Source organism: Canis aureus, chromosome 16 (genome assembly GCF_053574225.1).
Source record: "Canis aureus isolate CA01 chromosome 16, VMU_Caureus_v.1.0, whole genome shotgun sequence".
Classification (NCBI taxonomy): Eukaryota; Metazoa; Chordata; class Mammalia; order Carnivora; family Canidae; genus Canis; species Canis aureus.
This window is the reverse complement of record NC_135626.1, coordinates 67,960,460-68,032,548: the sequence shown is the minus strand read 5'-3', so window position 1 is coordinate 68,032,548 and position 72,089 is coordinate 67,960,460.

Sequence of the window (72,089 nt, the reverse complement as noted above, 5' to 3'; positions counted from 1 at the left end):
TCACCATGGATGCGGCCCCACATGGCACTGAAGCCTACCCGCGGGTCCTGAGAAGGCCGGGGTTTCTGTCAGCATAGACGGCCCCACGTCAACCGGAAGACTCACCGCAGGTCCTGAGGAAGCTGGGCTCCTGTCAGCGTGGACGCGGCCCCACGTCATCCCGCAAACTCCCCGCGGGTCCTGAGGAGGCTGGGGCTCCTGTCCCCGCGGACACAGCCCCACGTCATCCCGAAAACTCACCGTGGGTCCTAAGGAGCCTGGGGCTCCTGTCAGCGAGGACACGGCCCCACATCTTCCTGAAGTCTCACCACGGATCCTGAGGAGACCAGGCTCCTGTCAGTGAGGACGGGGCTCCACATCCTCTGGAAGCCTCACTGCGAGTCCTGAGGAGGCCAGGGCTCCTGTCACCGTGGAGGCAGCCCCACATGGTCCTGAAGCCTACCCGCAGGTACTGAGGAGGCCGGAGCTCCTGTCAGCGTGGACGCGGCCCCACGTCCTCCTCAGGCCTCCAGAGCGCCGAGGGGCTCCTGTTACTGCTGGCGGACGAAGCCTACTGTGCACATGTGCCCTTGACCCGGGCCTGGGTTCGGGCGCCCCCTGCTGGACGCTCAGGAGCTGAAAGAGGCCGTGGAGGAGGAGGCGTCCCCGCGCCCAAGGCCGGACCTGCCTCCTTCCAGGCTCCAGCTGAGACTTAGGAGGTTCACAAACGTCGCGCTGAAATGGAGCCCAACACCCGGCTTCCCCAGAAATACTTAAGGACAATGAATTGGAGCCCACAGGATGCGAAATGAAATGTGGACCAAACTTTTACCACGTCCGCCAAGACTCACTCAACCCTCTTCCACTGTGGGCGGGACCGCGGGCTGGTGCAGCCGCCCTGGAAACAGTGAGGAGGCTCCTCAGGAAGTTACCGATAGACCTGCCCTGCGACCGGCAGGTGCACGGCCTGGAGCTCACTCCGAAGATATAGATGCAATGAAACGCCGGGACACCTGCGCCCTGATGTCTACAGCAGCCGGGTCCACAGTAGCCACACTGTGGGAGGAGCCTCGGTGCCTTCAGACAGATGATGGATAAAGAGGATGGGAGATAGATGATGGTCATAGAGAGAGGAACGGTACTCAGCTATCAAAGAGAAGGAAATCTTGCCATTTGCAATGACGCGGATAGAACTAGAGGGATCGTGTTAAGTGAAATAAGTCAGTCGGGAAAGAGAATGACCGTGTGGTGTCATTCATAGGTGGAATTAAAGAAGCAAAGCAGATGAACTACTGTGAAGGGAAGGAAAAACAAGATGAAAACAGATGCAGGAAATACAGACTCTTAATCATAGGAAACAAACTGAAGGTCGCTGGAGGGGAGGGGGGAGGGGTTAACGGGGGACAGGCACGAAGGAGGGCAGGTGATGTCACAAGCACTGCTGTTCTCTCCAATTGGTGAATCCCTGAATTCTACCTCTGAAAGTATAATACACTATACGTTAATTAATTGGGTTTAAATTAAATTAAAAAAAATCAGTTGTATCAGAGCACATTTCCTTCTGGACTCTCTGTTCTGCTCCTTCAGCTTCTGCTGGAACCACCCCCTGTGGGTCTAAGTAGGGGCCACGCCTCCTCCATGGCCCAGCCCAGGGCTAGAACTCAAGACCCCGAGATCAGGACCAGAGGTGAGGTCAGGAGTCGGATGCTTAACCGACAGAGCCAGCCGGGGTTCCGAGAACCGCACTGCTTTATCCTGTCTCTGTGACATCGTTTGAAATAGGAAAGTGCTGCGTCCCACTCTGTCCTGCTTTTCCAATACTGATTTGCTGTCCGGGGTCATTTGTGGGGGCTGACGGATGTTAGGGTTTTTTTTTTTTTTTTCCTATTTCTAAGATCTACCACCATGATTTTCATAGGAATGACACTGAAACCGAGGGTGGCTTCAGGAACTGCGGACACTTTCACAAGATGAGGCTCCCACCCCGCGAGCCCGGGATGACCTCCCAGAGCCTGGTATGGCTCAGTGCACAAGTCTTGTGCTCTTTTGGTTCAGTCTCATTATTTATTCTCTGTGATGCTCCTGAGAAGGGAGTCACGTCCTTCATTTCCTTCCTGAGTGCTCATTATCGGGACACAGCAAGGCTACTGAGCTCTGTAGGTTCAGTTGGTGTCCCGTGAATTTACTGAATTCAATCATTAGTTCTAACAGGTTTTGGTGTGGTCTCTCGGGTTTCCTGTTTCTAATACCGCGTCTTCAGCAAATAGGGACAGCGTGACGTCCCCCTTCCAGGTGTGAAACCTTTGCTGTTTCCTGTCTGTTGACTACATTAGGACTTCCAGTGCTCTTAGGGGAGACGATTTCAGGTTTTCACCCTTGAAGATGATGTCACCTGCGGGCCTTCCTAGCGGCCTTCATTCTCTTGATAGACATTTCCTCAAAACCCACTATGCTTTTGATGTTGTATTTTGTCAAATGTTTTCTCTGCAACTCTTGAGAGGATCGTATGCTTTTTGTCCTTTCTCTCGTTTTTCTTTTTTTTAAGATTTTATTTATATATCCTTGAGAGACACAGAGAGACATAGAGAGAAAGGCAGAGACACGGGCAGAGGGAGAAGGCGGCTCCATGTAGGGAACCCGACATGGGACTCGATCCCGGGACTCCAGGATCACGCCCTGGGCTGAAGGCAGGCGCTAAACCGCTGAACCACCCGGGGCTGCCCCATGTCCTTTCTCTGGTTAATGTGACGGATCCAGCTGACTGATGGACAGAGGGGCCGTGGCTAGGACACGGGCGACATAGATGAACAATAGTAACAGCTATAAGCGTCTGGTTTGTAAATAAAATAAGTCACAGAAATTTAGAAAACACAGCCTAGGGAATGAGTCAGTACTGTTGTGACAACTTTGTACGGGGACAGACGGTGACGCCGCTTCTCGTGGGGGGAGCTGAGTAAGGCACAGAATTGTCAAGTCACTGGTTGTAGCCCTGAAACTACTGTCACATTGTGTGTTGACTGTACTTCAATAAATATCAAGGAAAAGGGGTTTCTAGTAGGACTCCCGGTGGGTCCGTGAAAGGCATTTACACGGTCGTTACACACACGAAGGCACCTCTGCAGAGGGGATAAAGATGCTCACGTGTCTTCAAGTTAATTTTTAGAAGATTTACTTGAGAGAGGGTGCGGTAGGGAGGTGCAGAGGGAGAGGGAGAACCTGGAGCGGACTCCTCACCCAAAGGAGCCCGAGCCCCACGCGAGGCTCCACGCCACAACCTCGAGATCCTGACCTGAGCCAAACTAAAGAGTCGACGTGGAACCGACTGAACCACCCAGGAGCCCCTCAAATGTTAAGTGCGACCCCATGCTGTGAACTCTGGGGGTCGGGGGGACATCTGTGACCCCCAGTCTGCCTAGAATGGTGGGAGGCCTGCAGGGCCCGAGGATGGGAACTGAGGATGTGGGAGGGTGCCTGCATCCCCTTCCTACCTGGCGTGGGCACAGGACCCTCCCCCGGGACACTCGGCCTTCAGGGTGAAGGGCTAAGTGCTGATTGGACCCCGCCTGCCCACAGTGATGACGCGACACCCACTGTGGGAGGAACTGTGCCGCCCCGGGGTTCCACCGCTGCCTGGCGCTCACTGTGCTTCTGCAGACCTTCGGAAGCACTCGTGCTTTGGATCTGGCTCACAGCGACCCAACTCTCCTGCTATCCCAGTAGCTAAGTACTCTCACTCTCCTCAGTACCCACACTCTCCCCAGTACCCCCACTCTCCCCAGTACTCACACTCACCCCAGTACCCCAACTCTCCCACTCTCCCCAGTACCCCAGAACTCCTACTCTCCCCAGTACACAGTGCATAAAGAGGAGGCGCTCACACAGCGACAGGTCACAGGTGAGTGGCCCCTGATGCCTGCTCCCCGTGGACCACTCTGGGGCCTGTGGGTCCGGGTGGGGGCGCTGGCCTCCTGGGCTGGGGTCCAAAACACCCCGACCCCAATGAGATGATCTTGAGCAGCTCCTGCAGCCCTTCCACAGCCCCACGGGGTGAGGGCGGCCCCCTAAGGCCCTGTCCAGGGAAGGAGGCCACAGTTGGAGTTCGGCAGCTCCCCCGGGACCCCCGCTCCCCTGTAAGGTCTGTACTATGCAGGGAGACACAATACATGACCTTTCCAGCCCGTCCTAGATGCAAGGACCCCGACAGGGATGACACCCCCCCCCGCCCCACTCTGTGGTAAGAGGAGGACGGTCAGGGCCTGCTGGGTCCTCCTGACCGGTGAGCAGGCTTGCTCTTCACGCACTGGAATGCGGGCAGAGTCCCTCGTGCTCCCCCCAGACCCCCCTCAGGCTATTCACGCATCGTTGCCCTCAGGGTGGGGAGTTTGGTCGTACTCTTGCTGGCATCAGGTTTAAATTTTGATGAAGTCTAGTCCGTTGCTTTCTCCCCTCGGTGGTTGTGCTTGTGGAATCGAAGAGAAACCTTCGATATCCCCCGGGCTGGGAGACATCACCCCGAGCATCAGATCGGCAGTTCGCCAGAGCCTCCTGGGTCCCCCGCCCGTGTGCTCCTGATACCGGGGTGGGAGCGCTCTGTGATCCCAGCGTGACGGCGTGTCCTGGGACAGTGGCTGGGAAGGTGGACTGTAGGTGGACGAACGACAGGCAGTGAGGGCCCGTGTGTGATGTTCCAGCCAAGCCTGTGCCCCTCAGGGCTATGGGGTTGTCTCCGGCTCTGGTCAGATGGAGGGAGACCTGCCCACAGGGAGCACCCGGATGCATGTGTCCTCGGAAGGTTTTCATGTGCCGTCATTCTTGGATGTGTTTGGATTGCAGCACCATGCAGGAGGACTCGGAGAACCTACTGGCCTTGCGAAGGGCCGATATCGTGGCCCGGTACCATCAGGTGAGGCCCAGAAGGGACCATAGACAATACACACCCACGACAAGGGAGACCGTACCAGCAAGGCAGGGGAGGCCCAGGAGAGGATCAGAGCCAAGGATGAGTCAGGTCAGCCCAGACAAGGACCATAGTCACCAGGAACAAGTGAGACCCTGGGGATGGTACTGGTGTCAGTAGTAACTAAGGGTCCATCCTGGATGTTAGTCATTGGTAGCTGAGGAGCCCAGTCACCAGGTACGGTGAGGCCCAGGTGGGGACCACAGTCACCAGGTCCAGGTGAGGCAAAGGTGGAGACCACAGTCACCGGGTCCCGGTGAAGCCAAGGTGGGAACCGCCTTGATAGAAATGCGAACTCTTCTCACTGTAGCGTTCCAGCTGTTCTCTCTTTAAATCTCAGGCCGAATTCATAGGTTTTCAAGATGATTTGAGAGTTACCTAGGTAGTTTGGTAGGGACAGGTGACTTGGGGACCCTACTCTTCGGCTGTCTTGCCCTTCTGACAGGAATATTTTTAGCAGTGAACAGTAAAGTCTGTTTATTAAAAGTTGTTATTAATTTGTGCAAACAAATTTCTGTAGGCTTAAAGCAACTGTGAATCACACATATCCACACTGGCTAGAAAATTTTTTTAACCTGAGTTTCTAGATCATTTTCATTATGTGAATGATTCCTTTCCAAAACTAATTACCAAAGGAAGTAGGGCAATGTGACAAGAGAAATAGCCAAACAACATGAGAAAAAAGAAACAAACAAAAAAAACCTAAGCATTTTTCTTGGGATGAGAAAAATCCTGATCGTGTAAGGTTTTTTTTCACCCTGCCTTGAGAAAAACCAATTCCCTGACTCAGATGCTTCAGGAGACAACTGGGTTTCTGATCCAGGCTGGATTCTGACGGCCTCTGGCACTTGGTTCCCACAGCTGTGGATGTGACCTCAGACCAGCTCGGTGGTTTCCAGGCTGCACTTGGAGGAATTGGAAGGGCTCTGAACATGCACCTTAGGGGCAGTCTGGGATCCATACCCTACAGCTTTTAATTGATAGCTACACCAACTCACATAAAACTTGGCTAGAAAGAAGTCGAATTGTGTGTTTTAAGAAGAATTGAAAACGGGCAGCCTGGGTGGCTCAGCCGTTTAGCACTGCCTTCTGCCCAGGGCGTGATCCTGGAGACCCAGAATGGAGTCCCACTTCGGGCTCCCTGAATGGAGCCTGCCTCTCCCTCTGCCTGTGTCTCTGCCTCTCTCTCTCTCTCTCTCTCTCATGAATAAATAAATAAAATATATTTTTAACAAGTATATTGTAGGGCAGCCCCGGTGGCTCAGCGATTTAGCGCCACCTTCAGCCCAGTGTGGGATGCTGGAGATGCAGGATGGAGTCCCACGTCAGGCTCCCTGCATGGAACCTACTTCTCCCTCTATCTGTGTCTCTGCCTCTCTCTCCCTCTCTCTCTCTCAAATAATAAATAAATAAATAAATAAATAAATAAATAAATAAATAATAAATAAATAAATAAATAAATAAATAAATAAATAAATAAATAAAATGAAAAAGTATATGGCAGCTATATTGGTAGCTATATTAATCAAGTGTGTTGTTTTTGGGGGGAGGAGCAAGATGGCGGAAGAGTAGGGTCTCCAAATCACCTGTCTCCACCAAACTACCTAGAAAACCTTCAAATTATCCTGAAAATCTATGAATTCGGCCTGAGATTTAAAGAGAGACCAGCTGGAATGCTACAGTGAGAAGAGTTCGCGCATCTATCAAGGTAGGAAGACGGGGAAAAAGAAATAAAGGAACAAAGGCCTCCAAGGGGGAGGGGCCCCGCGAGGAGCTGGGCTGAGGCCAGGGCGAGTGTCCCCAGGACAGGAGAGCCCCATCCCGGAGACGCAGGAGCTGCACCGACCTTCCCGGGGGAAAGGGGCTTGCGGGGAGTTGGAGCAAGACCCAGGAGGGCGAGGATGCCCTCGGGCTCCATGGGACAGTAACAGAGCAACTGCGCGCCGAGGAGAGTGCGCCGAGCTCCCTAAGGGCTGCAGCGCGCGGCGGGACCCGGAGCAGCTCGGAGGGGCTCGGGCGGCAGCTCCGCGAAGGGGGTTGCGCAGCCCAGGAGCGCGAATCCAACAGCGCAGGCTCCGGAGCACAGGGCGCCGAGACACAGCCCAGGATCCCGCCTCCCCCGGGACAGGCAGAGGCCGGGAGGGCCCAGGACAGCTTGGACGCTCCTGCCCCAGCTGAGCAGAGCAGCGGCCCCGCCCCGGAGCCTCCAGGCCCTGCAGACGGAGTTCCTGCCGGAGCTGAATCCAGGTTTCCAGAGCTGCCCCGCCACTGGGGCTGTTCCTCCTGCGGCCTCACGGGGTAAACAACCCACACTGAGCCCTGCACCAGGCAGGGGCAGAGCAGCTCCCCCAACTGCTAACACCTGAAAATCAGCACAACAGGCCCCTCCCTCAGAAGATCAGCTAGACTGACAACTTCCAGGAGAAGCCAAGGGACTTAAAGAACACAGAATCAGAAGATACTCCCCTGTGGTTCTTTTTTTTTTTTTCTCTTTTTCCCAATACAATTTGCTTTGGGCCACTCTGCACTGAGCAAAATGACATGAAGGAAAACCTCACCTCAAAAGAAAGAATCAGAAACAGTCCTCTCTCCCACAGAGTTACAAAATCTGGATTACAATTCAATGTCAGAAAGCCAATTCAGAAGCACTATTATACAGCTACTGGTGGCTCTAGAAAAAAGTATAAAGGACTCAAGAGACTTCATGACTGCAGAATTTAGAGCTAATCAGGCAGAAATTAAAAATCAATTGAATGAGATGCAATCCAAACTAGAAGTCCTAACGACGAGGGTTAACGAGGTGGAAGAACGAGTGAGTGACATAGAAGACAAGTTGATAGCAAAGAGGGAAACTGAGGAAAAAAGAGACAAACAATTAAAAGACCATGAAGATAGATTAAGGGAAATAAACGACAGCCTGAGGAAGAAAAACCTACGTTTAATTGGGGTTCCCGAGGACGCCGAAAGGGCCAGAGGGCCAGAATATGTATTTGAACAAATTCTAGCTGAAAACTTTCCTAATCTGGGAAGGGAAACAGGCATTCAGATCCAGGAAATAGAGAGATCCCCCCCCTAAAATCAATAAAAACCGTTCAACACCTCGACATTTAATTGTGAAGCTTGCAAATTCCAAAGATAAGGAGAAGATCCTTAAAGCAGCAAGAGACAAGAAATCCCTGAATTTTATGGGGAGGAGTATTAGGGTAACAGCAGACCTCTCCACAGAGACCTGGCAGGCCAGAAAGGGCTGGCAGGATATATTCAGGGTCCTAAATGAGAAGAACATGCAACCAAGAATACTTTATCCAGCAAGGCTCTCATTCAAAATGGAAGGAGAGATAAAGAGCTTCCAAGACAGGCAGCAACTAAAAGAATATGTGACCTCCAAACCAGCTCTGCAAGAAATTTTAAGGGGGACTCTTAAAATTCCCCTTTAAGAAGAAGTTCAGTGGAACAGTCCACAAAAACAAAGACTGAATAGATATCATGATGACACTAAACTCATATCTCTCAATAGTAACTATGAATGTGAACGGGCTTAATGACCCCATCAAAAGGCGCAGGGTTTCAGACTGGATAAAAAAGCAGGACCCATCTATTTGCTGTCTACAAGAGACTCATTTTAGACAGAAGGACACCTACAGCCTGAAAATAAAAGGTTGGAGAACCATTTACCATTCGAATGGTCCTCAAAAGAAAGCAGGGGTAGCCATCCTTATATCAGATAAACTAAAATTTACCCCAAAGACTGTAGTGAGAGATGAAGAGGGACACTATATCATACTTAAAGGATCTATTCAACAAGAGGACTTAACAATCCTCAATATATATGCTCCGAATGTGGGAGCTGCCAAATATATACATCAATTATTAACCAAAGTGAAGAAATACTTAGATAATAATACACTTATACTTGGTGACTTCAATCTAGCTCTTTCTATACTCGATAGGTCTTCTAAGCACAACATCTCCAAAGAAACGAGAGCTTTAAATGATACACTGGACCAGATGGACTTCACAGATATCTACAGAACGTAACATCCAAACTCAACTGAATACACATTCTTCTCAAGCGCACATGGAACTTTCTCCAGAATAGACCACATATTGGGTCACAAATCGGGTCTGAAACGATACCAAAAGATTGGGATTGTCCCCTGCATATTCTCGGACCATAATGCCTTGAAATTAGAACTAAATCACAACAAGAAGTTTGGAAGGACCTCAAACACGTGGAGGTTAAGGACCATCCTGCTAAAAGATAAAAGGGTCAACCAGGAAATTAAGGAAGAATTAAAAAGATTCATGGAAACTAAGGAGAATGAAGATACAACCGTTCAAAATCTTTGGGATGCAGCAAAAGCAGTCCTAAGGGGGAAATACATCGCAATACAAGCATCCATTCAAAAACTGGAAAGAACTCAAATACAAAAGCTAACCTTACACATAAAGGAGCTAGAGAAAAAACAGAAAATAGATCCTACACCCAAGAGAAGAAGGGAGTTAATAAGGATTCGAGCAGAACTCAACGAAATCGAGACCAGAAGAACTGTGGAACAGATCAACAGAACCAGGAGTTGGTTCTTTGAAAGAATTAATAAGATAGATAAACCATTAGCCAGCCTTATTAAAAAGAAGAGAGAGAAGACTCAAATTAATAAAATCATGAATGAGAAAGGAGAGATCACTACCAACACCAAGGAAATACAAACGATTTTAAAAACATATTATGAACAGCTATACGCCAATAAATTAGGCAATCTAGAAGAAATGGACGCATTCCTGGAAAGCCACAAACTACCAAAACTGGAACAGGAAGAAATAGAAAACCTGAACAGGCCAATAACCAGGGAGGAAATTGAAGCAGTCATCAAAAACCTCCCAAGACACAAGAGTCCAGGGCCAGATGGCTTCCCAGGGGAATTTTATCAAACGTTTAAAGAAGAAACCATACCTATTCTCCTAAAGCTGTTTGGAAAGATAGAAAGAGATGGAGTACTTCCACAATTCGTTCTATGAAGCCAGCATCACCTTAATTCCAAAGCCAGACAAAGACCCCGCCAAAAAGGAGAATTACAGACCAATATCCCTGATGAACATGGATGCAAAAATTCTCAACAAGATACTGGCCAATAGGATCCAACAGTACATTAAGAAAATGATTCACCATGACCAAGTAGGATTTATCCCTGGGACACAAGGCTGGTTCAACACCCGTAAAACAATCAATGTGATTCATCATATCAGCAAGAGAAAAACCAAGAACCATATGATCCTCTCATTGGATGCAGAGAAAGCATTTGACAAAATACAGCATCCATTCCTGATCAAAACTCTTCAGAGTGTAGGGATAGAGGGAACATTCCTCGACATCTTAAAAGCCATCTATGAAAAGCCCACAGCAAATATCATTCTCAATGGGGAAGCACTGGGAGCCTTTCCCCTAAGATCAGGAACAGGACAGGGATGTCCACTCTCACCACTGCTGTTCAACATAGTACTGGAAGTCCTAGCCTCAGCAATCAGACAACAAAAAGACATTAAAGGCATTCAAATTGGCAAAGAAGAGGTCAAACTCTCCCTCTTCGCCGATGACATGATACTCTACATAGAAAACCCAAAAGTCTCCACCCCAAGATTGCTAGAACTCATACAGCAATTCGGTAGTGTGGCAGGATACAAAATCAATGCCCAGAAGTCAGTGGCATTTCTATACACTAACAATGAGACTGAAGAAAGAGAAATTAAGGAGTCAATCCCATTTACAATTGCACCCAAAAGGAATAAACCTCACCAAACATGTAAAGGATCTATACCCTCAAAACTATAGAACACTTCTGAGAGAAATTGAGGAAGACACAAAGAGATGGAAAAATATTCCATGCTCATGGATTGGCAGAATTAATATTGTGAAAATGTCAATGTTACCCAGGGCAATATACACGTTTAATGCAATCCCTATCAAAATACCATGGACTTTCTTCAGAGAGTTAGAACAAATTATTTTAAGATTTGTGTGGAATCAGAAAAGACCCCGAATAGCCAGGGGAATTTTAAAAAAGAAAACCATAGCTGGGGGCATCACAATGCCAGATTTCAGGTTGTACTACAAAGCTGTGGTCATCAAGACAGTGTGGTACTGGCACAAAAACAGACACATAGATCAGTGGAACAGAATAGAGAATCCAGAAGTGGACCCTGAACTTTATGGGCAACTAATATTCGATAAAGGAGGAAAGACTATCCATTGGAAGAAAGACAGTCTCTTCAATAAATGGTGCTGGGAAAATTGGACATCCACATGCAGAAGAATGAAACTGGACCACTCTCTTTCACCATACACAAAGATAAACTCAAAATGGATCAAAGATCTAAATGTGAGACAAGATTCCATCAAAATCCTAGAGAAGAACACAGGCAACACCCTTTTTGAACTCGGCCATAGTAACTTCTTGCAAGATACATCCACGAAGGCAAAAGAAACAAAAGCAAAAATGAACTATTGGGACTTCATCAAGATAAGAAGCTTTTGCACAGCAAAGGATACAGTCAACAAAACTCAAAGACAACCTACAGAATGGGAGAAGATATTTGCAAATGACATATCAGATAAAGGGCTAGTTTCCAAGATCTATAAAGAACTTCTTAAACTCAACACCAAAGAAACAAACAATCCAATCATGAAATGGGCAAAAGACATGAACAGAAATCTCACAGAGGAAGACATAGACATGGCCAACATGCATATGAGAAAATGCTCGGCATCACTTGCCATCAGGGAAATACAAATGAAAACTACAATGAGATACCACCTCACACCAGTGAGAATGGGGAAAATTAACAAGGCAGGAAACAACAAATGTTGGAGAGGATGCGGAGAAAAGGGAACCCTCTTACACTGTTGGTAGGACTGTGAACTGGTGCAGCCACTCTGGAAAACTGTGTAGAGGTTCCTCAAACAGTTAAAAATAGACCTGCCCTACGACCCAGCAATTGCACTGTTGGGGATTTACCCCAAAGATACAAATGCAATGAAACGCCGGGACACCTGCACCCCGATGTTTCTAGCAGCAATGGCCACGATAGCCAAACTGTGGAAGGAGCCTCGGTGTCCAAAGAAAGATGAATGGATAAAGAAGATGTGGTTTATGTATACAATGGAATATTACTCAGCTATTAGAAATGACAACTACCCACCATTTGCTTCAACGTGGATGGAACTGGAGGGTATTCTGTTGAGTGAAGTAAGTCAGTCGGAGAAGGACAAACATTATATGTTCTCATTCATTTGGGGAATATAAATAATAGTGAAAGGGAAAATAAGGGAAGGGAGAAGAAATGTGTGGGAAATATCAGAAAGGGAGACAGAACGTAAAGACTGCTAACTCTGGGAAACGAACTAGGGGTGGTAGAAGGGGAGGAGGGCGGGGGGTGGGAGTGAACGGGTGACGGGCACTGGGTGTTATTCTGTATGTTAGTAAATTGAACACCAATAAAAAAATAAATTAAAAAAAAAAAAGTGTGTTGTTTTTACATTTTATGCTGACTGGACCTAGCAAGTCTCTACATCAACAACCATCACTATTAGTCCTCACAACAGTGTCACGGGACAGGCAGTATTATTTCCTTTTTATAGATGAAATTGATGACCTCAAGCACATGCGGTTCCTTCCCTTTCTTTTTTTCTGTTCAGAATATACAAGCTATAAGTGAGTAAATTGCAAGAAACCCACTTGCGTGATGAACACCTCTACTTTCCTCAGATGATTTTAATATTTTTCTCAATTCTGAACTCCTTATCTATCTTACTACTCTTTTTGAATAACTTAGGATATGTTTTCCCAGGACTTGTTCAGAGAACCAGTCCCTGGATTAATGTCTTTCCCTAAGTATGAATCAGTGACCTGAAACAGACCCAGCATACACAGATTCTCCTATTTATTCAACACCCATCCATTCCAAAAAGAAGTCTATTTGGCCTTCTATATGACAGGTACAGAGACAGGCTCCGTCCCCACTGGGTTTCGATCTATGTCCCAGAGTACTACCTGCAGTCTTTTGAACTTCATATCAGGAGCCTTAATGCTGATTTCTGAGGGCAAAACAAGCAAGTCCACAGTTCTCCTTCATGCCTCCCCAGCAGACCCTTGGGTTCTCTCCACAGTGTTGAACTGTTACTGAGCCATTGGTTGTGTAGGTCAGTCACAGAGCAGCATTGCCATCCAAAACAAAAAGGAGGAAAAAGGAGTTTGGAAGTAATTGGGTCTCACAAATTGTGGGGAGGGAATATTGAAACTGTGACAATGTTTCTTAGTGCACCTTTTCTCAGAGCCACATCTCTCCTGTTCTTGACTGAGGGACAGGAGAGTCTAGGTAGGGAGAAATAGGTAGGGGGCTACAGATTCAGGCTCACAAAGATCCTAAGGATGCTGAGATGTAAGGAAACCAGAAATAAAGAAACAAACGAGACCACCCTGCCCTAGGTATGGGTAGAGAGGGTCTTTTTTAGGACAGTCCTCTGTGCCAAAAAAAGGATAACCAGACTCCAAAAAGAAGTAAACAATTAAAGATGTGAAAGATGTTATCACTAGTCCTTACTCATGTGGGCAACCCAGCCTGGGCCCCTCCCACTCCTGAGAGCTTTCTCAGTATCCTTGCTTAATAAACTCCCGTCGCATTACTCACTCTTTGTCCACCAGATTCATTCTTCGACTCCGTGAGACAAGAACCTGACTTTCTCACTTCATTCCGCCTGCTGCACTTCTCTTACCCAAGCTCCCTGGGAAATTACTTCATTGGCTTAATCCCATCTCACTCACCTCCTGCCTCATATCCTTTGGATTCTTCCCACCAAAGGCCAACGAACCAAGAGATGCATGGAGGGATAGAAGACCCAGGTGATAGGGGGAACTAAGGCCAAAAAAATATAGTTTAAAATTATATCTGCTTTTTTAAAAAAAGATTTTGTTTATTTGCTCATGAGAGACACAGAGAGAGAGAGAGAGAGAAAGAGAGAGAGGCAGAGACAGAGACAAAGGGAGGAGCAGGCTCCCTGTGGGAAGCCCAATGTGGAACCCCATCCTAGGACCCCAGGATCAACCACTGAGCCACTCAGGCATCCCTACAATTACATTTCCTAACAAACTTGCAGTCCATAAACAAATACTTGAAACCGACAGAGTGGGACATTCTTACAAGAATTCACAGCTGCCTGAATGTTAATGCTTTGCTAGAGGCCAAAAGCAACATTTGTTTGCTGATAGCCAGACCTCCAGGATCCTATAAATCTTTCAAGTGTGAACATCCTTTTGGAAACTTCTTTTATCTCTAGAGTCCCCATCCCACACAGCAACTTAAAAGATTATAACCAAGGCTCCTCATAATCCTGGTGAAGCTTTTCAGGCCCAGGGGTCCTGTCCCCATACTTTAATAAAAACACCTTTTTGCATGGAAAATGTCTCAAGGATTCTCTCTTGACCACTGGCTCCTGGCCCACAGTACATCACAGGTACATCTCTGAGTTAATTGCATCAGCACATCAGGAAAGTACAGAAGATTTTTGCCTATCTTCTTGTATGACACATTCCGGAGGGGGACATTCCCATCTGTTCGATCTGGGTTTTTCTCTTCCTGGGATATATAGCTAGCTAGCTAGATAGATGATAGAGTGATAGATCTACTGATAGATCACTCCCAGGAACATAAATAGATGTTTATATAAACAAAGATATAAACATAAATCTATGTTTCCACTTAATATATTTATTATTAAATGTATTACTCATAATATAATAATTATCTATAAACAGAACTATATATTTATATTTAAATATGCAAAATAAACATTTCTATATCTAATCTCTATACGTCCATATATAGATCTCCCTATAGAGATAGAGACAAAATGGTTGGAAAGAGATGTGTGCAGAAAGAGAGAGAAATAGATATAGACCTATAAATATGGAGAGGATCTGCTTTCAAATTCTATCCAACGACCTCTCCTCACAGGCACAGGCAAACGCACATACACATACTCAAGAACCTTCTGGTATGTGGCCATGACAGGAAATAACACCCCTTGAGTTGCCATCTCTTCTCCAACTTAAAGGTACCCGCTTTTCTCCAAAGAAGACCTACACAGAGTGAGCAAGCACATGAAAAAATGCTCCACGTGACTTTTCATCAGGGAGATAGAAATCAAAACCACAATGAGATACCACCTCACACCAGTGAAAATGGGGGAAATTAACAAGACGGGAAACGACAAATGTTGGAGAGGATGTGGAGAAAGTGGAACACTCTTGCATTGTTAGTGGGAATGTGAACTGGTGCAGCCACTCTGGAAAACAGTGTGGAGGTTCCTCAAAAAGCTGGAAATGGAGCTATACTACAACCCATCGATTGCACTACTGGGTATTTAACCCAAAGACACAGATGTAGTGAACTGACTGGACACTTGCACCCCAATGTTCACACCGGCAATGTTAATAGCCAAACTGTGGAAGGAGACTTGATGTCCTTCAACAGATGAATGGATAAAGAAGATGTGGTCTATATATACAATGTATTATTATTTAGCCATCTGCAAGGATGAATACCTACCATTTTCATGGACATGGAACTGGAGGGTATTATGCTGAATAAAATAAGCCACATGGAGAAAGAATTATCATGCGGTTTCACTCTTATGTCGAATGTAAGAAAGAGTGAAGAGGATCATAAGGGAGAGGAGGGAAACTGAGTGGAGAAAATTGAGAGAGGCAGTGTTGTCCCCAAGATTGCGAATCCGAGAAACCACGGAGGAGCCGACACTGATACAAACACACGAGGGTTTATTTACAAGCTCGAGCTTGGGTCCAAGTGTACCCGACACAACGGAGCAAGGACTTGGACCCTGAGACTAAGGGGCGTATCAGCTTTATAGGGGCCGGTGGCCCATGGGATACGCAGAAAGTTGCACAGTCATGTCGGTACACACGCAGGTGGCCGATTGAATTACATCTTACCCTATAGTATCCATTTGAGCTGGCCTATTACTTTGGTCAGAATTGGCGCGCAGTTTTGGTGGGCACAAAGCAGGATTACGTGGTTATGAGCCGATTTCCGATTAGGGTGTGCCCAGCGGCTTGACTAGGGTGGGGCAGCGCCTTAAGCAATAAGCAGGTTAAGGTTATGTGGGGGTCATACAGGAGGTGGCAGGTGTAACACAAAATGGCATCAGTCCTGCTCTGCTTGTCCAGGGGTAGGGGATTTTTGTTAAATTTCCTGGGTCTCACAGAAGATAAACTATGAGAGACTCCTAACTTGGGGAAACAAAGGATTGCGGAAGGGGAGGTGGGTGGGAGGATAGTTTAACTGGGGGACGGGCATTAAGGAGGGCATGTGATGTGATGAACGCTGGGTATTATACTACATGTTGACAAATTGATTTTAAATAAAAATTTTTTTAAATTTAAATTTAAATTAAAAAAAGGTACTGGACGGCTCAGCCATCCTCAGCAATTCATTTATGAAATGGCCCTCAGTAGATCATAAAAAAGTTACAAATGTGAATGGAAAATGACTGAAACTCTTTCCCACTTCAAATAAATAAGTATTCTGAAAAGCAAATCAAAGTTCCAGAATGGAAAAATGCAAAAAACGAGGGAGAGGGAGAAAGAGAAATGAATTCACTTTCTGTGATATTTATTAGTGACGGTCCAATAATGACAAATCCATGATTGTCATTAAAAACAAAGAGTTAATGAACGGTATGGAAACCGATCCCCTCAACTAACAGATAAGGAAACTGAGAAGACAAGAGAAGTCTCCAGGTTATTCTTTTCACACTAACATTTGAGAACCACTGGCTAGGCACCAAGGAGAATTGATTTACCTTAAAATAGCAAAATTTGAAATCCTATGTCCTTTCCTATTTTCAGATCATAATAAATAAAGAAATGAAACAGCAAAGAGAGAGGGAAGGAAGCAAACAGAAACAAAGTGCAAATCAAAAATGAGATTTACATAAAGTTTGTCTTTCACAAATTTATGGACAAAAGACTCCATACTGATGGAAATATGTTAAAGAGACACAGGTGTCAACTGAAAGAGCTCCCCTGGCCAGAGCGGAGACAATATAAGCAACAAAATAAGTAGTGTTGGATTATAACCCAAAGTGTAAAATAAATATCCATGAATCTATACTAATATTAAAAATTGTAAAAGAAAGAAAGAGGGGCACCTGGGTGGCTCAGTCAGTTAAGCTTCTGCCTTAGGCTCAGATCATGATCCACGTCCCAAGGCAGTCTCCCTGTTCAGCAGGGAACCTGCTTCTCCCTCTCCCTCTGCCCCTCTCGCTCATGCTTTTTCTCTCCTCTCTCTCTCTCAAATAAATAAATAACATCTTTGAAAAACAAACACAGAAGAAAGAGAAATCTCCCATGTAGAAGAATTTCAAACAATTTGTGCAGACATTCCACCCTCAAGTGGATGAGCGTAACTTCCCACTCTTATGTGTGGAATACACATAGTAACTTCCTTCTACAAAATAGATTATGAAAAAGTTATAATAATAATAATATTATAATAATAATAAAGAATCACTTTACTATGGAGAAAGCTGACAAACACTACCTCAGCAAGATGATCAGATCGATACCAAGACTGATAAATCATGTTGATAGTATCTATCCTTTATATGATATAATAAAAATGGCAGTATATCTCTGTATATAATCCGTAATCCCAGTTCAATCATGAGATAAACAACAGACATGTCCCACCTGAGGGAAATTTTACAAAATACTCTACTTCTCAAAGTGTTCCAGTTCAACAACAACAAGGAGAGGCTGAAAAATTGTCACAATCCAGAGGAGCCTAAGAAAACATGAGGACAAGTGTAATGTGATGTGAGGGATGGTAACTTAGCAAAAATTAAGGAAATCTGAATAAAGTATGGTCTTTGGTGAATGCGAATATTTTAATACTGATTCATTAGCTAATATTTGTACCGTACTAATATAAGATATTGATAATTGGAGAAATTGAGTGCAAGCCCATGAGAATTCTCTGTACTATCTTCTCAATTTCCCTATAAATCTTTGTTTTTTTTTCTAATCAGTAAGATTTATTTTGAAAATTGACTTAAATGTATCAGGCTCCAAGTATGAAGACATTTTAAGAATAGTTTAATTAATTTTTGCCTTATTCTTAAAGAGTTCCTTCGATGGGAACAAAGTAAGAATTTTATATCAGAAGGAAAGAAAAACACTTATGAACACCTCCTCAACCTGAAAAGCAGGAAAGGATATTAAATAGCAAAAATCAGATAAAAATACTTCTTTTATAGTAGACACCATATTGCAAGTGCCTTTAAAATTAGCAATGCATAACATTTATTTCCTGGACATTTGTCTTACAAAGAGTTCACAGTGCTTCAGTGTCAGTTAAGAAATGATTCATGTGAAATTTTTATTAAACCAAATTTACTGGGAAATTACTGCCCAGATAATACTTTATTTTGATTTTATTGAGTTCCTTTCTAATCACTGAGCCTTTTAGTTAGAGCTTTCAACTATAGCAAATGCCTTAGAAGGCCAATTTTTAAGTTGCTATTATAATACCCTAATGGAATCACGTATCATTTTCCTTCGCTCAGATATGGCATACAGTAGGCACCTGATAAAATACTGAATGAGTGAATGGATAAAATTGCTTTTTATCATTTCATTCAGCAATTTCATTCTTATCTTTGTCCATTTCATGTTCTAATGTTTATCAACATCAACTCGAGATGTTGTTTAGGGATTAGGGATCCATTAATTTCTTAAGTATTTGGTGCATAGCTACTATGTGCAAGGTGCTAGGAATACCAAGTTAACCAGACATAGATGCAGTCCCTAGCTCCCTCCAGGCCATGCTGGTGGGAGAGACGGATACTAACCAAAAAGTGACCGAAAGACAACTAAACAAGATTATAGTAGCCAATAGAAAGGTAAATATACAGCTTACTACAAGTACATATATAAGAAGGCTTAGTCTAACTGGGGCCTCGGAGAAGATGACCAGAAGAAGGAACATTTATATTAAGACTTAGAGAAAGGAGAAGGTAAGTGGTGGAAGGAGAATATTATGAGGAAAAGGAAGGTTTCTGCCTCTGAATTGTAGGGCTCTGGGCAAGTCCCTTGAGCTTAGGCTCTGAACCTACTTCTTTCTCTGCAAAACTGTGACAGTAATAATGCCTGTGCCATAGAGCTCTAATGATAAAGAGTTGGACTTTATTTGTACAATATCTAGGACGTTAGTAAGTACTTAATAAATATTTTCTGGTGGCCATAACAGCCTGGAGCCAGGCTTCCTGAGTTCGAATCCACTTAACTAGCTAGGTCAAATGACCTTGGACAAGATGCTTTCTTCCTATCTATCCTTTAGTTGGCCCATCAAGATAACAGTATCTGCCCATAGGGTTGTTGGAGGATCCCATGAGTTCTTTTATGTGAAGCATGACACAATTCTTGGCACATAATATGTGCCATATCAATGTTAACTTGTATTAGCAATAAAGAAATCCTGCAACAGTCTAATGAGGTGTTTAGAAATTATTCTATAGCTTTTAAGGGAATTGAAATTCAAAAAGAACCTAAATGCCTGTCCGTGTTTACGTAGCTAACCAGTTCATTATCTGAAACCCAAACTCACAATTTCTGATTCTAACCTCACTCCAAGAGGCCTCCGCAAGCCCAAGGAAAAATTGCCTTCCTGGGATCTCAAGGAAGAATCTTTAACATAATAATATGACCATTGGTAATAATGTCTCTTGGTTCTTTCCAAATCCATAAAGATGCATTTCCTGATGAGTGACTGAGCTGTGAAGAGATGAGGAACCTTCAGCCCTCTGAATTACTTGTGTCAGAATATTTTAACCATAGTACTGCGGATAGTAAATTATCCTTATTAACAGGAAATATGTCTCAGATTGGAATCTGAGGAATCAGATGGGCAGAGAAAAACCGCTTTGACTTGCTCTTCATCTTTTAAAGACAAAGGAGAGCTTTTCTATGTACAAAGTCAGTTGTCAAAATAGCCTTAGGGAATAAGAGTCTGCAGCATCGAATCCGGCTTCACAGCCGGGACGCCCGCGCTCCAGGTCTTCCTGATCCCAAATCCCTGGACCTGTCCCCCAACACACGCTGCCACCAGAGGTCATTTGCAATTGCTCTCTTAGGAGCTCCGGGGAAGGGGGAAGGAGCTAGATAGGAAGACGGGACGCGTGGAGGCCGAGAAAAAAAAAATTTTTTTTGAGGCCGAGAAAATTAAGGCCATTCCACTTTTAATCCAGTGTTAGCACACGTCCAGCCATCCCACGCCCCTGTAAAGAAGAGCTGAAATTTTCATTACTTCAGTTACAGGAAAAAAAAAAAGTTTACAGCTTAATGTCTTTGAAAGCCCCACATTAGCATAAGAACTGAGCCCAGGCCTAGGGCGGGAAGCCCCTATTAGAATGAGAACAGAGCTCAATGCTCTTGAAGGCCCCATATCAAAATGTAAACAGAACTTGAGAAATTGCTCCAGCCCTTCTGGAGGTCCCCGAGACAAGCCCTTAAAACTAAGCTAAAACCCACCTCGGGGTCCAAGTCCCTGCTCCGCTGTGTCGGGTGTACTTGGACGCAAGCTCGAGCTTGAAAAAAAACCCTCGTGCGTTTCCATCGGTGTCGGCTTCTCGGTGGTTTCTCGGATTTGGAATCTTGGGCACAACAGTCTGAGATAAAAAAACAAAACCAAAAGAAGCTTGGACGTAGGCAGAGTGAACGCAGGGTTCGGAGAGAAGCGGCGGAGACCCGGGGGCTTGGGGGCTCTTCTGTGGAGGCTATCCCTCTCATTACCCACCTCCACACCATCCACCTACATCATCATCCCCCATGGGATCGTCCCCATAGCATCCCACCTACACCATCCCCGACACCCCACACATTCCCCACCCACACTATACCCACACACCATCCTCCCTACACCATCCCCCACACTCCACCACCATCATACCTCTGCCCCCACACCATCGGACCCCAGCAAGGACCTGGGGAAGCTGTCCCCTGTGGGACATGCTCAGCCTCCCCGGGGTTCTCTGGAGAGCCGGCTCCCATCAGAATCCCTGGTGTCCCATAGAGTACAGAGGTTGCAGGGAGGAGGGAATGCCGGGAGCCCACGACTGGGTGGATGCAGGTGGGTGGAGCATGGTATGCACTGTGCCCTGCCTCCTCCCACTGCCCCTCCTGGAGGGCGGCACGCCCTGCACAGGACACCAGCCTCTAACCCAGAGGGACCTGGGCTGGCCTGGCCCCGGGCTCTGTGGGGGCTGGGGTGATTTGAGCCTCACAGTTCCACACTGCCTGCAGAGTGAGTTTCGCAGGTCTTCACCACAGACTTTTTCCATAGGCTTCTGAGACGCAAGTTAACAATGCAGACCTGGAGGGTATCTCCAGGTGCAGTAGAGTGTTAATCTTGGAACCTCCTGACTCAGAATACGGCTACCTTCTCACTGCCATAGGAATGCTGCTAGATGAGAGCTGGCTTCTAGGCCTGCTTCCCGGTGAGAGCTGAGTTCAGGACAGAACCCTCCCGCATCCTGCCTGACTCTAGACGGAGCTGCTAACATCCTCATGGTAGTGACTGAGAGAGGTTGTGAGAAAAGCATGTGGAATCGTTGTGCCTGAACTCCCGTTTATCTGAGTTGAATACAGCGATTTCCAACAGCCTTCTTCAATCAGACTGTAACTAGGTTCCAACTCGCATGTACAGTGGGTAGCAGACATCTGCCTCCCATGCATACACACTTCTGAGAGTTGAGCTTATGGCCTGTAACCTTACATCCTGCCTGCCGGTACCAATCGCTTCCAAAAGGCCTAGGCTCGCTGCTTCACGGAAGTGTTGGGAGAGGTAATTGGAATCTCCCGGCACACAAGACGAGTGCCTCCAAGCCCAATTCAGCGAATTCCCAGTAATTCCTGTGGTAGACTGGTGCTACATACTAAGTTCCATACGTGAGAAGGTAGCTGAACGCCTTGTCCTAAAGCATCTTACTTCTGAGAGTTGAGCTCACCCTCAGTCCCTCACAGTTCCACACTGCCTGCAGAGTGAGTTTCGCACCAGAGACATTTGCCAGAGGCTCCTGAGACGCAAATTAACAATACAGACCTGGAGGGTATCTCCAGGTGCAGTAGAGTGGTAATCTTAGAACCTCCTGACTCAGAATACGGCTACCTTCACACTGCCATAGGAATGCTGCTAGATGAGAGCTGGCTTCTAGGCATGCTTCCCGGTGAGAGCTGAGTTCAGGACAGAACCCTCCCGCATCCTGCCTGACTCTAGACGGAGCTGCTAACATCCTCATGGTAGTGACTGAGAGAGGTTGTGAGAAAAGCATGTGGAATCGTTGTGCCTGAACTCCCGTGTATCTGAGTTGAATACAGCGATTTCCAACAGCCTTCTTCAATCAGAGTGTAACTAGGTTCCAACTCGCATGTACAGTGGGTAGCAGACATCTGCCTCCCATGCATACACACTTCTGAGAGTTGAGCTTATGGCCTGTAACCTTACATCCTGCCTGCCGGTACCATTCGCTTCCAAAAGGCTTAGGCTCGCTGCTTCACGGAAGTGTTGGGAGAGGTAATTGGAATCTCCCGGCACACAAGACGAGTGCCTCCAAGCCCAATTCAGCGAATTCCCAGTAATTCCTGTGGTAGACTGGGGCTACATACTAAGTTACATACGTGAGAAGGTAGCTGAACGTCTTTTCCTAAAGCATCTTACTTCTGAGAGTTGAGCTCACCCTCAGTCCCTCACAGTTCCACACTGCTTGCAGAGTGAGTTTCGCACGTCTTACCCAGCGACATTTGCCAGAGGCTTCTGTGACGCAAGTTAACAATGCAGACTTGGAGGGTATCTCCAGGTGCAGTAGAGTGGTAATCTTGGAACCTCCTGACTCAGAATACTGCTACCTTCACACTGCCATAAGAATGCAGCTAGTTGGGATCCCTGGGTGGCGCAGCGGTTTGGCGCCTGCCTTTGGCCCAGGGCGCGATCCTGGAGACCCGGGATCGAATCCCACGTCGGGCTCCCGGTGCATGGAGCCTGCTTCTCCCTCGGCCTGTGTCTCTGCCTCTCTCTCTCTCTCTCTCTCTCTCTCTGTGACTATCATGAATAAATAAATAAAATCTTTAAAAAAAAAAAAAAAAAGAATACAGCTAGTTGAGAGCTGGTTTCTAGGCATGCTCCCATGGGAGAGCTGAGGACAGGGCAGAACCCTCCCGCATCCTGCCTGACTGTAGGCGTAGCTGCTAACATCCTAATGTTAGTGGCTGAGAGAGGTTGCGGGAAAAGCATGTGTAAGCATTGGGCCTGAACTCCTGTGTATCTGAGTTGAATACAGCGATTTCCAATGGCCTTCTTCAATCAGAGTGTAGCTAGGTTCCAACTCCCATGTCAGAATTGGGAGCAGACATCTGCCTCCCATGCATACACACTTCTGAGAGTTGAGCTTATGGCCTGTACATCTCCATCCAGCCTACTAGTATCCTTCGCTTCTAAAAGGCCTAAGCTCGCTGTTTGACGGAAGTGTTGGGAGAGGTAATTGGAATCTCCCGGCACACAAGACTAGTGAGACTAGGAGACCTTTCTGTCCTTTAAGTGGGGGCAAGAATCACACGGGGTGGGTGGGCTGGTGCTGGAGTCCCCCACCTGGGAGCATGTGTGGACTCCGGGTGGGGGCGTGTGTCCTGAGGTTTCAGCCTGAGTGACGGTTCTGCGGACAGCAGTGCTGACCTGGACCTGTAGCTCATGGGCTCCTGCTCTGGGTACCCGCAGGGCAGCTGGACCCCGGCCTCGGGCCCTCTAGAGTCCCAGCACCTGGTGGAGCCTGCCTCATGGTGTGAGTGCGGGTGTGGCCCACCGGTTTACCCCTCCACTCCCCACACTGGTGTGTCCTGGGATCCCCAGGGCTGCCCTAGTTAAGCGACCTGTATCTGTGTGACATGCTCAGGGCCCAGTAGGCCACATCCAGCTGTGAGAGGGCTCGCTGAGCCCGGCGCCAGAATCCAGGGTTGTCGAGGGCCATGGGGGCCTGATTCCATTAGTCTTTCAGTTGGGACTGGTGTGGGCTCAAATCAACCCAGCCCCCACAGAGCCTGGGCCCAAGTCAGCCCAGGTCCCTCTGGGTTAGGGCCTGGTGTCCTGTGCAGGGTGCCCCACCCTCCAGGAGGGACAGAGGTTGGAGGCACGGCACAGTGTGTCCTCTGCACCACTCTCCTGCACACACACTGTCCGGGGCTCCCTGCCTTCCCTCCTCCCTGCAACCCCTGGTACTCAATGGGACACCCAGGCTTCTGATGGGAGCAGGGTATCCAGAGAACCCCGGGGAGTCTGAGCATGTCCCACAGGGTGCAGCTGCACTGGGTCCTTGCTCGGGGCCAATGGTGTGGGGGTGGATGGTGTGAGGGCATGGGTATGATGGTGGTGGGGTGTGGGGGATGTTGTAGGGGGGATGGTGTTGGGGTATAGTGTGCGTAGGGATTGTGTGAGGCTGTGTGTGTGTGAGGGGGATGGTGTAGGGGCTATGCCATGGGGGATGATGATGTTAGGGGATGGTGTGGGTCTGGGGAATGGGAGGATGGTGTGGGGGGCCGGTGGACACAGGGCATCCTCTTTCTCTAAGATGCATACTGAGACGTCCACAGATAAAGGTGACCCCAGTCTGGGGTATGCTGTGACACCTGTCCCTGGGGCCCCGTGTGGTGAGTACAGGGCCCTGGCTGGACCAGGGGCATTATCTGGGGGTCATCATACAATGTATGTTTACAAATTTCAAATTGTCTCAAATTTAATGCATAGAATTTAGAAATATATAAAGTCCTGAGGGTGGGTATCACCCTGACCCGTCCGACCCTCATCAGATCTATGTGTGTCTTCCTCCAGGCACCGCCATTCACCCTGCCCCCAGGTCCCCTTACTGGCCCGACGGCCCCCACCCCAGCCCCCTGCTTTTCAGGGGGCCGTCCCTCACCCTTTTGGGGTTCAGCTAACATGGCAATCCCTGGAGGCCCCGTCCTAGTGGCCTCCTCATCCCTGAGACCCCGAGGGTGGGGGCACGGTGTTTATCCCCAACAACCTACCATGCAGCCGTGTGTTGTTGGCTGCTGTTCTTCTCCCAGGCTCTGAAGCCCCATGTTCCCTACCCAGAAGCCCCCGGTCCTCCCGGGTCCTAATCCCCCTGGCCCCTCAGCCTCACCCTACCCCATAGTAGTCCCAAAACATGACGTGACTGCTGAATATCCTGTTGACGTCCAGGTCCCCCAGCGTGATGTCCCTAGAGGAGACCAGGGCCTCCTCCTTCATTTCCTGTGGGAAAACCGGGGAGGAGGAGCTGGTGTCAGGGACACAGACCCTAACCTGTCTGTCCTGGGCAGGGAGCCCTGGGGCCACCATGGAGTGGGTACTGCCAAAACCTCCTTCCTTCCTCTGGGAGGCCAGGGATGGTGGGAGTGCCCACCGTGCCCATGGGACCTGTGTGACGGCCTGTGCCCAGCTGTTGTAGGGAGGGAGGTGACTGAGTGTCACCCTGGGTGGGAGGGGATAGCGGTTCAACCAAGGTGGGAGGGGACATGGGGGTGTTGTGCCCAAGATTGCGAATCCGAGAAACCACTAAGGAGCTGACACCAATGCAAACACACAAGGGTTGATTTCCAAACTCGAGCTTGCGTCCAAGTACACCCAACACTGCGGAGCAGGGACTTGGACCCTGAGGTGGGTTTTAGCTTAGTTTTAAGGGCTTGTCTCGGGGTCCTCCAGAAGGGCTGGAGCAATTCCTCAAGTTCTGTTTACATTTTGTTATGGGGCCTTCAAGGGTATTGAACTCTGCTCTCATTCTAATAGGAGCTTCCAGCCCTTGGCATGGGCTCAGTTTCATTCTATTGTGGGGCTTTCTAGGATATTAAGCTGTAAACTTTTGTTTGTTTTTTTTTCCTGTAACTGAAGTAATGTAAATTTCAGCTCTTCTTCACAGGGGCCTGGGATGGCTGGTCTTGTTCGAACACTGAACTTAAAGTAGAAAGGCCTGCATTTTCTCGGCCTCCTTGCATCCAGTCCCATCCTATCTAGCTCTTTCCCCTTCCCTGGAGCTCCTAAGAGAGCAATTGCAAATGACCTCAGCTTGGCAGCCTGTGTTGGGAGATAGGCCCAGGGATTTGGGATCAGGAAGACCTGGGGCGTGGGCATCCCAGCTGTGCAGTGGGATTCCATGCTGCAGACTCTTATTCCCTAAGGCTATCTTGACAACTGACTTTGTACATAGAAAAGCTGTCCTTTATCTTTAAAAGATGAGGAGCGAGTCAAAGTTTTTTTCTCTGCCCATCTAATTGCTCAGATTCCAATCTGAGACGTATTTCCTGTTACTAAGAATAATTTACTATCTGTAGTACTATGGTTAAAATATTCTGACACAAGTAATTCAAAGGGATGAGGGTTTCTCATCTCTTTATTCACAGCTCAGTCACTCATCAAGAAATGAGTCAATTTTCAAAATAAATCTTATTTATTAGGAAAAAAACAAAGATTTATAGGGAATTGAGGGAATTTATAGGGAAATTGAGAAGATAGTACAGAGCATTCGCATGCATTGGCACTCAATTTCTCCAATTATTGATATCTTATATTAGTACGGTACAAATATGAACTAATGAATCAATTTTAAAATAGTCGCATTAACCAAAGACCATACTTTATTCAGATTTCCTTAGCTTTTGCTAAGTTACCATCCCTCATATCACATTCCATTTGTCCTCCTGTTTTCTTAGGTTCCTCTGGATTGTAACAGTCTTTCAGCCTTTCCTTGTTGTTGTAGAATTGGAACACTATGAGAAGTAGAGTAGTTTGTAAAATTTCCCTCAGTTGGGACATGTCTGTTGTTTATCTCATGACTGAACTGTTTTTGTGGATTATATACAGAGATATACTGCCATTTTCATTATATCATATAAAGGATAGATACTGTCAACATGATTTATCAGTCTTGGTATCAATCTGATCATCTTGCTGAGGAAATGTTTGTCAGCGTTCTCCGTAGTAAAGTGATTCTTTTATTATTATTATTATTATATTATCATTATTATTTTAGGTTTTTCATAATATATTTTGCAGAAGGAAGTTACTATGTGTTTTCCACACATAAGAGTGGGAAGCTATGCTCATGAACTTGAGTGTGGTATGTCTGCACGAATTGTTTGAAATTCTTCTACATGGGAGATTTCTCTTCCTTCTGAGTTTGTTTGTTTCTTTTTCAAAGATGTTATTTATTTATATGAGAGAGAGAGAGGAGAAAAAGCATGAGCGAGAGGGGCAGAGGGAGAGGGAGAAGCAGGTTCCCTGCTAAACAGGGAGCCTGCCTTGGGACCTGGATCATGATCTGAGCCTCATGCAGAAGCTTAACTGACTGATCCATCCAGGTACTACTTCTTTCTTTCTTTCTTTTTCTTTCTTTCTTTCTTTCTTTCTTTCTTTCTTTCTTTCTTTCTTTCTTTTTCTTTCTTTCTTTCTTCTTTCTTTCTTTTATTTTAATAATAATTTTATTTTTTATTGGTGTTCAATTTGCCAGCATACAGAATAACACCCAGTGCTCATCCCATCAAGTGCCCCCCTCAGTGCCCATCACACATTCACCCCCACCACCTGCCCTCCTCCCCTTCCATTACCCCTAGTCATTTCCCTGAGTTAGGAGTCTTTTTTTTTAATTTTATTTATGATAGTCACACACACAGAGAGAGAGAGAAAGAGAGGCAGAGACATAGGCAGAGGGAGAAGCAGGCTCCATGCATCAGCAACCCGATGTGGGATTCGATCCCGGGTCTCCAGGATCGCGCCCTGGGCCAAAGGCAGGCGCTAAACCACTGCGCCACCCAGGGATCCCCTGAGTTAGGAGTCTTTATGTTCTGTCTCCCTTTCTGATATTTCCCACACATTTCTTCTCCGTTCCCTTATATTCCCTTTCACTATTATCTATATTCCCCAAATGAATGAGAACATACAATGTTTGTCCTTCTCTGATTGACTTACTTCACTCAGCATAATACCTTCCAGTTCCATTCACGTTGAAGCAAATGGTGGGTATTTGTCGTTTCTAATGGCTGAGCAAGGCCCACCTGTTCTCTCTCTTCATCTTCTGAGTCTTCTAAGATATGAATGTTATTTTTTAATAAGTGGCTGACTTCCCTACGTCCGTCTCTGTGGTCCATAACCTTTCTTGTTTTTATGGCTTCCACGTGGGACTGCATCTCAGTTATAGCATTTTTAACGTTGGCCTGACTAGATTTTAGTTGTTTTACTTCTGCAGTAAGGGATTCTCTAGTTTTCTTCTGTGCTCTTTTTCCAGCCCAGCTGCTATCTTTATAATCATTGTTTTAAAATGTAGTTAGACATCATATATGTGTATTGATGGACTTCCTGGCTGTGAGTACTATCTCATGTTATTTTATGGAGGTGAATTTCTCCATCTCATTACCTTTTCCAGAAAAGAAAGAGGGAAGAAAAAGAAAAACCAAGGAAAACAATAACAACTGCTCTCCAAAAAAAAACACCAGATTATTTTGGCCTGCGTTTCAAAAGATTCTAAACCCCAAATATGAAACACAATTAAAGTACCATGAAAGTAAAAATAAGAATTATATAAGGTACATACATAAAATTAAAATAAGTCAATTAATAAAAAAAATCAAGGAAAATAAATTACAATAAAGCACAAAGTACAAAGGAAGCTATATCCTACTTTCCAGGCACAGCTGAATCTATGCATCCTCTGTGGTCCGACAAATTGGTGGCGGTGAGTGGTCTGTGCAGGGTCTGGGGATGGGCTCTGGCACTGATTAGCAGGTGCACATCTGTGTGGTAGATGCACCTGCGGGATCAGAGGTGGGGTGGGCATCAGCACCTCTAGCCTCCAGTGGGCGGCACAGTGCTGCTCCTTGAGACCCCCCCCCCCCCGATAGGCCGGATGCCGGTGGGGTCTGTGGGTCCTCTGGCTCTGGGGCTGAGCATTCTGCCCCCCAGTCTGCATGGGCCTCCACAGAAGAGCTCCCAAGCCCCTGGGTATCCGCCGATTCTCTCAGAACCCTGCGTTTACTCTACCTGCGTCCGAGCTTCTTTTGGCTTTGTTTTTTTATCTCAGAGTGTTGTGCCCAAGATTGTGAATCTGAGAAACCACCCAGAAGCCGACACTGATGCAAACACATGAGGGTTTATTTACAAGCTAGAGCTTGTGTGCAAGTATACCGGACAGAGTGGAGCAGGGACTTGGACCCCGAGGTGGGTTTTAGCTTAGTTTTAAGGGCTGGTCTCAGGGACCTCCAGAAGGGGTGGAGCAATTCCTCAAGTTCTGTTTACAATTTGATATGGGACATTCAAGGGCATTGAGCTCTGTTCTCATTCTAATAGAGGCTTCCTGTCCTTGGCCTTGACTCAGTTTTGTTTCTATTGTGGGGCTTTCTAGGACATTAAGCTGTAAACTTTTGCTTTTACCGGTAACTGAAGTAATGTTAATTTCAGCTGTTCTTCACAGGGACCTGGGATGGCTGGACTTGTGCTAACACTGAATTTAAGTTGGAATGGTCTTAATTTTCTAGGCCTCCACGCTTCCAGTCACATCCTATCTCGCTCCTTCCCCCTTCCCCAGAGCTCCTAAGAGAGCAATTGAAAATGACCTCAGCATGGCAGCCTGTGTTGGGGGACAGGCCCAGGGATTTCGGATCAGGAAGACCTGTGTGCAGCTGGATTCGATGCTGCAGACTCTTATTCCCTAAGGCTATCTTGACAATAGACTTTGTACATAAAAAAGCTCTCCTTTGTTTTTAGAAGATGAGGAGCCAGTCAAAGCATTTTTTCTCTGCCCATCTGATTGCTCAGATTCCAATCTGAGACATATTTCCTGTTAATAAGGATAATTTACTATCCGTGGTACTATGGTCAAAATATTCTGACACAAGTAATTCAGAGGGATGAGGGTTTCTCATCTCTTTCTTCACAGCTCAGTCACTCATCAGGAAATGCATCTTTATGGATTTGGAAAGAACTGAGAGACATTAGTACCAATGGTCCTATTATTTATGTGAAGGATCCTTCCCTGAGATTCTTCCCCTGTTTCAACTGACACTGAAACACTTTGAACTCTTTGGAAGACAAATGTCAAGGAAATAAATGTTATGCATTGCTAATTTTAAATGCACTTGCAATACGGTGTCTATTGTACTAGAAGTATTTTTATCTGATTTTTACTATTTAATATCCTTTCCTGCTTTTCAGGTTGAGGAGGCATTATACGTGTTCTTAAGTGTTTTTTGTTCCTTTGATCTAAAATTCTTACTTTGTTTCCATCAAAGGAACTCTTTAAGAATAAGGCAAACGTTAATTCAACAATTCTTAAAATGTCTTCACACTTGGAGCCTGATTCATTTAAGTCAATTTTCAAAATAAATCTTATTTATTAGGAAAAAAACAAAGATTTATAGGGAAACTGAGAAGATAGTACAGAGCATTCGCATGCACTTGCACTCAATTTATCCAATTATTGATATATTAGTACGGTACAAATATGAGCTAATGAATCAATATTAAAAAATTCGCATTAAACTAAGACAAAAAAAAAAAAAGACCATAGTTTATTCAGATTTCCTTAGTTTTTGCTAAGTTACCAATCCTCAAATCACATTCCATTTGTCCTCTTTCCTTAGGCTCATCTGGATTGTGACATTCTTTCAGCCTTTTCTTGTTTTGAACTGGAACACTTTGACAAGTAGAGTATTTTGTAAAATTTCCCTCAGTTGGGACATGTCTGTTGTTTATCTCATGACTGAACTGTTTTTGTGGATTATATACAGAGATATACTGCCATTTTCATTATATCATATAAAGGATAGATACTATCAACATGATTTATCAGTCTTGGTATCGATCTGATCATCTTGCTGAAGTAGTGTTTGTCAGCTTTCTCAGTAGTAAACTGATTCTTTTTTATTATTATTAATTATTATTATTATATTATCATTATTATTTTAAGGTTTTCTTATTAGAAGGAAGGAAGTTACTATGTGTATTCCACACGTAAGAGTGGGAAGCTATGCTCATGAACTTGAGGGTGGAATGTCTTCACAAATTGTTTGAAATTATTCTACATGGGCAATTTCTCTTCCTTGTGGATTTGTTTGTTTGTTTCTTTTTCAAAGATGTTTTTTATTTATTTGAGAGAGAGAGTAGAGATAAAGCATGAGCGAGAGGGGAAGAGGGAGAGGGAGAAGCAGGTTCTCTGTTGAACAGGGAGCCTGCCTTGGGACCTGGATCATGATCTGAGCCTAAGGCAGAAGCTTAACTGACAGAGCCACACAGGTGCCACTCATTCTTTCTTTCTTTCTTTCTTTCTTTCTTTCTTTCTTTCTTTCTTTCTTTCTTTCTTTCTTCCTTCCTTCCTTCCTTCCTTCCTTCCTTCCTTCTTTCTTTTCTTTCTTTCTTTTTTCTTTCTTTCTTTCTTTCTTTTTTCTTTCTTTCTTTCTTTCTTTCTTTCTTTCTTTCTTTCTTTCTTCTTTCTTTCTTCTTTCTGTTCAATACAGCAACATCTGAGGAATTCTTCCCTCAGATGGGAGCTACATACTAACTTCCAAACCTGAGAACCTACCTGAAAGCTCACTCTGGGGAACTTCCCTCTCAGAGATGAGCTGAAACGTGGTCCTTCCCAGTCCACACTGCCTGCAGATACACTTATAAACATCCTCACTAGACATGTTTGTCAGAAGCTCATGGGATGCAAGGGGCAAGCTGCAGGCTTCAAGGTTGTGTCTCCAGGTGCAGTAAAGCGGTATTCATGGAACATCCTGAATTACAATGCTGCCACGTTCTCATGCCCATCAGAACGCAGTTAGTAGAAAGCTGGCCTCCAGGCATGTCTCCTTTGAAATCTGAGCTCAGGGCAGGAGCCTCCCGCATCCTGCCTGCCCGTAGTCGTAGCTGCTAACATCCTTATGTTAGGTGTTCGGAGAGGTTGGAGAAATGCCAGTGGAAGTGTCAGGACTGTACTCATATGTATCTGAGTTCAATAGAGCGATTTCCAATGTCCATGTTCAATTAGAGTGTAGCTCCTGTATACCTCGTCTCGATAAGTGTCTAGCAGACATCGGCCTGCAAAGCAAACACACTTCTGCAAGTTCAACTTATGGCCTGTACCTCCCCCATCCTGACTGCCTGTATGTTCCGCTTCCACAGCATTTCGTTGTATGCGGGACAGTAGCAGAGTGAAAACCACGTGTCTCCCTTGTAAATTTTGTGCGTAGCGGACAGCTGCCATCAAGGCATGCACGCTCCTTTGGATTGAGCTTATGGCTTGTACCTCCCACATGCTGACGGCCTGTACACTTCACTTCCAAAGGATTTCGTCCAATACGGGATGCAAGTTTTGCGAGAGGCAAGTGTCTCTTAGTTTCATCCAGCGACTTCTGAGGAATTCCTCCCTCAGAGGGGTGCTACATACTAACTTCCAAACCTGAGTACCTAGCTGAAAGCTCTCTCTCTGTGGAATTTCCTTCTGCGAGATGAGCTGACATGCGGTCCTTCCCAGTTCCACACTGCCTGCAGATGCAGTTACGAACATCCTCACTAGACATGTTTTCAGAAGCTCATGGGACGCAAGGGCCAGCTGCAGGCTTCAAGGTTGTGTCTCCAGGTGCAGTAAAGCAGTATTCATTGTAAGCGTACCGCCTTACAATGCTGTCACGTTCTCACGGCCATCCGAACGAGCTAGTAGAAAGCTGGCTTCTAGGCATGCTTCCTTCTGAGAGCTGAGCTCATGGAAGGAACCTCCCGTATCCTGCCTGCCCATACACGTACCTGCTAATATGCTTATGTTAGGTGCTGGGAGAGGTCGGTGAAATGCATGTGGAAGTTTCAGGCCTGTACTCCCGATTATCTGAATTGAATACAGCGATTTCAAACGGCCTTCTTCAAAGAGTGTAGCTAGTTTCTAACTCCCATGTCTGAGTGGGTAGCAGACATCTACCTCCCAGGCGTACACACTTTTGAGAGTTGAGCTTATGGCCTGTATTTCCCACATCGTGCCTGCAGGTACACTTCGCTGCTAAAAGGCCTAGGCTCGATGCATGACTGAAGTGTTGTGAGAGATAAGTGGAAAGTCCCGGCACACAAGACTAGTGCCTCCAAGCTCAATCCAGCGACTTCCTAGTAATTCCTTAGACAGGTGCTACATACTAATTTCCATACGTGAGAAGCTAGCTGAACCCCAAGTCCAAAAGAGTCTCTCTTCTGAGAGTTGAGCTCACACCCAGTCCCTCACAGTTCCACACTGCCTGCAGAATGAGTTTTGATCATCTTCACCAGAGACGTTTGTCAGAAGCTTGTGAGACGCAAGTGGAATAATGCAGGCCTGGAAGGTGTCTCCAGGTGCAGTAGAGTGGTAATCTTGGAACCTCCTGAATTAGAATACTGCTACATTCTCACTGCCATAAGAACGCAGCTAGTTGAAAGCTGACTTCTAGGCATGCTTCCTTGTACGAGCTGAGGTCAGGGCAGGACCGTCCCGCATCCTGACTGCCTGTAGACATAGGTCTTAGCATCTTTATGTTAGGTGCTGGAAGAGGTTGTGTGAAAAGCATGTGGAAGTGACAGACCTGACTCACGTATATCTGAGTTAAATGCAGCGATTGCCAACGTCCTTATTTAATTAGAGTGTACCTCGGTTCTACCTCCCATCAATAAGTGTCTAGCAGACATCTGCCTGTAAAGCATACACACTTCTGAGAGTTGAAATTATGCCCTGTACCTCCCACATGCTGACTGCAGATACACTTCGCTCCTATCAGGCCTAGGCTTGAATTGTGACAGAAGGGTTGTGAGAGGTTAGTGGAAGGCGCCGGTCCACACGCCTAGTGTCTCCAAGCCCAATCCAGAGATATGTGAGGAACTGCACTCTACAATTGGTGCTACATAGTAAGTCCCATACATGAGAAGCTAGTGGAACGCAGTGTCCAAAGGGTACTTTCTTCTGAGACTTGAACTCACCTCCAGTCCCTCATAGTTCCACATGGCCTTCAGATGAAATTTCGAACATCCTCACTAGACGTGTTGGTCAGAAGCTCATAGGACAAAAGGAGCTAGCTGCAGGCTTCAATATTGTGTCTCTAGGTGCAGTAGAGCGGTATACATGGAACCTCCTGACTTACAATGTAGCTACATTCTCACGGCCATATGAATGCAGCTAGTGGAAAGGTGCATTTGAGGCATGCTGCTGAGGATCAGAGTCACTCGGTCCAGGTGAGGCCCAGGTGGGGCCAGAGTCACCTGGTACAGAAGAGGCCAAAGTGAGGACAAGAGTCACCGGGTCCAGGTGAGGCCAACCTGCAGGCCATGCAGAGGAACCATGTCCCAATGATGCCCAGGTAGGGACCAGAGTTACCAGGTCCAGATGAGGCCAACCTGCAGGCCATGCAGTGGAACCATGTCCCGATGATGCCCAGGTAGGGACCAGAGTCACCAGGTCCAGATGAGGTCCAGATGGGGAGCATATTCACTAGGTCCAGGTGAGGCCCGGTTGAGGACCAGATTCACCAGGTCTGGTTGAGGCCTAGAGGGGTACCAGAATTACCTGGTCCAGGTGACATCCAGATGGGGACCAGAGTCACCAGGTCAGGGTGAGGCCCAGAGAGTTCCACAGTCATCATGTCCAGGTGAGGCTCAGGTGTGGAACAGAGTAACCAGGTACCAATGATGCCCAGGTGAGACCAGAGTCACCAGATCTGGGTGACGCGCAGATAGGATCAGAGTCACCAGTTCCAGGTGAGGCCAAGAAGGAGTCCACAGCAATCAGGTCCAGGTGGAGAACAAAGTCACCAGGACTGGGTGAGGCCCAGATGGGGACCAGATTCACCAGGTCCAGGTGAGGCCCAGGTGGTGACCAGAGTCCCCAGGTCTGGGTGAGGACCAGGTAAGGACCAGATTCACCAGGTCCAAGAGGCCCACGTAGGGACCTGAGTCACCAGGTATGGGTGAGGCCCAGGTGGCAAACCCACTCACCAGGTCCAGGTGAGGCCAACCTGCAGGCCAGAGTCACCAGATCCAGGTGAGGCCCTGGTGGGGACCGGAGTCACCAGGTAAATGTAAGTCTACAAGAACACCACAGTTACCAGGTCCAGGTGTGGTTCATGTGGGAACGAGAGTCACCAGGTCCAGGTGAGACCCAGGTGGGGACCAGGTCCAGATTGGACCCAGGTCCAGATTGAGGACTAGGTCGGGGGCCCAGAGTCATCAGGGCCAGGTGAGGCCAAAGTGTGGAGCAAAGTTATCATGTCCAGGTGAGGCCCAGTTGGGGAAAAGAGTAACCATGTCCCATTGATGTCAGGTGGGACAAGAGTCACAAGGTCCAGACGAGGCAAGTGAGGAGTAGATTCACCAGGTCCTGTGGAGGCCCAGTTGAGGACCAGTGTCCCCAGCTCCGGGTGAGTCCCAGAGGGGGACCAGAGTCACCCGGTTCTGGTGATATCCAGGTGGGGACCAGAGTCACCACGTCAGGGTGAGGCCCAGAGGGGGACGAGAATCACTAGGTCCAGGTGAGGCCCCGATGTGGAACTGAGAAACCAGGTCCCATGATGCCCATATGAGGACCTGAGTCACCAGGTCCAGGTGAGGTCCCTGTGGGAACCAGTCACCTCATCCAGGTGAAGCCCAGGTGAGACCACAGTCACCAGGTCAGGGTGAGGTCCAGAGGGGGACCAGAGTCACCAGGTCCAGGTGAGGCCCAGGTATATAAGAGAGTAACCAGGTCCCAATGATGCCCAGGTAAGGACCAGAGTCAACAGGTCCAGGTGAGGCCCAAATATGGATCAGAGTCATTTTCTTCCAGGTGAGGCCAGATGGAGACCACAGGAACCAGGTCCAGGAGAGCCCCATATGGGAACCAGAGCCACCAGATCCAGGTGAGGTCCAGGTGGGACCACAGTCACAAGGTCCAGGTGAGGCCCAGGTGGCAACAGGATTCACCAAGTCCAGGTGAGGCCCAGGTGGTGACCAGTCACCAGATCCAGGTGAGGACCAGCTAAGGACCAGATTCACCAGGTCCAAGTGAACCCCAAGGGGTGACCAGAGTCACCAGGTAAGGGTGAGGCCCAGAGGGGGAACCAGAGTAACCATTTTAGTTTGAGGCCCAGAATGGGACCAGAGGTCCCTGGTCAAAGTGAGGCCCAGGTGTGGAATAGAGTATCCAGGTCCCAATGATGCCTGGGTGAGGAACACAGTCACTAGGGCCATGCAGGGCCCAGATGGGGATCAGAATCACTAGGTCCTGGTGAGGCATAGAATAAGACCACAGTCACCAGTATCAGGTGAGCCCCTTGTGGGAACCAGAGCCACTCTATCCAGCTGAGTCCCAGGTCCATGTGAGGCCCACGTGAGGACCAGATTCATCAGGTCGAATTGAGGCATAGCTGGGGACAAGAGTCACCAGGTCTGGGTTAGGCCTAGGTGGGGCAAGATTCAGCAGTTCTGAGTTAGGTCAAAGTGGGGATGAGAGACACCAGGTCCAGGTGAGGCCAAACTGAGGACCAGAGTCACCAGATCCAGGTGAGGTCCATGTTGGAAAGAGAGTCACCAGGTCCAGGAGAGGTCCAGGTGGGGACCAGAGTCACCAGATCCAGGTGAAGTCCAGGTGGGGACCAGAGTCAACAGATCCAGGTGAAGCCCAGGTGGGGACCAGAGTCACCAGGTCCAGATGAGGCCCAGGTGAGGACCAGAGTTACCAGATACACGTGAGGCCCCGGTGGAGATCAGAGGCAACAGGTCCATGTGAGGCCAGCTTGGGGACCATGGTCAACAGGTCTACTTGAGGCCCAGGTGTTGAACACAGTAACCAGGTCCAGGTGAGTCCCCGGTGGTGACAAGAGTCACCACGTCCAGGTGAGGCCCAGGTGGGGACCAGGATCACCGGGTACAGGGGAGGCCCTTGAAAGAACCAGAGTCAACAGTTCGAGGTGAGGTGCAGGTGGCAACCAGGGTCAGCAGGTCCACGTCAGGCCAAAGTGGGGTTCACAGTCACTAGGGCACGGTGAGACCCAGAGTGGGACCAGAGTCACCTGGTCCAGGTGAGGTCCAGTTGTGGAACACAGTCACCGGGTCCCAATTATGCCCAGTTGAGGACCATGGTCAACAGGGCCAGGTGAGGCCCAGATGGGGATCGGAGTCACCAAATCCAGGTGAAGCCCAGGTGGGGACCACAGTCACCAGATCCAGGGTAGTCTCAGGTGCAGACCAGAATCACCAGGTCCAGGTGAGGTGCAGGTGGCAACCACACTCACCAGGTCCCAGTGAGGCCCTGGTGGGAACCAGAGCCACGAGGTACATGAGAAGCTAGAAACACTGCAGACACCAGGTCCACATGATGTCCATGTGGGAACGAAAATCACCAGTTACAGTTGAGGACCAGTTGGGGATCCGACTCACCAGGTCCAGGTGAGACCCAGGTGGGAACCAGTGTCACCATGTCCAGGTGTGGCCCAGGTGAAGACCAGAGTTAATAGGTCCAGCTGGGTCACTGTTAGTGAACAGTGTAACCATATCCTGATGCTACCCAGGTGGGTACCAGAGACACCAGGTCCTGGTGAGGCCCAGGTGGGACCAGAGACATGAGGTCCAGGTGAGGTCCCGATGGGAACCACAGTCACCAGGTCAGGTGAGGCCATGCTGAGGATCAGAGTCACCAGTTCCAGGTGAGGCCCAGGTGGAGCCAGAGTCACCTGGTACAGAAGAGGCCAAAGTCAGGACCAGAGTTACCAGGATCAGGTCAGTCCCAGTGGGGAATAGAGTAACCATCTCCCGATGATGCCCAGGTAGAACCAGAGTCACCAGGTCCAGATGAGGCGCAGGTGGGGAGCATATTCACAAGGTTCCGGTGAGGCCCAGTTGAGGACCAGAGACACCAGGTCTAGTTGAGGCCTAGAGGGGTACCAGATTCACCTGGTCCAGGTGACATCCAGATGGGGACCAGAGTCACCAGGTCAGGGTGAGGGCCAGAGGGGATCCAGAGTCATCATGTCCAGATGAGGCTCAGGTGTGGAACAGAGTATCCAGGTCATAATGGTCCACAGGTGAGGACCAGAGTCACCAGATCTGGGTGAGGCCCAGTTAGGATCAGAGTCACCAGTTCCAGGTGAGGCCAAGAAGGAGTCCACAGCAATCAGGTCCAGGTGGGGAACAAAGTCACCAGGACTGGATGAGGCCCAGATGGGGACCAGATTCACCAGGTCCAGGTGAGACCCAGGTGGTGACCAGAGTTACCAGTTCTGGGTGAGGACCAGGTAAGGACCAGATTCACCAGGTCCAAGTGAGGCCCACGTGGGGACCTGTGTCACCAGGTATGGGTGAGGCCCAGGTGGCAACCCCACTCATCAGGTCCAGGTGAGGCCAACCTGCAGGCCAGAGTCACCAGATCCAGGTGAGGCCCTGGTGGGGACTGGAGTCACCAGGTAAATGTGAGTCTACAAGAACACCACAGTCACCGGGTCCAGGTGTGGGTCATGTGGGAACGAGAGTCACCAGGTCCTGGTGAGACCCAGGTGGGGACCACAGTCACCAAGTCCAGATTGAGGCCTAGGTGGGGCCCAGAGTCATCAGGGCCAGGTGAGGCCAAAGTGTGGAGCTAAGTTATCAGGTCCAGTTGAGTCCCAGGTGAGGACCAGTCACCTCGTCCAGGTGAAGCCCACAAGAGTAGTGCCAACAAGCTCAATCCCGCGACATCCTAGTAATTCCTGTCTTAGACTGGTGCTACATACTAAGTTCCATACTAGCTAATTGAACCCTACATCAAACGGCAACTTACATTCGAGAGTTGGGCTCACACGCATTCCTTCACAGTTCCACACTGCCTGCAGAATGTGTTGCCAACGTCTTCACCAGAGAAGCTTGTCAGAAGCTTCTGAGACGCAAGTGGAATAATGCAGGCCTGGAAGGTGTCTCCAGGTGGAGTAGAGTGGTACGCTTGGAACCTCCTGAGTTAGAATACTGCTGCGTTCTCAGGGCCAGAACTTCGAAAGGACGTCGTTTGATACGGGACACAAGTTTTGTGAGAGGCAAGTGTCTCCTAGCCCAATCCAACTTCTGAGTAATTCCTCCCTCAGAAGGGAGCTACATACGAACTTCCAAACCTGAGTACCTCGGTGAAAGCTGTCTCTCTGGGGAACTTCCTTCTGCGAGGTGAGCTGACACGCGGTCCTTCCCAGTTCCATACTGCCTGCAGATGCAGTTACGAACATCCTCACAAGACATGTTTGTCAGAAGCTCATGGGACGCAAGGGGCAAGCTGCAGGCTTCAACGGTTGTGTCTCCAGGTGCAGTAGAGTTTTGTTCATGGAACGACCTGACTTCCAACGCTGTAAAGTTTGAGTTAGGTTATGGGTTAGGGTTAGGGTTAGGGTCCTGTTTAAGCTTAGGGTTAGGGTTAGGGTTAGGGTTAAGGTTCAGGTTAGGGTTAGGGGTAGGCTACGGGTTAGGATTAGGGTTAGGGTACGGGTTAGGTTACGGGTTAGGTTACGGGTTAGGGTACGGGTTAGGGATCGGTTTAGGTTTACGGTTAGGGTTAGGGTACGGGTTAGGGTTAAAGTTAGGGTACTGTTTAGGATTAGGGTTAGGGTTTGGTTACGAGTTAGGGTTAGGGATAGGGTAAGGGATAAGGTTAGGATTAGGTTAGGGTTAAGGTTAGGATTAGGGATTGGGTTTCGTTAGGTTTAGGGTTGGGGTAAGATTAGGGTTAGGGTATGGGTTAGAGTTTGGGTTAGGGTACGGGTGAGGCTTAGGGTAAGCATTAGGGTACGGGTTAGGATTAGGGTACGGGTTAAGGTTAGGTTTAGGGTTAGGTTTAGGGTTAGTGTATGGGATAGGGTTAGGTTTAGGGTACTGTTCAGCGTTAGGGTTAGGGTTAGGGTTAGGTTACAGGTTAGGGTTATGGTTAGGGTTAGAGTACGGGTTAGGGTTAGAGTTAGAGTTTGGGTTATGTTTAGGGTTTGGGTTAGGGTTAGGCTACGGATTAGGGTTAGTGTTAGGGTTATGATTAGGGTTCGGTTTAGGCTTAGGTTAGGGTACAGATTAGGGTTAGGGTACGGGTTAGGGTTAGGGTGAGGGTACGGTTTAGAGATATGGTATGGATTATGGTACGGGTTAAGGTATGGGTTAGTGTACTGGTTATGGTTAGGGTTTGGGTTAGGTTTAGGGTTAGGGTTAGGGTACAAGATAGGGTTAGGTTTACGGTGTTAGGGTTTGGGTTAGGGTACAGGTTAGGGTTAGGGTTAGGGTAGGTTATGGTTAGGCTTAGTGTTAGGGTTAGGTTTCGGTTAGGGTTAGGGTTATGGGTCGGGTTAGTGTTTAGGGTTAGGGCTAGGGTTAGGGTACTGTTTAGGGTTAGGTATAGTGTTAGGTTTAGGTTCCATGTTAGGGTTATCTTATGGGTTAGGGTTCGGGTTAGGGTATGGGATACGTTTTGGGTTAGGGTTAGGGAACGGGTTAGGGTTAGGGCTGGGGTTATGGTTAGGCTTAGGGTACGGGTTCAGGTTAGGGTTAGGGGTAGGGTATAGGTTTATTTATGGGTTAGGGTATGGGTACGGTTTCGGGTTAGTGTACGGGTTAGTGTTAGGGTTTGGTTTAGGGAACGGGATAGGATTAGGGTTTGGGTACGGGTTAGGGTACAGGTTGGGGTACAGGTTACTTTACGGTTTAGGGTTAGGGTACAGGTTAGAGTTAGGGTTCAGGTTAGGGTTAGGGTTAGGTTTAGGGTACGGGTTAGGTTTAGGTTCATGGTATGGGTTAGGGTACGGATTAGGGTTAGGGTTAGGGTATGGCTTAGGGTTAGGTTTAGGTTTAGGGTTAGGGTTAAGGTACATGTTAGGCTTAGGGTTAGGGCACTGTTTAGGGTTAGGGTTAGGGTTAGGTTTAGTTTATGGGTTAGGGTTAGAGTTAGGGTTAGTTTATGTGTTAGGGATACAGTTAGGGTGAGGGTTACGGTTAGGTTAGGTTTAGGGTTAGGTTTAGAGATAGGGTTAGGGTTATGGTTAGAGTTAGCGTTTGGTTTAGGGGTAGTTTTAGTGTTATGGTACGGGTTATGTTTAGGGTTAAGGTAGGGTAGGGTATAGGGTTAGGTTACGGGTTAGGGTTAATTTTAGGGTTAGGTTTAGGGTACGGGTTAGGGTTAGTGTTAGGGTACCATTAGGGTTAGTGTACGTGTTAGCGTTAGGGTTGGGGTTAGCGTAAGGGTTAGGGAACGGGTTAGGATTAGGGTTAGGTTATTGTTTGGGTTAGGGTCAGGGTTAGATTTAGGTTACGTGTTAGGGTTAGGGTATGGGTTAGTGTTAGGATACGGGTTAGGGTTCGTGTACGGGTTAAGGTTGGGGTTAGGGTATGGTTCAGGGTTAGGGTATGGGTAAAGGTTAGGGTACGGGTTACGGTTAGTGTTCGGTTAGGGTTAGGGTACGGGTTAGGGTATGGGTTAGGGTTAGGTTTAGGGTTAAGTGTTGAGTTTAAGGGTTACGGAGAGCATTAGAGGTTAGGGTTAGGGGTTAGGGGTTAGGGTTAGGGGTAGTGTTAGCGTTAGGGTTAGGGTTAAGGTTTGGGGTTACTGTTAGGGTTTGGGGTTAGGGTTAGGGTTTGGGTTATGGTTAGGGTTAAGGGTAGGGTTAAGGGTTAGGGTTAGGGTTAGTGGTTACGGGTTTTGGTTAGGGTTAGGGGTTAGGTTTTGGGTTAGGGTTAGGGTTCGGGTTAAGGGTTAGGGTTAAGGGTTAGGGTTAGGGGTAGGGTTAGGTGTTAGCGGTTAGGGGGTAGGCCTAGGGTTAGTGGTTAGGTGTTAGGGTTAGTGTTAGTGTTAGGGTTAAGGTTAGGGGTTAAGGTTAGGGTTAGTGTTTAGGGTTGGGTTTGGGTTAGTGTTAGGATTAGGGTTAGGGTTAGGGTTAAGGTTTAGGGTTAAAGGTTAGGGTTAGGTTTAGGGTTAGTGGTTAGGGGTTCAGGTTAGGGTTAGGGGTAGGGGTAGGGGTTAATGTTAGGGTTAGGGGTTAGGGTTAGGTTTTGGTTTAGGGTTAGGTTTAGCGGTTAGGGTTAGGGTTAGGGTTAGGGTTAGGGTTAGGGTTATGGTTAGGTATGTGTTAGTGTTAGGGTTAGGATACGGGTTAGGGTACGGGGTAGTGTTAGAGTACTGGTTAGGTTATGTTTAGGGGATGGGTTAGTGTATGGGTTAGGGGACGGTCTTAGGGTTAGGGTAAGGGTTAGGGTCTGGGTTAAGGTTGGGGTACAGCTTAGTTTTAGTGTACCTGTTAGGGTTAGGGTACGGGTTTAGTTAGGGTACGGGTTAAGTTTAGGGTTAGTGTTCGGGGTAGGGTTTGGGTTAGGGGTTAGGGTTAGGGTTAGCGTTACGGTTAGGGTTAGGGTTAGGGTTAGGTGTTAGGGTTAAGGCTTAGGGTTAGGATAGGTTTAGTGTTAGGGGTTAGGGGTTAAGGTTAGGGATTCGATTCGATTCAATTTTTTTCGATTCGAATTGATTCGATTCAATTCTTTCAATTCGATTCTTATCGATTTGATTCTTTTCGATTAGATAGATTCTTTTCTATTCGATTCAATTTTATTCGATTCGATTCTTTTCGATTCGATTTGATTCGAGTCTTTTTGATTCGATTCGTTTCAATTCAATTCTTTTCAGTTCGATTCGATTCAAATCTTTTTGATGCGATTCAATTCGATTCTTTACGATTCGATTCGAATTTTTTCCTTTCGACTCGATTTTTTACGATTCGATTTGATTCTTATCCATTCGATTTGATTCGATTCTTTTCGATACGTTTCGATTCTATTCTTTTCGATTTGATTCTCTTCGATTCAATTCGATTTGATTCTTTTCGATTCGATTCGATTTTTTCGATTCGATTCCTTTTGATTCGATTCAATTCGATTAAAATCTTTCGTTTCGATTTGATTCTTTTTGATTCGGTTCGATTTTTTTCGATTCGATTTGATTCTTTTCGGTTTGATTCAATTCGATTCAAATGTTTTCGAATCAATTCTATTCTTTTCAATTCGATTCTATTCTTTTCGATTCGATTCTTTTCGATTCGATTTGATTCTTTTCGATTCGATTCGATTCAATTCTGTTCGATTTGATTCTGTTCAATTCGATTCGATACTTTTCGATTCGATTCGATTCTTTTCGATTTGATCGCTTCTTTTCAATTCGATTCGATTCGATTTGATTCGATTCTTATCGATTCGATTCGATTATTTTGATTCAATTCGATGCTATTTGAATATTTTCGATTCGATTCGATTGCATTAGATTCGATTATTTTTTATTCAATTCGACTCGATAATTTTTTATTTGATTCGATTCATTTCGGTTCGATTCGATTATTTTCGATTCATTTGAATTCAATTTGATTATTTTCGATTCGACTTGATTGGATTCGATTCGATTATTTTCGACTTGATCCGATTATTTTTGATTCGATTGATTCTTTTTGTTTCGATTCGATTCTTTTCGATTCGATTCGATTCGATTATTTTCGATTCAATTCGGTTCGATTCGATTATTTTCAACTCAATTCGATCGATTCGGTTCAATTATTTTCGATTCGATTCGATTTGATTATTTTCGATTCAATTCGGTTCGATTCGATTATTTTCAACTCAATTCGATCGATTCGGTTCAATTATTTTCGATTCAATTCAATTCGATTATTTTCGATTCAATTCAATGCGAATCGATTATTTTCTATTAGATTCGATTCAATTATCTTCGATTTGATTTGATTCGATTATTTTCAATTCGATTCAATTTGATTATTTTCATTTCGATTCGATTCTATTATTTTCGATTCGATTCGTTTCGTATCGATTCGAATCATTTTGATTCAATTCGATTATTTTCGATTTGAATCGATTCTTTTCTTTTCGATTCGATTCTTTTCTATTTGGTTTGATATTTTCGATTCGAATCGACTCGAATCTTTTTGATTCAAGTATATAAGATTCAATCTGATTCTTTTCGATTCAATTTGATTCGATTCGATATGATTCTTTTTGATTTGATTCGATTCATTTTGATTCGACTCGATTCTTTTCTATTCAATTCTTTTTGATTCAATTAAATACGATTCTATTCTTTTCGATTCGATTTGATTTGATTCTTTTTGATTCGATACGATTCGATTTGATTCTTTTCAATTTGATTCGATTCAATTCGATACTTTTCAATTCGATCATTTCGATCGATTCGATTCTTTTCATTTCGATTCGATTCTTTTCGATTCGATTCAATTCTTTTCAATTTGATTCGATTCGATCTTTTCGTTTCGATTTGATTCTTTTCTATTTTATTTGATTCGATTCATTTCAATTAGATTCGATACTGTTCGATTCGATTCTTTTCGATTCAAGTCGATTGGAATCAATTCGATTCTTTCGATTCTATTTGATTCGATTCGATACGATTCTTTTCGATTCGATTCTTTTTGGTCTGTCGATTCGATTTTTTTCGATTCAGTTCGATTCGATTCTTTTTTATTCGATTTGATTCTTTTCAATTTGATATGATTCGATTCGTTTCAATTTTTTTCGATTCGTGTCGATTCGAATCTATTCGATTCTTTTCTATTCAATTCGATTCGATTCTTTTTGATTCGATTCGATTCGATTCCATTTGATTCGATTCTTTTCGATTCGATACGATTCAATTCGATTCTTTTTGATTCGATTTTTTCGATTCGATTCTTTTCAATTCGATTCAATTCTTTTATTTTTTTATTTATTTCTGATAGTCACAGAGAGAGAGAGAGGCAGAGACATAGGCAGAGGGAGAAACAGGCTCCATGCACGGGGAGCCTGATGTGGGATTCGATCCCGGATTTCCAGGATCGCGCCCTGGGCCAAAGGCAGCGCCAAACTGCTGGGCCACCCAGGTATCCCCGATTCGATTCTTTTAAATTTGATTCTTTTCAATTCGATTTGCTTCGCCTCTTGTCGTTTCGATTCGATTATTTTGATTCAATTCGATTCGACTCTTCGTTTCGATTATATTCGATTCAATTTGATTCGATACGATTCGATTCTTTTCGATTCGATACCATTCGATTCGATTCTTCTCGAATCGATTCAATTCGATTCTTTTCGATTCGATTTGATTCTTTTCGATTTGATTCGATTCGATCATTTGGATTCAATTTGTTACATTTTGATTCGATTCTTTTCGATTCGATTCAATTCAATTCTTTTGGATTTAATTGGATTCGTTTAGATAATTTTTGATTCGATTCGATCCTTTTACCCTAGCTTTGATTTGATTCTACTCAATTCAATTCATTTCGATTCTTCTTGATTCAATTCTTTTTGATTCAGTTTGATTCTTTTCGATTCAATTTGATTCTTTTTGATTTGATTCGATTTGATCATTTGTATTCGATTTGTTACATTTTGATTCGGTTCTTTTCGATTCGATTCGATTCAATTCTTTTGGATTTAATTGGATTCATTTAGATAATTTTTGATTCGATTCGATTCTTTTACCCTAGCTTCGATTTGATTCTACTCGATTAAATTCATTTCGATTCTTCTTGATTCAATTCTTTTCGATTCTTTTTGATTCGGTTTGATTCTTTTCGATTCAATTCGATTCTTTTCGATTCAATTTGATTCGATTTAATTGCTTTTGAATCCATTTGATTCGATTCAATTATTTTCGATTCGACTCGATTTGATTCGATTCGATTATCGATTCGATTCAATTCCAATTATTTTCGATTCGATTCGATTATTTTTTATTCAATTCAATTCAATTATTTTCGATTCGATGCAATTTGATTCGATTCTTCTCATTTCAATTCAATTCGATTCTTTCGAATTCGATTCGATTCGATTCTTTTCGTTTCGATTCAATTTTTTTCGATTTGATTCAATTCTTTTCAATTCGATTTGATATTCTTCAATTCAATTCATTTCGATTAATTTCGATTCGATTCAATTCCATTCGATTCGATTCTTTTGGATTCGATTCGATTCAATACGATTCGATCGATTCTTTTCGATGATTTTTTTGATTCGATTCCATTCTTTTTGATTCGATTGATTCGAATCTTTTTTTTTATTTTATTTTTTAAATTTTTTATTTATTTATGATAGTCACAGAGAGAGAGACAGACACAGGCAGAGGGAGAAGCAGGCTCCATGCAGCGGAAGCCCGACGTGGGATTCGATCCCGGGTCTCCAGGATCGCGTCCTGGGCCAAAGGCAGGCCCCAAACCGCTGCGCCATTCAGGGATCCCCTGATTCGAATCTTTTAGATTTGATTTGATACGATTCTTTTCAATTCGATTTGATTCGATTCGATTCATTTCGATTCGTTTCGATTCTCTTTGATGTTTTTTGATTCGATCTTTTCAATCGATTTAATTCGATTCAATTCATTTTGATTCGATTTGATTCGAATTTTTCGATTCTATTCTTTTCAATTCGATTCTTTTCGATTTGATTCGATTCGATTTTTTTCTATTAGATTCTTTTTGATTCGATTCGACTTGACTCTTCGTTTCGATTTGATTCTTTTCGATTCGATTTGATTCTTTTCGTTTCGATTAGATTCTTTTCGATTCGATTCGATTTGATTCTTCTCCATTCGATTCGATTTGATTCTTTTCGATTTGATTCGATAAGGTTCTTTTCGTTCGATTCAATTCTGTTCGATTCTATTCCATTCGATTCGATTCGATTCGATTGTTTTCAATTCGATTTTATTCGATTCTTTTCGTTTCGATTCGATTCTTTTCGATTTGATTCGATTCGATCATTTGGATTCAATTTGTTACATTTCGATTCGATTCTTTTCGATTACGTTCGATTCTACTCTTTTCAATTTGATTGGATTCTTTTCCATTTGATATGATTCCATTCGTTTCGATTTTTCGATTCGTTTCGATTCGAATCTATTCAATTATTTTTTTAACATTTTAAAAAAAAATTTATTTATTTATGATAGTCATCAGAGAGAGAGAGAGAGGCAGAGACACAGGCAGAGGAAGAAGCAGTCTCCATGCACCGGGAGCCCGATGTGGGATTCGATCCCGGGTCTCCAGGATCGCGCCCCGGGCCAAAGGCAGGCGCTAAACTGCTGCGCCACCCAGGGATCCCCTATTCGATTCTTTTCTATTCAATTCGATTCGATTGATTCTTTTCGATTCATTCGATTCCATTCCATTCGATTCGATTCTTTTCGATTCGATTCGATTCTTTTCGATTCGATTTTTTCGATTCCATTCTTTTCAATTCCATTCTTTTCGATTTGATTCTTTTCGTTTCAATTCGATTCGATTCTTTTCAATTTGATTCGATTCGATTCTTTTCGTTTCGATTAGATTCTCTTCGATTCGATTCTTTTCGATTCGATTCGATTTGATACAATTCAATTCTTTTCAATTCGATTCTTCTCGAATCGATTCAATTCAATTCGATTCTTTTCGATTCGATTCTTTTTGATTTGATTCGATTCGATCATTTGGATTCGATTTGTTACATTTTGATTCGATTCTTTTCGATTCGATTCGATTCGATTCTTTTGGATTTAATTGGATTCGTTTAGATAATTTTTGATTCGATTCAATTCTTTCCCCCTAGCTTCGATTCGATTCTACTCGATTCAATTCATTTCGATTCTTCTTGATTCAATTCTTTTCGATTCTTTTGATTCGGTTTGATTCTTTTCGATTCAATTCGATTCTTTTCGATTTGATTCAATTCGATTGTTTTTTAATCCATTTGATTTGATTCGATTATTTTCGATTTGAGTCGATTTGATTCGATTCGATTATCGATCGATTCAATTCCAATTATTTTCGATTCGATTCGATTCGATTCTTTTTTATTCAATTCGATTCAATTATTTTCGTTTCGATGCAATTCGATTCGATTCTTCTCATTCCAATTCAATTCGATTCTTTCGAATTCGATTCGATTCGATTCTTTTCGTTTCGATTCGATTCTTTTTGATTTGATTCAATTCTTTTCAATTTGATTTGATACTGTTCAATTCAATTCTTTTCAACTCAATTCAATTCGATTCGATTCTTTTCGATTAAATTCGATTCGATTCTTTTCGATTCGATTCGATTCTTTTTGATTCAATATGATTCGATCGATTCTTTTCAATATGAATCAATTCGATTCCATTCTTTTTGATTCGATTTGATTCGATTCTTTTAGATTTGATTTGATACGATTCTTTTCAATTCGATTCGATTCGTTTCGATTCATTTCGATTCTCTTTGATGTTTTTTGATTTGATCTTTTCAATCAATTTGATTCGATTCGATTCATTTCGATTCGATTCGATTCGAATTTTTCTATTCTATTCTTTTCAATTCGATTCTTTTCGATACGATTCGATTCGATTTTTTTCTATTCGATTCTTTTCGATTTGATTCAATTCGTCTCTTTTCGTTTTGATTCTATTCTTTTCGATTCGATTTGATTCTTTTCGTTTCGATTAGATTCTCTTCGATTCGATTCTTTTTGATTCAATTCTTTTCGATTCGATTCGATTTGATTCTTCTCCATTCGATTCGATTCGATTCTTTTCGATTCGATTCGATAAGATTCTTTTCATTCGATTCAATTCTGTTCGATTCTATTCTATTCGATTAGATTAGATTCGATTATTTTCAGTTCGATTCTATTCGATTCTTTTCGTTTCAATTCGATTTTTTTCGATTTGATTCGATTCGATCATTTGGATTCAATTTGTTACATTTCGATTCGATTCTTTTCGATTCAGTTCGATTAGATTCTTTTCAATTCAATTCGATTTGATTCGATTCTTTTCAATTCGATATGATTCGATTCGATTCTTTTCTATTCGATTCAACTCAACTTGATTCTATTAGATTCGATTTTTTCGATTCGATTCTTTTCAATTCGATTCGATTAGATTCTTTTCGTTTCAATTAGATTCTTTTCTATTTTATTTGATTCGATTCTTATCAATTCGATTCGGTACTGTTCGATTCGATTCTTTTCGATTCAATTCGATTGGAATCGATTCTTTTCGATTCAATTCGATATGATTCGATTCTTTTCGATTCAATTCGATACGATTTGATTCTTTTCGATTCTATTCGATTCTTTTCATTTTGATTCGATTCGTTTCGATGCTATTCAATTCGATTCTTTTCGATTCGATATGATAATATTTGATTCGATTTAATTCGATTGTTTTCAATTCGTTTTGATTCTTTTCATTGTATTCGACTCAATTCTATTCGATTTGATTCGATACGATTCGATTCTTTTTGATTCGATTCGAATCTTTTCGATTCTATTCGATTTGATTCTTTTCAATTCAATTCGATATGATTCGATTCTTTTCGATTCAATGATACCATTCGATTTGATTCTATTCGATTAGATTCCTTTCTTTTCGGTTCGATTTGATTCTTTTCGATTCGATTCTTTTCAATTCGAATCGATTATGTTCCATTGGATTCTTTACGATTCAATTCGATTCAATACGATTCTTTTCGATTTGATTTGATTCATTTTGATTCGATTCGATTCTTTTCGATTCAATTCGATTCGATTCATTTGATTCAATTAAATACGATTCTATTCTTTTCGATTCAATTCGATTTGATTTTTTTGATTCGATACGATTCGATTAGATTCTTTTCGATTTGATTCAATGATTCTTTTCAATTCGATTCGATTCGTTTTGATTCGTTTTGATTCTCTTTGATTTTTTTGATTCGATCTTTTCAATTGATTTGATTCGATTCGATTCTTTTCGATTCAATTCTTTTCGATTCGATTTGATTCTTTTCGATTCGATTCGATTTGATTCTTTTCGTTTACATTCGATTCTTTTCGATTCGAATCTTTTCGTTTCGATTAGATTCTCTACAATTCGATTCTTTGGATTCGATTCTTTTTGATTCAATTCGATTTGATTCTTTTCGATTCGATTCGATTCGATTCTTTTCAATTCGAATCGATTCAATACGATTCGATTACTTTTGGTTTGATGCAATTTGATTCGATTTTTTTCTAATTGATTTGATTCGATTCGATTATTTTCGATTCAACTCGATTAGATTCAATTCGATTATCGATTCAATTCAATTCCAATTATTCTCGATTCAATTCGATTCGATTATTTTTTATTCATTTCAATTATTTTCGATTCGATGTGATTCGATTCGATTCTTTTTGATTCAATCAATTCGATTTGATTCTTTTCAATTCGATTCGATTCTTTTCGATTTGATTGCATTCGATTCAATTCTTTTCGATTCAATTCGATTCCATTCTTTTCGATTCGATTCGATTCTTTTCATTACGGTTCAATTCGATTCGATTCTTTTCAATTCGATTTGATTCTTTTCGGTTCGCTTCGATTCTATTCTTTACGATTCAATTCGATTATTTTGTATTCTTTACGATTCAATTTGATTCGATTATTTTCGATTCGATTAGATTCAATTTGATTCGTTTTTTTCGAATCGATTCAATTCTTTTCGATTCCACTCCTTTCGACTTGATTTATTTGGATTCTATTCTTTCCGACTCGATTAGATTCTATTCTTTTCAATTCGATTCGATTCTTTTTGATTCGTTTCTTTTCGATTCTATTCGAATATTTTCATTTCGATTAGATTCTTTTCGATTCAATTCGATTCTATTCGAAACTCTTAGATTCAATTCTTTTTGATTCGATTCGATTTGATTGTTTTCGATTCGATTCAATTCAATTCTTTTCGATTCGATTCAATTCTTTTCATTTTTTTCCATTCGATTCTTTTTATTTGATGTTTCGATTATTTTCGATTCGATTTGATTCGATTCTTTTCCATTCGATTCGATATTTTCGATTCGATTCAATTCTTTTTTATTAGATTTCTTCGATTCTTTTCGATTCATTTCGATTCGATTTTTTTCATTTCGATTCGATAGTTTTTGGTTCGTTTCTTTTTGATTCGATTCGATTAGAATCTTATGATTCAAGTCTTTTTGATTCGAATTCCTTTCTTTACAAACGATTCGATTCGATTAGATTCTTTTCGATTCGATTCGATTCTTTTCCATTCGATTCGATATTTTCGATTCGATTCGACTCTTTATTAGATTTTTTCGATTCTTTCCTATTCGATTTGATTCGATTCTTTTCGATTTGATTTGATTCTTTTCTATTCGATACAATTCGATTTGATCCTTTTTGATTCGATTCTTTTCAATTCGATTCGATTCGATTCTTATATTCGATTCGATTTGATCTTTTTTCGATTCAATTCGATTCTCTCCGATTCGATTCGATTTTTTTCGATAGTTTTTTCCATTCGATAGTTTTCTATTCGTTTCTTTTCTATTCGATTCTATTCTTTTCGATTCGATTCGATTCGATTCGAATCTTTCTATTCGAGTGTTTTTGATTTGAATTCCTTTCTTTTCGAATCGATTCGATTTGATTCTTTTCGATTCGATTCGATTCTTTTTGATTCGATTCGATTCGATTCTTTTTGATTCAATTCGATTATTTTCACTTCCATTAGATTCGATTCTTTTGATTCGGTGCGATTCGATTCGATATTTTTCTATTCGATTCATTTAGATTCTTTTCGATTCTAGCCTCTTCTATATTAATTTCTTTCTTTTCGAATCAATTTGATTCGATTCTTTTCGATTTGATTCGATTCGATTCTTTTCGATTCGATTCAATTCTTTTCGATTTGATTTGATTCTTTTCGATTCAATTTGATTCGATTCTTTTCGATTCTATTCGATTCTTTTCTATTCGATTTGATTCGATTCGATCCTTTTCGATTCGATTCGATTCTTTTCGATTTGATTTGATTCTTTTCCATTCGATAAAATTTGATTCGATCCTTTCGATTCGATTAGATTCTTTTTGATTCGATTCGATTAGATTCTTTTTTTTTTTTTTTAAATTTTTATTTACTTATGATAGTCACAGAGAGAGAGAGAGAGGCAGAGACACAGGCAGAGGGAGAAGCAGGCTCCATGCACCAGGAGCCCGATGTGGGATTCGATCCCGGGTCTCCAGGATCACGCCCTGAGCCAAAGGCAGGCGCCAAACCGCTGCGCCACCCAGGGATCCCTCGATTAGATTCTTATATTCGATTCCATTCGATCTTTTTTGATTCGATTCGATTCTCTTCGATACGATTCAATTCGATTTTTTTCATTTCCATTCGACAGTTTTCTATTCGTTTCTTTTCTATTTGATTTGATTCTATTCTTTTCTATTCAATTCGATTCGATTCGAATCTTTCTAATCGAATGTTTTTGATTTGAATTCCTTTCTTTTCGAATCGATTTTATTCTTTTTGATTCGTTTCGATTTGATTATTTTGATTCGATTCGATTTGATTCGATTATTTTCACTTCCATTCGATTCAATTATTTTGATTTGGAGCAATTCGATTCGATTTTTTTCGATTCGTTTCGATTCGATTCTTTTCGATTCGATTCTTTTCGATTCGAATATCTTTCTTTTCAAATCGATTTGATTCGATTCTTTTCTTTTCGATTCGATTCGATTCTTTTCTATTTGATTTTATTTTTTTTATTTGATTCGATTCTTTTCGAGTCTCTTTGATTTGGTTTTTACGAATCGATTCCATTCTTTCGATTCAATCTTCGATTCGATTATTTTGGATTCGATTCTTTTCGATTCGATTCGATTCCTTTCTTTTTTTTTTTTTTCGATTCCATTCTTTTCGAATCGATTTCTTTTCGATTCGATTCGATTCAGTTCTTTTCTATTCTTTTCAATTCGATTGGATTCGATTATTTTCTATTTGATTCAATTCAATTCGATTTGTTTCTTTCTAAACGATTCAATTCTTTTCGATTCCACTCCTTTCGACTCGATTCATTTGGATTCGATTATTTTCGATTCGATTCGATTCTTTTTGATTCAATTCGATTTGATTCTTTTTAATTCATTTCTTTTTGATTCCATTCGAATGTTTTTGGTTCGATTAGATTCTTTTCGATTGAATTCGATTCGATTTAAAACTCTACGATTCGATTGTTTTCGATTGGATTCGATTATTTTCGATTCGATTCAATTCAATTCTTTTCGATTCGATTTGATTCTTTTCGATTCGATTCGATGTTTTTCTATTCGATTCTTTTTTATTTGATTTGTTTCGATTATTTTCTATTCTATTTGATTCGATTCTTTTCGATTCATTTCGATTTTTTTTGATTTGTTTAGAATTGATTAGATCCTTTTCGATTCGATTCAATTCGATTTTTTTGATTCGATACGATTTTTTTCTTTTTGATATGATAGTTTTCGATTAGTTTCTTTTCGATTCTATTCGATTCGATTCTTTTTGTTTCGGTTAGATTTGATTCGAATCTATCGATTCGAGTCTTTTTGAGTCGAATTCCTTTCTTCTAAAATTGATTCCATTCAATTCTATTCGATTCGATTCAATTCGATTCGTTTTTTCTGAAACAATTCGATTCTTTTTGATTCCACTTTTTTTCGATTAGATTCATTTGGATTTGATAGTTTTCGATTCGATTAGATTCTATTCTTTTCGAATCGATTCGATTCAATTCTTTTTGATTCGTTTCTTTTTGAAACCATTCGAATCTTTTCGGTTCGATCAGATTCTTTTCGATTCAATGCGATTCGATTCGAAACTCTTCGATTCAATTGTTTTCGATTCGATTGGATTCGTTTGTTTTCGATTCGATTTGATTCAATTCTTTTCGATTAGATTTGATTCTTTTCAATTCGATTCGATTTTTTCTATGCGATTCTTTTTTATTTGATTTATTTCGATTATTTCCTATTCGATTCGATTCTTTTTGATTCGATTCGATTCTTTTTGATTCGTTTAAAATTGATTAGATCCTTTTCGATATAATTCGATTCGATTTTTTTTATTCGATACGATTTTTTTCTTTTCGATATGATAGTTTTCAATTAGTTTCTTTTTGATTCTATTCGATTCGATTCTTTTGGTTTCGATTTGATTTGATTCGAATCTTTCGATTCGAGTCTTTTCAATTCGAATTCCTTTCTTTTAAAATCAATTTGATTCAATTCTTTTCGATTCGATTCACTTCGATTCATTTTTTCTGAAACAATTCGATTCTTTTTGATTCCATTCTTTTCGATTAGATTCATTTGGATTCGAAACTTTTCGATTCGATTAGATTCGATTCTAATGAATCGATTCGATTCGATTCTTTTTGATTCGTTTCTTTTTGATTCCATTCGATCTTTTTGGTTCGATTAGATTCTTTTCGATTCAATTCGATTCGAATGGAAACTCTTCGATTGAATTCTTTTCAATTCGATTCTTTTTGATTCGATTCGATTCGATCCTTTTCGATTCGATTCATTTCTTTTCGATTCGAATTTTTCTATTCAATTCCTTTTTATTTGATTTGTTTCAAATATTTTCGATTCGATACGATTCTTTTCAATTCGATGCGATTCGATCCTTTTGGATTCGATTCGATTCAATTCCATTTTTTTCGTATCGATACGATAGTTTCCGATTCTTTTCGATTCTATTCGATGGGATTCTATTTGTTTCGATTCCATTTGCATGTGGAAGTATCAGGCTTGTACTCAACATTATCAGAGTTGAATATAGCGATTTCAAACGGCCTTCTTCAATCAGAGTGTAGCTAGTTTCTAACTCCAATGTACGAGTGGGTAGCAGACATCAGCCTCCCAGGCGTACACACTTTTGAGAGTTGAGCTTATGGCCTGTACTTCCCACATCCTCCTCCAGGTACACTGCGCTGGTAACAGGCCTAGGCTCGATGCATGACTGAAGTGTGAGAGATAAGACGAAAGTCCCGGCACACAAGAATAGGGCCTCGAAGCTCAATCCTGCGATTTCCTAGTAATTCATGTCTTAGGTGCTACATACTAAGTTCCATACGTGAGAGCTAGCTGAACCCCAAGTCCAAAAGCATCTCTCTTCCAAGAGTTGAGTTCACACCAAAACCCTCACAGTTCCACATTGCCTGCAGAATGAGTTTTGAACATCTTCACCAGAGACGTTTGTCAGAAGCTTGTGAGAAGCAAGTGGAATAATGCAGGCCTGGAAGGTGTCTGCAAGTGCAGTAGAGTGGTATTCTTCGAACTTCCTGAGTTAGAAGACTGCTATGATCTTATGGCCATTAGAACGCAGCCAGTTGAAAGCTGGCTTCTAGGCATGCTCTCTTGTGAGAGTTGAGCTCTGGGCAGGACCCTCCCGCATCCTGCCTGCCCATACTCATACCTGCTAACATCCTTAAGTGAGATGATGGGAGAGGTTGGAGAAATGCAAGTGGAAGCGCCAGGACTGTACTCATATCCATCTGACTTCAATACAGCGATTGCCAACGTCCTTGTTCAATTACAGTGTAGCTTGGGTATACCTCGCTTCGATAAGTGTTTAGCAGACATCAGCCTACAAAGCATACACATTGCTGAGAGTTGAGCTTATGGCATGTACCTCCCCAATCCTGACTGCCTGAAAGTTCGGCTTCCACAGCATTTCGTTGTATACGGGAGAGAAGCGGAGTATAAACCAAGTGTCTCCCTTGTCAATATCGCGCCTAGCGGACAGCTGCCTACTAGGCATGCACACTCCTTTGGCTTGAGCTTACCTTCCACATGCTGACTGCCTGTACACTTCACTTCCAAAGGATTTCGTTTGATACGGGATGCAATTTTTGCAAGAGCCAAGTGTCTCTTAGTTCAATCCAGTGACTTCTGAGGAATTCCTCCCTAAGACGGGAGCTACATACTAACTTCCAACCTGAGAACGTAGCTGAAAGCTCTCTTGGGGAACTTCCCGCTCGGAGATAAGCTGAAACATGGTCCTTCCCAGTTCCACACTGCCTGCAGATACAGTTACGAACATCCTCACTAGACATGTTTGTCAGAAGCTCATGGGATGCAAGGGCCAGCGGCAGGCTTCAATGGTTTTGTCTCCAGGTGCAGTAGAGCGGTAGTCATGGAACGTCCCACCTTACAATGCTGCTACATTCTCACGGCCATCAGAACGAGCTAGTAGAAAGCTGGCTTCTAGGCATGCTTCCTTCTGAGGCTGAGTTCAGGGCAAGACCATTTTGCATCCTGCCTGCCCGTAGACGTAACTGCTAATATCCTTATGTTAGGTGCTGGGAGAGGGTGGCGAAATGCATGTGAAAGTGTCAGGCCTGTACTCACGATTATCTGAGTTGAATACAGCAATTTCAAACAGCCTTCTTCAAAGAGTGTAGCTAGTTTCTAACTCCCATGAATGAGTGGGTAGCAGACATCTGCCTCCCAGGCTACACACTTTTGAGAGTTGAGCTTATGGCCTGTACTTCCCACATCCTGCCTGCAGGTACATTTCGCTGCAAACAGGCCTAGGCTCGATGCGTGACTGAAGTGCTGTGAGAGGTAAGTGGAAAGTCTCGGCACACAAGACTAGTGCCTCCAAGCTCAATCCAGCGATTCCCAGAAATTCCTGTCTTAGACAGGTGCTACATACTAAATTCCATACGAGAGAAGCTAGCTGAACCCCGAGTCCAAAAGCATCTCTGTTTTGAGAGTTGAGCTCACACCCAGTCCCTCACAGTTCCACACTGCCTGCAGAATGAGTTTTCAAAATCTTCACCTGAGACGTTTGTCAGAAGCTTGTGAGACACAAGTGGAATAAGGCAGGCCTGGAAGGTGTCTCCAGGTGCAGTAGAGTGGTATTCTTCGAACCTCCTGAGTTAGAAGACTGCTTTAGTCTCACAGCCATTAGAACGCAGCTGGTTGAAAGCTGGCTTCTAGGCATGCTCTCTTGTGAGAGCGGAGCTCAGGGCAAGACTCTCCCCCATCCTGCCTGCCCATAGTCATAGCTGCTAACATCCTTAAGTGAGGTGCTGGGAGAGGTTGGAGAAATGCGAGTGGAAGTGTCAGGACTCTACTCACGTGTATCTGAGTTCAATACAGCGATTGCCAATGTCCTTGTTCAATTAGAGTGCAGCTGGGGTATACCTCGCCTCAATAAGTGTCTGGCAGACATCAGCCTGCAAAGCATACACACTTCTGAGAGTTGAGCTTATGGTCTCTACCTCCTCCATCCTGACTGCCTGTACATTTCACTTCCACAGCATTTCGTTGTATGCGGGAGAGTAGCAGAGTGAGAACCAAGTGTCTGCCTTGTCAATTTTGCGCCTAGAGGACAGCTGCCTCCAAGGCATGACCACTCCAATGGATTGAGCTTAGGACTTGAACCTCCACATGCTCACCGCCTGTATGCTTCGCTTCCAAAGGATTTCTTTCAATACGGGACACAAGTTTTGCAAGACGCAAATGTGTCTTAGTTCAAACCACAACTTACGAGGAATTCCCCCTCAGATGGGAGCTACATACTAACTTCCAAACATGAATACCTAGCTGAAAGCTCTCTCTCTGCGGAATATCCCTCTCAGAGATGAGCTGAAACAGTCCTTCCCAGTTTCTCACTGCCTGCAGATACAGTTACAAACATCCTCACTAGACATGTTTGTTAGAAGCTTATGGGACACAAGGGGCAAGCTGCAGGCTTCAAGTTTGTGTCCTCAGGTGCAGTAAAGTGGTATTCATGGAACATCCAGAATTACAATGATGCCACTTTCCCATGGCCATCAGAACGCAGTTAGTAGAAAGCTGGCTTCGGGGCATGCCTCGTTTTGAAAGCTGAGCTCAGGGCAGGACCCTCCCGCATCCTGCCTGCTCGTAGTCATAGCTGCTAACATCCTTATGTTAGGTGCTGTGAGAGGTTAGAGAAATGCAAGTGGAAGTGTCAGGGGTGTACTCACGTGCCTCTGACTTCAATACAGCGATTGCCACATCCTTGTTCAATTAGAGTGTAACTCGTGTATACCTCGCCTCGATATGTGTCTAGCAGACATCAGCCTGCAAAGCATACACACTTCTGAGAGTTGAGCTTATGGCCTGTACGTTCTGCTTCCACAGCATTTCGTTGTATCGGGAGAGTAGCAGAGTGAGAACCAAGTGTCTGCCTTGTCAATTTTGCGCCTAGCCGACAGCTGCCTGCAAGGCATGCACACTCCTTTGGATTGAGCTTAGGAATTGAATCTCCCACATGCTGACTGCCTGTACGCCTCGCTTCCAAACGATTTCATTCGATACGGGACCCAAGTTTTGTGAGAGGCAAATGTGTCTTAGTTCAATCCAGCAACTTCTGAAGAATTGCTCCCTCAGATGGGAGCTACATACTAACTTCCAAACCTGAAACCTAGCTGAAAGCTCTCTCTCTGGGGAATTTCCTTCTGTGAGAAGAAATGACACGCCATTCTTCCCACTTCCACACTGCCTACAGATGCAGTTATGTACATCCTCACTAGACATGTTTTCAGAAGCTCACGGGACACAAGGGCCAGCTGCAGGCTTCAATGGTTGTGTCTCCAGATGCATTAGAGCGGTATTCATTGTAAGCGTACCGCCTTACAATGCTGCTACATTCACAAAGCCATCAAAAGGAGCTAGTAGATAGCTGGTTTTTAGGCATGCTTCCTTTTGAGAGCTAAGATCAGGTCAGGACCCTCCCTCATCCTGCCTGCCTATAGACGTAACTGCTAATATGCTTATGTTAGGTGCCGCATGCTAACTGCCTGTAGACATAGGTCCTAGCATCCTTATGTTAGGTACTGGAAAGGGTTGTGTGAAAAGCCTGTGGAAGTGACAGGCCTGTACTCTCGTGTATCTGAGTTCAGTACAGCGATTGCCAACGTCCTCGTTCAATTCGAGTGTAACTCAGTTCTAGCTCCCCTGTATAAGTGTCTAGCAGACATCGGCCTGCAAAGCATACACACTTCTGAGAGTTGAGCTCATGGCCTTTACCTCGGCCATCCTGACTGCCTGTTGGTCTGCTTCCACAGCATTTCGTTGTATGCGGGACAGTAGCGAAGTGAGAACCAAGTGTCTGCCTTGTCAATTTCGCGCCTAGCAGACGGCTGCCTCCAAGGCATGCACATTCCTTTGGATTGAGCTTTTGGCTTGTACCTCCCACACGCTGACTGCCTGTACGCTTTGCTTCCAAAGGATTTGGTTCGATACAGGATGCAAGCTTTGTGAGTGGCAAGTGTCTCTTAGCTCAATCCAGCAACTTCTGAGGAATTCCTCTCTCAGAAGGGAGCTACTAACTAACTTCGAAACCTGAGTAACTCCTTGAAAGCTGTCTCTCTGGGGAATTTCCTTCTGCGGGGTGAGCTGACACGCCGTCCTTCCCAGTTCCACAATGCCTGCACAGGGAGTTACGAATATCCTCACTAGACATGTTTGTCAGAAGTTCGTGGGACGCAAGGGGCAAGCTGAAGGCTGCAATGCCTGCGTCTCCAGGTGCGGAAGAGCGGTATTGTCAGAACGTCCTGCGTTACAATGCTGCTACGTTCTCACGGCCATAGCAACTCAGCTAGTGGAAATCTAGTTTGCAGGCATGCTTCCTTTTGAGAGCAGAGCTCAGGGCAGGACCCTTCCGCATCCTGACTCAGTCTAGACATAGCTGCTAACGTCCTCATGTTAGTGGCAGGGAAAGGTTGTGAGAAAAGCATGTGGAATCGTTGTGCCTGAAGCCACGTGTATCTGAGTTGAATACAGCGATTTCCAAAGTCCTTCTTCATCAGAGTGTAGCTAGGTTCCCACTCGCATGTCCGAGTGGGTAGCAGACATCTGCCCCCCATGCATACCCACTTCTGAGAGTTGAGCTTCTGGCCTGTAACCCTACCTCCTGCCTGCAGCTACCTTTCGCTTCCAAAAGGCCTAGGCTCGCTGCTTCACCGAAGTGTTGGGAGAGGTAACTGGAATCTCCCGGCACACAAGACTAGTGCCTCCAAGCTCAATCCAGCGATTTTCCAGTAATTCCTGGGGTAGACTGGTGCTACATACTAAGTTCCATGTGTGAGAAGGTAGCTGAACGCCTTGTCCAAAATCATCTTACTGCTGAGAGTTGAGCTCACCCTCAGTCCCTCACAGTTCCACACTGCCTGCAGAGTAGGTTTCCCACGCCTTCACCAGAGACTTTTGCCAGAGGCTTCTGAGACGCAAGTTAACAATGCAGACCTGGAGGGTATCTCCAGGTGCAGTAGAGTGGTAATCTGGGAACCTCCTGTCTCAGAATACTGCTACCTTGACCCTGCAATAAGTATGCAGCTACTTGACAGCTGCCTTCAAGGCATGCTTCCCTGTGAGAGCTAAGGACAGGGCACAACCCTCCCGCATCCTGCTTGACTGTAGAAGGAGCTGCTAACGTCCTCATGTTAGGGGCACGGAAAGGTTGGGAGAAAAGCATGTGGAATCGTTGTGCCTGAACCCACGTGTATCTGAGTTGAATACAGCAATTTCCAAAGTCCTTCTTCATCAGAGTGTAGCTAGGTTCCCACTCGCATGTCCGAGTGGGTAGCAGACATCTGCCTCCCATGCATACCCACTTCTGAGAGTTGAGCTTATGGCCTGTAACCCTACCTACTGCCTGCAGCTACCTTTCGCTTCCAAAAGGCCTAGGCTCGCTGCTTCACCGAAGTGTTGGGAGAGGTAACTGGACTCTCCCAGCACACAAGACGAGTGCCTCCAAGCTCAAACCAGCGATTTACCAGTAATTCCTGGGGTAGACTTGTGCCACATAGTAAGTTCCATATGTGAGAAGATAGCTGAACGCCTTGTCCACAATCATCTTACTGCTGAGAGTTGAGCTCACCCTCAGTCCCTCACAGTTCCACACTTCCTGCAGAGTGAGTTTCGCACGTCTTCACCAGAGACTCTTGCCAGAGGCTTCTGAGACGCAAGTTAACAATGCAGACCTGGAGGGTATCTCCAGGTGCAGTAGAGTGGTAATCTCGGAACCACCTTACTCAGAATACTGCTACCTTCACACTGTCATAAGAATGCAGCTAGTTGAGAGCTGGCTTCTAGGCATGCTTCCCTGTGAGAGCTGAGGACAGGGCAGAACCCTCCCGCATCCTGCCTGACTGTAGACGTACCTGCTAACCTCCTTCTGTTAGTGGCTGGGATAGGTTGTGGGAAAAGCATGTGTAAGCATTGGACCTGAACTCCCGTGTATCTGAGTTGAATACAGCGATTTCCAAAGTCCTTCTTCAATAGCAGTGTAGCTAGGTTCCAACTCCCATGTCCGAGAGGGGAGCAGACATCTGCCTCCCATGCATACACACTTCTGAGAGTTGAGCTTATGGCCTGTAAACCTACATCCTGCCTGCCGCTACCTTTCCCTTCCAAAAGGCCTAGGCTCGCTGCTTGACGCAAATGTTGGGAGAGGTAATTGGAATCTCCCAGCACACAAGACGAGTGCCTCCAAGCTCAATCCAGCAATTTCCCTGTAATTCCTGGGGTAGACTGGTGCTACATACTAGGTTCCATATGTGAGAAGGTAGCTGAATGCCTTGTCCAAAATCATCTTACTGCTGAGAGTTGAGCTCACCCTCAGTCCCTCACAGTTCCACACTCCCTGCAGAGTGAGTTTCCCACGTCTCACCAGAGACTTTTGCCAGAGGCTTCTGAGACGCAAGTTAACAATGCAGACCTGGAGGGTATCTCCAGGTGCAGAATACTGGTAATCTGGGAACCTCCTGTCTCAGAATACTGTTACCTTCACCCTGCCATAAGAATGCAGCTACTTGACAGCTGCCTTCAAGGGATGCTTCCCTGTGAGAGCTAAGGACAGGGCACAACCCTCCCGCATCCTGCTTGACTGTAGAAGGAACTGCTAACGTCCTCATGTTAGTGGCAGGGAAAGGTTGTGAGAAAAGCATGTGGAATCGTTGTGCCTGAACCCACGTGTATCTGAGTTGAATACAGCGATTTCCAAAGTCCTTCTTCATCAGAGTGTAGCTAGGTTCCCACTCGCATGGACGAGTGGGTAGCAGACATCTGCCTCCCATGCATACCCACTTCTGAGAGTTGAACTTATGGCCTGTAACCCTACATCCTGCCTGCCGCTACCTTTCGCTTCCAAAAGGCCTAGGCTCGCTGCTTCACCGAAGTGTTGGGAGAGGTAACTGGAATCTCACGGCACACAAGACTAGTGCCTCCAAGCTCAATCCAGCGATTTCCCAGTAATTCCTGGGGTAGACTGGTGCTACGTACTAAGTTCCATATGTGAGAAGGTAGCTGAACGCCTTGTCCAAAATCATCTTACTGCTGAGAGTTGAGCTGACCCTCAGTCACTCACAGTTCCACAATGCCTGCAGAGTGAGTTTCGCACGTCTTCACCAGAGACTTTTGCCAGAGGCTTCTGAGACGCAAGTTAACAATGCAGACCTGGAGGGTTTCTCCAGGTGCAGTAGAGTGGTAATCTGGGAACCTCCTGACTCAGAATACTGCTACCTTCACACTGTCATAAGAATGCAGCTAGTTGAGAGCTGGTTTCTAGGCATGCTTCCCTGTGACAGCTGAGGACAGGGCAGAACCCTCCCGCATCCTGCCTGACTGTAGACGTACCTGCTAACCTCCTTATGTTAGTGGCTGGGATAGGTTGTGGGAAAAGCATGTGTAAGCATTGGGCCTGAACTCCCGTGTATCTGAGTTGAATACAGCGATTTCCAACATCCTTCTTCAATAGGAGTGTAGCTAGGTTCCAACTCCCATGTCCGAGTGGGTAGCAGACATCTGCCTCCCATGCATACACACTTCTGAGAGTTGAGCTTATGGCCTGTAACCCTACATCGTGCCTGCCGCTACCTTCCGCTTCAAAAAGGCCTAGACTCGCTGCTTGACGCAAGTGTTGGGAGAGGTAATTGGAATCTCCCGGCACACAAGACGAGTGCCTCCAAGCTCAATCAAGCGATTTCCCAGTAATTCCTGGGGTAGACTGGTGCTACATACTAAGTTCCATACGTGAGTAGGTAGTTGAACGCCTTGTCCAAAAACATCTTACTTCTGAGAGTTGAGCTCACACTCAGTCCCTCACAGTTCCACACTACCTGCAGAGTGAGTTTCGCACGTCTTCACCAGAGACGTTTGCCAGAGGCTTCTGAGACGCAAGTTAACAATGCAGACCTGGAGGGTATCTCCAGGTGCAGTAGAGTGGTAATCTGGGAACCTCCTGTCTCAGAATACTGCTACCTTCACCCTGCCATAAGTATGCAGCTAGTTGACAGCTGGCTTCAAGGCATGCTTCCCTGTGAGAACTAAGGACAGGGCACAACCCTCCCGCATCCTGCTTGACTGTAGAAGGAGCTGCTAACGTCCTCATGTTAGGGGCAGGGAAGGGTGAGAAAAGCATGTGGAATCGTTGTGCCTGAAGCCACGTGTATCTGAGTTGAATACAGCGATTTCCAAAGTCCTTCTTCATCAGAGTGTAGCTAGGTTCCCACTCGCATGTCCGAGTGGGTAGCAGACATCTACCTCCCATGCATACCCACTTCTGAGAGTTGAGCTTATGGCCTGTAACCCTAACTCCTGCCTGCAGCTACCTTTGGCTTCCAAAAGGCCTAGGCTCGCTGCTTCACCGAAGTGTTGGGAGAGGTAACTGGAATCTCCCGGCACACAAGACTAGTGCCTCCAAGCTCAATCCAGCGATTTCCCAGTAATTCCTGGGGTAGACTGGTGCTACATACTAAGTTCCATATGTGAGAAGGTAGCTGAACGCCTTGTCCAAAATCATCTTACTGCTGAGAGTTGAGCTCACCCTCAGTCCCTCACAGTTCCACACTGCCTGCAGAGTAGGTTTCCCACGTCTTCACCAGAGACTTTTGCCAGAGGCTTCTGAGACGCAAGTTAACAACGCAGACCTGGAGGGTATCTCCAGGTGCAGTAGAGTGGTAATCTGGGAACCTCCTGTCTCAGAATACTGCTACCTTCACACTGTCATAAGAATGCAGCTAGTTGAGAGCTGGCTTCTAGGCATGCTTCCCTGTAAGAGCTGAGGACAGGGCAGAACCCTCCCCCACCCTGCCTGACTGTAGACGTACCTGCTAACCTCCTTATGTTAGTGGCTGGGATAGGTTGTGGGAAATGCATGTGAAACCATTGGGCCTGAACTCCCGTGTATCTGAGTTGAATACAGCGATTTCCAAAGTCCTTCTTCAATAGGAGTGTAGCTAGGTTCCAACTCCCATGTCCGAGTGGGTAGCAGACATCTGCTTCCCATGCATACACACTTCTGAGAGTTGAGCTTATGGCCTGTAACCCTACCTCCTGCCTGCAGCTACCTTTCGCTTCCAAAAGGCCTAGGCTCGCTGCTTCACCGAAGTGTTGGGAGAGGTAACTGGAATCTCCCGGCACACAAGACTAGTGCCTCCAAGCTCAATCCAGCGATTTCCCAGTAATTCCTGGGGTAGACTGGTGCTACATACTAAGTTCCATATGTGAGAAGGTAGCTGAACGCCTTGTCCAAAATCATCTTACTGCTGAGAGTTGAGCTCACCCTCAGTCCCTCACAGTTCCACACTGCCTGCAGAGTAGGTTTCCCACGTCTTCACCAGAGACTTTTGCCAGAGGCTTCTGAGACGCAAGTTAACAATGCAGACCTGGAGGGTATCTCCAGGTGCAGTAGAGTGGTAATCTGGGAACCTCCTGTCTCAGAATACTGCTACCTTCACCCTGCCATAAGAATGCAGCTAGTTGACAGCTGGCTTCAAGGCATGCTTCCCTGTGAGAGCTAAGGACAGGGCACAACCCTCCCGCATCCTGCTTGACTGTAGAAGGAGCTGCTAACGTCCTCATGTTAGTGGCAGGGAAAGGTTGTGCGAAAAGCATGTGGAATCGTTGTGCCTGAACCCACGTGTATCTGAGTTGAACACAGCGATTTCCAAAGTCCTTCTTCATCAGAGTGTGGCTAGGTTCCCACTCGCATGTCCGAGTGGGTAGCAGACATCTGCCTCCCATGCATACCCACTTCTGAGAGTTGAGCTTATGGCCTGTAACCCTACCTCCTGCCTGCAGCTACCTTTCGCTTCCAAAAGGCCTAGGCTCGCTGCTTCACCGAAGTGCTTGGAGAGGTAACTGGAATCTCCCGGCACACAAGACTAGTGCCTCCAAGCTCAATCCAGCGATTTCCCAGTAATTCCTGGGGTAGACTGGTGCTACATACTAAGTTCCATATGTGAGAAGGTAGCTGAACGCCTTGTCCAAAATCATCTTACTGCTGAGAGTTGAGCTCACCCTCAGTCCCTCACAGTTCCACACTGCCTGCAGAGTAGGTTTCCCACGTCTTCACCAGAGACTTTTGCCAGAGGCCTCTGAGACGCAAGTTAACAACGCAGACCTGGAGGGTATCTCCAGGTGCAGTAGAGTGGTAATCTGGGAACCTCCTTACTCAGAATACTGCTACCTTCACACTGTCATAAGAATGCAGCTAGTTGAGAGCTGGCTTCTAGGCATGCTTCCCTGTGAGAGCTGAGGACAGGGCAGAACCCTCCCGCACCCTGCCTGACTGTAGACGTACCTGCTAACCTCCTTATGTTAGTGGCTGGGATAGGTTGTGGGAAAAGCATGTGTAAGCATTGGGCCTGAACTCCCGTGTATCTGAGTTGAATACAGCGATTTCCAACATCCTTCTTCAATAGGAGTGTAGCTAGGTTCCAACTCCCATGTCCGAGTGAGTAGCAGACATCTGCCTCCCATGCATACACACTTCTGAGAGTTGAGCTTATGGCCTGTAACCCTACATCCTGCCTGCCGCTACCTTTCGCTTCCAAAAGGCCTAGGCTCGCTGCTTGACGCAAGTGTTGGGAGAGGTAACTGGAATCTCCCGGCACACAAGACGAGTGCCTCCAAGCTCAATCAAGCGATTTCCTAGTAATTCCTGGGGCAGACTGGTGCTACGTACTAAGTTCCATACGTGAGTAGGTACTTGAACGCCTTGTCCAAAAACATCTTACTTCTGAGAGTTGAGCTCACCCTCAGTCCCTCACAGTTCCACACTGCCTGCAGAGTGAGTTTCGCACGTCTTCACCAGAGACGTTTGCCAGAGGCTTCTGAGACGCAAGTTAACAATGCAGACCTGGAGGGTATCTCCAGGTGCAGTAGAGTGGTAATCTGGGAACCTCCTGTCTCAGAATACTGCTACCTTCACCCTGCCATAAGAATGCAGCTAGTTGACAGCTGGCTTCAAGGCATGCTTCCCTGTGAGAGCTAAGGACAGGGCACAACCCTCCCGCATCCTGCTTGACTGTAGAAGGAGCTGCTAACGTCCTCATGTTAGTGGCAGGGAAAGGTTGTGCGAAAAGCATGTGGAATCGTTGTGCCTGAACCCACGTGTATCTGAGTTGAACACAGCGATTTCCAAAGTCCTTCTTCATCAGAGTGTGGCTAGGTTCCCACTCGCATGTCCGAGTGGGTAGCAGACATCTGCCTCCCATGCATACCCACTTCTGAGAGTTGAGCTTATGGCCTGTAACCCTACCTCCTGCCTGCAGCTACCTTTCGCTTCCAAAAGGCCTAGGCTCGCTGCTTCACCGAAGTGCTTGGAGAGGTAACTGGAATCTCCCGGCACACAAGACTAGTGCCTCCAAGCTCAATCCAGCGATTTCCCAGTAATTCCTGGGGTAGACTGGTGCTACATACTAAGTTCCATATGTGAGAAGGTAGCTGAACGCCTTGTCCAAAATCATCTTACTGCTGAGAGTTGAGCTCACCCTCAGTCCCTCACAGTTCCACACTGCCTGCAGAGTAGGTTTCCCACGTCTTCACCAGAGACTTTTGCCAGAGGCCTCTGAGACGCAAGTTAACAACGCAGACCTGGAGGGTATCTCCAGGTGCAGTAGAGTGGTAATCTGGGAACCTCCTTACTCAGAATACTGCTACCTTCACACTGTCATAAGAATGCAGCTAGTTGAGAGCTGGCTTCAAGGCATGCTTCCCTGTGAGAACTAAGGACAGGGCACAACCCTCCCGCATCCTGCTTGACTGTAGACGTACCTGCTAACCTCCTTATGTTAGTGGCTGGGATAGGTTGTGGGAAAAGCATGTGAAACCATTGGGCCTGAACTCCCGTGTATCTGAGTTGAATACAGCGATTTCCAACATCCTTCTTCAATAGGAGTGTAGCTAGGTTCCAACTCCCATGTCCGAGTGGGTAGCAGACATCTGCCTCCCATGCATACCCACTTCTGAGAGTTGAGCTTATGGCCTGTAACCCTACCTCCTGCCTGCAGCTACCTTTCGCTTCCAAAAGGCCTAGGCTCGCTGCTTGACGCAAGTGTTGGGAGAGGTAACTGGAATCACCCGGCACACAAGACGAGTGCCTCCAAGCTCAATCAAGCGATTTCCTAGTAATTCCTGGGTAGACTGGTGCTACGTACTAAGTTCCATACGTGAGTAGGTAGTTGAACGCCTTGTCCAAAAACATCTTACTTCTGAGAGTTGAGCTCACCCTCAGTCCCTCACAGTTCCACACTGCCTGCAGAGTGAGTTTCGCACGTCTTTACCAGAGACGTTTGCCAGAGGCTTCTGAGACGCAAGTTAACAATGCAGACCTGGAGGGTATCTCCAGGTGCAGTAGAGTGGTAATCTGGGAACCTCCTGTCTCAGAATACTGCTACCTTCACCCTGCCATAAGAATGCAGCTAGTTGACAGCTGGCTTCAAGGCATGCTTCCCTGTGAGAGCTAAGGACAGAGCACAACCCTCCCGCATCCTGCTTGACTGTAGAAGGAGCTGCTAACGTCCTCATGTTAGTGGCAGGGAAAGGTTGTGCGAAAAGCATGTGGAATCGTTGTGCCTGAACCCACGTGTATCTGAGTTGAATACAGCGATTTCCAAAGTCCTTCTTCATCAGAGTGTAGCTAGGGTCCCACTCGCATGTCCGAGTGGATAGCAGACATCTGCCTCCCATGCATACCCACTTCTGAGAGTTGAGCTTATGGCCTGTAACCCTACCTCCTGCCTGCAGCTACCTTTCGCTTCCAAAAGGCCTAGGCTCGCTGCTTCACCGAAGTGTTGGGAGAGGTAACTGGAATCTCCCGGCACACAAGACTAGTGCCTCCAAGCTCAATCCAGCGATTTCCCAGTAATTCCTGGGGTAGACTGGTGCTACATACTAAGTTCCATATGTGAGAAGGTAGCTGAACGCCTTGTCCAAAATCATCTTACTGCTGAGAGTTGAGCTCACCCTCAGTCCCTCACAGTTCCACACTGCCTGCAGAGTAGGTTTCCCACATCTTCACCAGAGACTTTTGCCAGAGGCTTCTGAGACACAAGTTAACAACGCAGACCTGGAAGGTATCTCCAGGTGCAGTAGAGTGGTAATCTGGGAACCTCCTTACTCAGAATACTGCTACCTTCACACTGTCATAAGAATGCAGCTAGTTGAGAGCTGGCTTCTAGGCATGCTTCCCTGTGAGAGCTGAGGACAGGGCAGAACCCTCCCGCACCCTGCCTCACTGTAGACGTACCTGCTAACCTCATTATGTTAGTGGCTGGGATAGGTTGTGGGAAAAGCATGTGAAACCATTGGGCCTGAACTCCCGTGTATCTGAGTTGAATACAGCGATTTCCAAAGTCCTTCTTCAATAGCAGTGTAGCTAGGTTCCAACTCCCATGTCCGAGAGGGGAGCAGACATCTGCCTCCCATGCATACACACTTCTGAGAGTTGAGCTTATGGCCTGTAACCCTACATCCTGCCTGCCGCTACTTTCACTTCCAAAAGGCCTAGGCTCGCTGCTTCACCTAAGTGTTGGGAGAGGTAACTGGAATCTCACGGCACACAAGACTAGTGCCTCCAAGCTCAATCCAGCGATTTCCCAGTAATTCCTGGGGTAGACTGGTGCTACGTACTAAGTTCCATATGTGAGAAGGTAGCTGAACGCCTTGTCCAAAATCATCTTATTGCTCAGAGTTGAGCTGACCCTCAGTCACTCACAGTTCCACAATGCCTGCAGAGTGAGTTTCGCACGTCTTCACCAGAGACTTTTGCCAGAGGCTTCTGAGACGCAAGTTAACAATGCAGACCTGGAGGGTTTCTCCAGGTGCAGTAGAGTGGTAATCTGGGAACCTCCTGACTCAGAATACTGCTACCTTCACACTGTCATAAGAATGCAGCTAGTTGAGAGCTGGTTTCTAGGCATGCTTCCCTGTGACAGCTGAGGACAGGGCAGAACCCTCCCGCATCCTGCCTGACTGTAGACGTACCTGCTAACCTCCTTATGTTAGTGGCTGGGATAGGTTGTGGGAAAAGCATGTGTAAGCATTGGGCCTGAACTCCCGTGTATCTGAGTTGAATACAGCGATTTCCAACATCCTTCTTCAATAGGAGTGTAGCTAGGTTCCAACTCCCATGTCCGAGTGGGTAGCAGACATCTGCCTCCCATGCATACACACTTCTGAGAGTTGAGCTTATGGCCTGTAACCCTACATCGTGCCTGCCGCTACCTTCCGCTTCCAAAAGGCCTAGACTCGATGCTTGACGCAAGTGTTGGGAGAGGTAATTGGAATCTCCCGGCACACAAGACGAGTGCCTCCAAGCTCAATCAAGCGATTTCCCAGTAATTCCTGGGGTAGACTGGTGCTACATACTAAGTTCCATACGTGAGTAGGTAGTTGAACGCCTTGTCCAAAAACATCTTACTTCTGAGAGTTGAGCTCACACTCAGTCCCTCACAGTTCCACACTGCCTGCAGAGTGAGTTTCGCACGTCTTCACCAGAGACGTTTGCCAGAGGCTTCTGAGACGCAAGTTAACAATGCAGACCTGGAGGGTATCTCCAGGTGCAGTAGAGTGGTAATCTGGGAACCTCCTGTCTCAGAATACTGCTACCTTCACCCTGCCATAAGAATGCAGCTAGTTGACAGCTGGCTTCAAGGCATGCTTCCCTGTGAGAGCTAAGGACAGGGCACAACCCTCCCGCATCCTGCTTGACTGTAGAAGGAGCTGCTAACGTCCTCATGTTAGTGGCAGGGAAAGGTTGTGCGAAAAGCATGTGGAATCGTTGTGCCTGAACCCACGTGTATCTGAGTTGAACACAGCGATTTCCAAAGTCCTTCTTCATCAGAGTGTGGCTAGGTTCCCACTCGCATGTCCGAGTGGGTAGCAGACATCTGCCTCCCATGCATACCCACTTCTGAGAGTTGAGCTTATGGCCTGTAACCCTACCTCCTGCCTGCAGCTACCTTTCGCTTCCAAAAGGCCTAGGCTCGCTGCTTCACCGAAGTGCTTGGAGAGGTAACTGGAATCTCCCGGCACACAAGACTAGTGCCTCCAAGCTCAATCCAGCGATTTCCCAGTAATTCCTGGGGTAGACTGGTGCTACATACTAAGTTCCATATGTGAGAAGGTAGCTGAACGCCTTGTCCAAAATCATCTTACTGCTGAGAGTTGAGCTCACCCTCAGTCCCTCACAGTTCCACACTGCCTGCAGAGTAGGTTTCCCACGTCTTCACCAGAGACTTTTGCCAGAGGCCTCTGAGACGCAAGTTAACAACGCAGACCTGGAGGGTATCTCCAGGTGCAGTAGAGTGGTAATCTGGGAACCTCCTTACTCAGAATACTGCTACCTTCACACTGTCATAAGAATGCAGCTAGTTGAGAGCTGGCTTCAAGGCATGCTTCCCTGTGAGAACTAAGGACAGGGCACAACCCTCCCGCATCCTGCTTGACTGTAGACGTACCTGCTAACCTCCTTATGTTAGTGGCTGGGATAGGTTGTGGGAAAAGCATGTGAAACCATTGGGCCTGAACTCCCGTGTATCTGAGTTGAATACAGCGATTTCCAACATCCTTCTTCAATAGGAGTGTAGCTAGGTTCCAACTCCCATGTCCGAGTGGGTAGCAGACATCTGCCTCCCATGCATACCCACTTCTGAGAGTTGAGCTTATGGCCTGTAACCCTACCTCCTGCCTGCAGCTACCTTTCGCTTCCAAAAGGCCTAGGCTCGCTGCTTGACGCAAGTGTTGGGAGAGGTAACTGGAATCACCCGGCACACAAGACGAGTGCCTCCAAGCTCAATCAAGCGATTTCCTAGTAATTCCTGGGTAGACTGGTGCTACGTACTAAGTTCCATACGTGAGTAGGTAGTTGAACGCCTTGTCCAAAAACATCTTACTTCTGAGAGTTGAGCTCACCCTCAGTCCCTCACAGTTCCACACTGCCTGCAGAGTGAGTTTCGCACGTCTTTACCAGAGACGTTTGCCAGAGGCTTCTGAGACGCAAGTTAACAATGCAGACCTGGAGGGTATCTCCAGGTGCAGTAGAGTGGTAATCTGGGAACCTCCTGTCTCAGAATACTGCTACCTTCACCCTGCCATAAGAATGCAGCTAGTTGACAGCTGGCTTCAAGGCATGCTTCCCTGTGAGAGCTAAGGACAGAGCACAACCCTCCCGCATCCTGCTTGACTGTAGAAGGAGCTGCTAACGTCCTCATGTTAGTGGCAGGGAAAGGTTGTGCGAAAAGCATGTGGAATCGTTGTGCCTGAACCCACGTGTATCTGAGTTGAATACAGCGATTTCCAAAGTCCTTCTTCATCAGAGTGTAGCTAGGGTCCCACTCGCATGTCCGAGTGGATAGCAGACATCTGCCTCCCATGCATACCCACTTCTGAGAGTTGAGCTTATGGCCTGTAACCCTACCTCCTGCCTGCAGCTACCTTTCGCTTCCAAAAGGCCTAGGCTCGCTGCTTCACCGAAGTGTTGGGAGAGGTAACTGGAATCTCCCGGCACACAAGACTAGTGCCTCCAAGCTCAATCCAGCGATTTCCCAGTAATTCCTGGGGTAGACTGGTGCTACATACTAAGTTCCATATGTGAGAAGGTAGCTGAACGCCTTGTCCAAAATCATCTTACTGCTGAGAGTTGAGCTCACCCTCAGTCCCTCACAGTTCCACACTGCCTGCAGAGTAGGTTTCCCACATCTTCACCAGAGACTTTTGCCAGAGGCTTCTGAGACACAAGTTAACAACGCAGACCTGGAAGGTATCTCCAGGTGCAGTAGAGTGGTAATCTGGGAACCTCCTTACTCAGAATACTGCTACCTTCACACTGTCATAAGAATGCAGCTAGTTGAGAGCTGGCTTCTAGGCATGCTTCCCTGTGAGAGCTGAGGACAGGGCAGAACCCTCCCGCACCCTGCCTCACTGTAGACGTACCTGCTAACCTCATTATGTTAGTGGCTGGGATAG